Source organism: Carettochelys insculpta, chromosome 5 (genome assembly GCF_033958435.1).
Source record: "Carettochelys insculpta isolate YL-2023 chromosome 5, ASM3395843v1, whole genome shotgun sequence".
In the NCBI taxonomy this organism is placed as follows: Eukaryota; Metazoa; Chordata; order Testudines; family Carettochelyidae; genus Carettochelys; species Carettochelys insculpta.
The window spans coordinates 61,230,730-61,302,584 of NC_134141.1; the positions used below are offsets into that span (position 1 = coordinate 61,230,730).

Sequence of the window (71,855 nt, forward strand, 5' to 3'; positions counted from 1 at the left end):
TGAGGTCAAGATTAAAGTTGAAAGTCTTAGTTAGGAATCTAAGAAAAACTTAGTAAATCTTGGTTATGAGTTTCCCTGATTTCAAAATATTGTAAATGTCATTACTGCTTAGTAAGTCAATGCTGCCTTAATGAAGTGTATTTGGGTCTGGACCATAGGCGATGTGCGGGGGTACACGCCCCCCCCACCATGTGATTGCAGCCCTCCTGCACTCACCTTGAGTACTGTGCTCCTTCCAATGAGTATGGGGGTAATCCTGCCCCTCTCCTAGCCTGCGCTTGCTGCTCCGGGCGGGGAGGGAGGGGTGCTGTCCCACTCCCACCAGAAGTGGTGTGATGCTACCATGGGCAGAGGTGAGTGTGGCTGGAGCAGGGGTGGGAGAGGGCAGGGCATGGGAAGGAAGTGGGCGGGAAGGAAAGGGACATTTGGCTGGTGCCCTTCCCTCCACCCCACAATCCTCACACTGTGGATGCACTGTAACAATATACCTGCCATTTGTTTGGTAAAGGAGAACTCCCTGCTCCAGGTGTGAGCAGGGAAGCAGCACTCCCAGCAGCTCCTCCACGGAACCTGTTGTTTGGTACAGCTCCCTGAATCACTTGACACATTTGCCTGGGTTGCCCTTGATATGAAGCAGGATGCTACCGGTTTGCAGCAGCCAAGATGTGCTGAACGTCTCGTTATTCTTCAGCGCGCTAGAAGAATACCAGGTAGTTACTAATCTGTAGTGAAAGAGGTGCTGGGGCTCACAATTTTAAAAAGGCTCATAACTGATGCCAGGTGCCTAGGGACACACAGGCTCTGAGCTGCCAAGCCTAGACATGTGGGAGCTCAGCTCTGGCTCTGTTTAAGCCACTGGTAGGGAACCTTTTTGGGTCAGAGGCCACTGACCCACAGAAAAATCAGTCAGGGGCCACATAAGTGAGAAACAAAAGACACATGGCTGATGTCACCCCTGACAGACATGCCTCTCCCCTCTCACGCCTCACGGGCAGGGGCTGGAGAAGAGGGGGGGCGAGGTTCAGGGCTTCCCCCAGGCTAGATTAACTCTTCTGGGGGTCTGGGGTGGGACCAAAAATGAGGAGCTCTGAGTTCAGTGAAACGAAGGGAGCTGCCAGGGAGCAGGGAGAGGGGTGGGGACTCTGGGTGGGTGATGCAGAAGCAGGGTGGATATGGGGGGAGTCAGGGTAGAAGGGTGCAGAAGTAGGGGTCTGGGTGGGAGGGGGCATAGGAGGGGTGGGGGTGGGGGAGCTGGGCAGGAAGTGGGTGCAGGAGCGGTTTGGGGTGTTGTCTGGGTGATGTTTGGGGGGGGAGGGGCGTGTCCTTCTTCTGGTGCAGCTACCTGGGAATACATGTGGCTGTGTTCTCTACTCTTCCTAGGTGCTGCCTGCCCCGCCCCCCGCTCCTATTGGCTGGAATTCCAGCCAGTCAAAGCCGTGTAGGAAATGCCTCCAGGGAGTGGTTCTCAAGGCAGCAGCAGGGCATGGAGCCATTTCTTTCCACTGTCCTCTGCGGGTTAGATCCCACCTCTACTTTCCGTACTCTAGCCTGTTAGACTCAGGGTCCATGCCCCCTCCCACAGCAGGCTGGATAGCAGTGGGGGTCGCAGAGGGAGTCCCAAGCCTTAGGGCCTGGATCCAGGCAAGCCACAGGCTGGATCTGGACTGTGGGCCATAGGTTCCCTACCTGGGATGTAAGCACTGATACCGGCTATACTCTCTCTCCAACTATGAGGAAGGATTGTAACATCCCAGTGCTTTGGCAAGCAGAGACCCTAGCGACTGGGCAGGTTCCACAGTGATGTATCTTACCCTTCTGAGAATGCATCCTTCCATCTCTGCAGTCCAGCTGAAGAGGTTTATAGACCAGCCTAGCAGTATTGGTGAGACCAACTAGGGGTCAGGGCCTGTATCACAGCTCTGGCACTGCAGTGGAGATGTGATGACAAATCCCATGGACTGTTTAGAGCCTATAAATGGCTTTGTACCTTGAGGGAGCCATAGAAATTAAAGCCTTCTTTTGCCATGACTACAGGATGGTGGTGCCATAACTATGTCAGCATAACCTCCCAGTGTAGCTGCAAACTACCATGATGAAAGGGTTTTTTTCTGTTCTTGTAGGAACACCACCTCCTCAAGCAATGGAACCATTTCTCCATTGGCCTACTTGCATCTGCACCAGGAGTGAAGCTGGCATAGCTACACTGCTCGGGCCTGTAGATCTTTCACACCCCTGAGTATTGTACCTCTGATTCTGTAGATCCCAACTTTTTCCCACTTTGTATTTGGGAAGGTGGCACTTGTGTGTAAAGGGTGAAGCTGATGTTCTTGGTGCTGGTCAGAAATCCAGCATTGCCTCTCAATTTATTTTAATTTTGCAGTGCCTCATAAAAACAAGATCTCTGCCTTGAGGAGAATGCAAACTGAAGTCAGCATGATACCACTAGTGAGGGTCCTAAACAGGTGACATGAAGTGGAACTGGAACTGGAGAGTAAGACAAGGATGACTCTGTAATACTTGAACCATTTTGATGGCTGTTAATGTTTTAAGATTCTCTATCCTCCATATCACTAGCCATAGTCACTACAGCATTGAATGTGGCCAGTAAGGTGGGTTGGCAAGTGGTCTCGGGGTGTGCTCTGTTAGGGACAGCATGGGAACAACTTTGAAGGGAGACAAAGGGCATATCAAGGGTGACTTCATTAAGGCACTAGAGACAGGTCCCAATTGTAGGCAGGAGCTGCCCAGTGTAGGGGCTTTGCAGCAAAGACTCATGTCATGTGCAGCATTGTGGGAGGCAGTGAAGTAACTTCTAGGTGGGTGAGTGAGAAGGTCAAAGTAAGGCACAAAAGAAATGACTTTGACAGGCACATTTTGGAAGGACTGGTGTGGGGAGATGTTATCTAGGAGTTTGTTTAGAAACAACCTAATTACAAAACATAGTTGTTATGCAAACCCTCTAAACTTGGGACAGGTGTGTTAGATTCTGATAAACTCTAAATAAAAACCTATGCACTGCACCTGTCCTGTGTGGGAGCCTCTCTTTGTGGAGATCACAAAGTCAACTAGAAATTAAAATATACAGATACTAATCATTTCAAAATTGACTACCATCCATAGGGAGTTCCAAGTTTGCTCTGACTTCTGGCTTTATTTTGAAGGAAAAAAATAGAGAGCATGAAAGAAATTGAACAGTTAGACTTTGAGTTATTATGGGATGCTAGTTATAGCCTTAATGTGACAATGGCTTTTTATGTACAATAACAGACTAAGCAAATGTTACCCTGTTGGCGTTACACAAACATTCTCTGGAACAGTGAATCCCTTTCTTCTTAACAACCAAATGATGGTATTACTCTAAATTCCTTGTGTGTGTACATTACAGCATAACCTTAGCCTGCCAGCTCTCTTTATTTTTACAAAGGACATGTCCACTCTTCTAGAATAAAAAGTCTAGGTCATATTCCCCAAACCAGTTGCATTTCCCAAACTAAAAATAGTACCTTTGGCAAAGCCACCATAAATAACCTTTCTTTCTAGTTAGTTTGTACCCTGAAACCCCAACATTTAAGAAAAGCCTGGGAAAACAAAAGAGCCTTGCCATGTATTTGGAAGCTCAACTCTTTCATCCTAGGAGGGATGTAACCAGAAGAATTGACAATTCAGTTGAACAGAAGACTTTGCCACTAGTCTCCTTGCTTTTAATCAGTTCACTCTGACTTCAGATTCTAATTGCATCCATCCTATAAAACCCCAAAATTAGGAGGAGTCTGGAGGCACTTTAAAAATTAACAATTTTATTATGGCGTAAGCTTTCAAGAGTTGCTACTCACTTTTTCAGCATCCTTGTAATTTTTCTGAAACAAACACAGCTATTGCCCTGAAACCTGTTATTCTTCCTGATTTGCAAATGCCACAGTGCTCCACAGACAAAGAGGTGTCCGTCTACTAGTCTGCTCACAAACTATTCTAAGCAGCAATATGAACAAGCTTGGTGCTGGGGAAACTGCCCTGAGAATGTTAGTAGTTCTGAATATCAGAAAAATAGTAAATGAGGTGTTCCGGGGGATTAGATGGGAGGTTTTAAGGGAGAACATGTGGTTCTCCTTCCCTGATCTATTAGCTGGAGTCCAGGCCTCAGGGACCTTTAATCCATACAGCAAACCCAGATCCAACAAATTAAAATCCTGCTTTCAGAGTACCCTGAAGCCAAAACAAACAAGCATACGAACCAGTTAATACCTTAATGCTCTATTAGGCTCTAGAGGATTGAACTAACAGTCACTCACAAAATGCTGGCAATAACAATTGTTGGCACTACAATGCACTTGTGAGGTGAGGAGTTTAGCTTTTATCTAACTGGTATTAGCAACAGGTGTTCACATGCATTTCTTGCCAACTGGTGTGAACCATAAAGGCTCTTCAATACTATTTTAAAGAAGGTGGCAGTGTTGAAAAGGTTTGTTCTTGGCTGCAGTTGACATACAAACCGTGTTTAGCACCAATTCAGTCGTATTTGTTATTAGCAATGGGTACTCTTGCTAGTGTAGACAAAACTGAGTGATGTTTTAAAAGACAAACTCTGTCAAAGCTATGATGAAACATGCCTCATAGAGTCAAGGCATTCTACAATTAAAAGGATGATGCCATTATTCATAAACTTCTAAATAAAGTCTTCATTCATCGTGTACTACCCTCTTGGAAGCTTGACAATAAAGCATTTCCTCACTAACCTGTTTTTCCATTTTCTTCTTTCCAACAGCTTATTGCTACAGGGCTGTACCTGACTTTTGGGCTACTGGTATTTTACAGTTTAAAAAGCATATAACATTAGTGACACCGCCAGTCTTACTAGCATGAACGACAACATTCTGGATTGGTTAGGGAGAGTGGTTTACAAAGCAAACTTGAAATAAAATGTTTGCCTCTTGTCTTTCTAATTCTTTTTTTTAAAAATCCTCTTTGTTTTGAATGCAAATATTCTTTTGCAGTGCTTCAAATGCAAAAAATATCACTGCTGTGTTCACCACTTCCAGCAAATGCAATTTACCAGTTAAATTTCACTGGTCGAGCTCAGTAAATAATAATGAAATCAAATTAGTATTAATTTATTGTATTAATTAATTTGCAGTGGTATTAATAACATTAAAGAATGTTGGGACAAAGCATACCAAATTGTCATGATTACATTCTTTAAACCAACTTTACTCTCTGTGTGCATGTGTGTCTTTGTGTTTATGTAACATGGAGGTGAAATGTAGGGCTGATCAACTTGACAGCCTTTTAACATTGAATCTCAGACAATGCCTCAATCTGTTTAATTGACTAAACCTCCTTCCCTTGTGTGAATTAAGGACATTGTATGTCTTAACTTTGAATTTCTTAGCATGTGTGCTTTCCCCACAAGCTTATCTGTACATGGCCACAGATGGCATTAAGTATCAGAGAAGTAGCCAAGTTAGTCTGTAGTCTGTATCTTCGAGAACAACAAGAAGTCCTGTGGCACCTTATAGACTAACAGATATTTTGGAGCATAAGCTTTCGTGGGCAAACGACGAAGCGGGTCTTTGCCCACGAAAGCTTATGCTCCAAAATATCTGACAGATGGTATTGTTTCTGCCCCTGCCTCTAATATCTAAAGAAGCTAATCCATATTATGTAGGGGTTTGATGAATACCCTTTTTGTCCTGGATATGGATGAAGAGGGTGTATTCTGCATATTTGCAAATGGAAACGTGCTGGAAAAGGGTTTGTGTTTATCACCTTCCCTCCAGGTTTTTAACTATGTATTCATCCAACTACTATTAAAGAAAAGAGAAATCTAGCCTGTTCTTCCCTGCTTTTCTGAAATACTCTCCATGTTTACTTCCAATGCCTTGGATGTCATATATTTCACACTCTTTGGGACAAAGACCATGGTTTGGTTGGGTTTTGGTTTTGTTCTTTGTGACTGGAAAGCATCCTGTATATTTTTGACACTCAGAGCCCTTTAATATTTGAATATTTATATTTAAAATGCCCTGAGGTCTTGTCTATACTAATTTTGTCACTGGAGGGAGACTTCCCAAGAAAAACAGGGCACAGGTTTCTTTACTGCTGTTGCCTGTGTTCTAAGCAATATGAGCTAGCACCGAGTACACCCTGTGTTTTTTCTCAATCTTGTCCTAATGCAGCAATGCTGGGAAACTTCCCAAAATAATCTATCATGGCACAGCCTATGAGACAATCTTATCCCCTTCTCTAGATAAGAAACAGGATTTTGCCTGTGCCAACACCTAGTTTAGTTTTTTTTTTTAAAGTCAGTCTAGTGAAATTGGTGCAAATATATCATGAAGAGGCACATAAAACAAGTTTTAATCCTACTTTTAATTAACATAACTGATTTAAGATAAACTGACACAAGTAAGGGTCAAATTGGATTAAATGTCTCTTCTTTAGAGTTCAGTACTAGTTTAAGTAGCTCAATGTAAAAAATAATTAATTTCATTTTAACTGATGCACTTTTCTAGTATACAGAAGGCCTAAAACACAGCAGTTGTGTTTTTCAGAGGAGGGATTAGGAGGGAACTCCTGTCCAATCCTAGTTTTGGACACAATTTAGTTAATTTGTTGCTTTTCTCCCTCTCTCCCCACTCCTTTTGTTTTGGCCCTCTTCCCTTTTTTGGAAAATCTTGAATTCCAGTCTCTCACTTCTAGGATACCAGTTGAGAAGAGTTACCTTGCAGTAGTCTTTCAGATGACTATAAGATGACACATGGTGGTTTTCTTCCCACAAACTTCTGAGTTCTTGCTGTGTTTTTTTTTTCGCAGCTAAATACTTGGTATTGAGCTAGGATACTCTTCCACTAGACTGCAGAAGACCCCTTCTGCTTCAGCGGAATCATTCCTGTATGGCTAGTTGTTCCTTTGCTAAAAGGATAGAAGCAAAATGGTGCTTCTCATCAATGCCAGTAGGGTGAGACAGAATTCTGTCACTATAGGCATCGCTATTCTGTGGTTAGTGCAGATCAAGGACATACATTGGTCCAGAACAGGGATTCCTATGCTGATAGAATTCTTAGTTTCATCCTAGGCAGTCTTATTTGAATGCCTTTGAGCATACCCTCTGCTCACACAGTATAGTTTGCCATTCTTTTGGAGACGAAATGCTCTTTGTCTCCATTGCTGATAGGGCCTCAATTCGATCTACTTAAGGATTTTGTTTGTTTGTTTTTACTTTACCTCATTTGTGGAGTCTGTGAGCACTTTCTGTTAACTAAATTGACAATAGCAAAGTCTCTGAACTTCACCGGGTGGCTTCGGGAAATCTGTGCTGGGGGTGAAGATGGGGAAGGGCAGAGGAAGTGGACAAGAATGGTTGGTGAGAATGTCATTGTAATTATGGCAGAAAAATGTGACCAAAGAGGGAGGTAAATGCAGTTTTTTTTAACAGATTGTCAGACTCCAGACTCCCCTAATGTTGTGATTTTTTTTTTTTTGTACTCCACAACTGAACACCTTTTGATACAAGCCTTTATTAACATTACCACACCAAACCAAAGTGAAATTCTGTAAAAGGATCAAGCTGCCCCAGTGTAAGCACTCTTTTATACTAATGCAGCATGTTTATGGTGCAAACCCTGAATGTTGTAACTACATCAATATTGTTAGACTGGTGCACATTTAATTTATAGACAGGTCTCATGGGCTGTTTGCACAGGGAACTTATTCCTGTATAAAGTGGGGTGTGCCTGTAAAGCATGAGTGTTATTCTGGAATAGCTCTCTGTGCAGGCACTCTTACACAGGAATAAATCTGTTCACAGGGGGGAGCTAATCTTGTCATTTTCCCTTGTAGACAAGGTTTATATTCCTTGTCTCTGAATCTCATGTTTTTTAGCTTAATGTTTTGATCTGCATTGTCCCAAAGGAGTGCTGTTGTGTTGGGGGCTCATTAGATATGCTGAATAAAACTTTTGAAAGTGCACAAATCCCATTTTCAATAGTGAGATTGATATTTAGGTGCCGAAAAGTGATGTAGGCACTTCAGAAAGTGTTCTCTCTGTACTCTACTGCGGTGGCTAGCTGATCCATTCCTGACTACCTCCTTGAATAGGCAAGCGTAGTAGTGTATTGGGAAGGAGGTTCTGGACCTCAGGCTGGCTGAGCCCCTGCCAGAATAAACTGTTCAAACAGTGGACAGCTGCATTGTGCATCAGCTGGTGCTTTTGTAATTTTGCCCAGTCCCTACTCCAGCTTCTGCCACCTTTGACACTGTCTTTGAATGTAGGTGGGGTATGTTGTTTGTTTTCTCCCGAAAGAAGGTTGTATTAAGGGTCTTCTGACTCTGTGCATCCTCATAGCTTTAGGTACTTTCATGTAGTATGCACATGGAGGACCTTAATAGCTCCAGAGTCAAGTCTGTGGTGGAACTGTTCCTCGGGTAAGTTTGTGTTATATATGACAGACAAAACAAAAAAGCAGTCACATAGCACTTTAAAGACTAACAATATAATTTATTAGGTGATGAGCTTTCGTGGGACAGACCCATTTCTTCAGATCATAGCCATGCTAGAACAGATTCAATATATAAAGCACAGAGGTCCAAAAATGATCATGGTTGACAAACGAGGAACAGTGATGGGTGTGGGGGGAACAGGGCGGAGTTAAGAATTAGATAAAACAGAGTATATGAGCCCTTTATAAGGGGGTCAAGTAATTGCTGTCCCTGTACAAACCACGTGTTCGTGTCAAATTTGAATATGACTGTTAGTTCTGAGAACTCCCTCTGTAGCCCCTTGTTAAAGTCCCTTTCCAGTCAAACACAAACTTTCACGTCTTTAATAGACTGGCCCACTGGTTTGTGTAGTTGGAGTTTTTCGATCTCTGTTCTATGTCCATTCATTCTTGGTCAAAGAATTTTTGGACCCCTGCGCTTTATACATTGAGTCTGTTCCGCTAAGGTTATGATCTGAAGAAGTGGGGCTCCCCCCCCCCAAAGCTTGTCACCTAATCAACAAACTAATTTATTTTTGAAGTTCTACGTTCCTGCTTTTTTGTTTTGACAGGGTACAGACTAACAGGGCTCTCGCTCTGTCACTATATGACACCCACGTGGCCGTTCACTGATTTATTTTTTTCCCCCTTTTCATTTGGAAAAATCGGCCGTGCCTTGAGCAAAAACCGAGGGCGGGGCGCTGGCCTTGATTGCCCGGAGTCGCTCCCCGGCAGGAAGGCGCGCTCTCTCCCCCTGCAGGGGGTGGAAGGTCAGCCGGCCTTGGCTAGGTGCCCTGCGGGCGGGGGGAGGGAGTGGCGCCGAGCGAGGCGGAGCTGCTCTGCCTGCCGGGGTGCCCAGCAGCGCGCCGGGGACCCGCTCCGACTTTGCTTCGCTTCAGGCTCGTGGGCGTGTGTTTACCCCAGGCGGCCCCCGCCCCGCCCTGGGCGTTCAGCTCCAGCGGGTCCAGCCCCTTTGCACTGCAAACGGCTGCGAGTCTCGCCCCCTGCCGCCGCCGACTGAGCAGTCGCGCCCCGGCCGGGCGGCTGCAGAGCCAGCGCCGAGCCCCGCCCCCGGCCCAGCTCCCCTCCCGCCCGCCCGGCGCTGCCCCAGCCAGGCTCACAGAGGTGCCAGGTGCCGCCGCGTTGCCCCTCATTGTGCGCTGGGCGCGTTGCCAGGCCCCGCCCCGCCAGCTGCGCTGCGAGACCGCCTTGGCCCAGCTCCCCGCCCGCAGCCAGCGCCGCCCGCGGGAGCCCGGCCAGCCCAGGCGCTCCGGGATGGAGGGCGATCGGCCGGAGCCCGCGGTGAGTGAGGGGTGGGGGGCGACCCCCTCCCCGTCCCAAACTCCTGCTTCGAGCATCGCTCCCCCCTGCCGCCGCCCGGGGCTGCGTGAGTGGCCGCAGGCCGGCCGGGCTGTCTGCACCGGCTTTCTGCAGACTCATGCTGCCGCGCTTCCCCGCCCGGACTCCGGCCGCCGCAGGAGCTGTCAGGGCTGCGGTCCCTGCCCGGCCCCGGCTGCCGCGCGCCCTCCGCAAGCCCTAGGCTGGGGGCAAAGGGGCTGGGGGCAGAAACAGCCTTTGTTACGGGGCGGGGGGCGAGAAGAGGTTGCCCAGTACGGACTGAGTCCTCAGCGGCCAGGCACCCTCCCAGCCGGCGCGTTCAACCAGGCTGTAATTCCCATTGACTGCCCTGTAATTGGGACGCAGGGATCGTCCCTCCCGGCCTTAGGAACAATATGCTGCCCTGTGTTTTGAGAGGGAGGAAGGGTGCCTGTCAGGCTGCAGACCAGCAGGCTAGGGGCGGGAAGAGGAGCTTTTCCAGAGCTGCTTACTGAGACCTGGGAGCTCTTTGGAAGAAGTTTTTGTAACTAAATCTACTGAACTCAGTGGAATAATTCAGTTGCTGAAGAGTTGTTTACTGCAGAGCTGTACTTTTGGGAGGATAACGCATAAATACCCAGCTTTTTTTTTTTAAGAAGCCCCATGACCTAATGTGAAGTTTTGTTTCAGGGCTGTGCCCTTTTAAAAAAAAATCAAGAAAAGAGCTTCATGGTTAATTTAAAAAAGTTGCTTTATGTTATGTTTCTAGCCTCTCCTGTCTTAGCTTCCTTATGTTTATAGTTTGGAGTCACCTTTTTCTGACGTGAATTTATGTTTGAATGTTTGCATATCAGGTGAGTCATATTGGCTCAGATTTTGATCTTTTTTTTGTTTTTGTTTTTGTTTTCCTCTACGCCTCTCTCTTTCCAAGGTTACCATTAAGAATATTGAACGAGAGCTCATCTGCCCAGCATGCAAGGAGTTATTTACTCATCCACTGATCCTCCCTTGTCAGCATAGTATCTGTCACAAATGCCTAAAAGAAATTCTCTTCTTCACACTTGAAGACTCTTTCACTGATCTAGGATCTGAATCCTCCAATCAAAGTAGCCCTCGTATTCGAATACATTCTCCTAGTTTGGATAGAATCGACAGGGTTAGTAGATCAGGTATGTACCATCATTTTGTATATGCTTTGTGAATTTCATGTAGAAAACTGATATTAGTAAAGGTGACACCTTGAAATTTTAAGGATTGAATGTGGTTGCACAAGTAACTTCAGAATGGTTTTAGCTGTCGGTCTTTGTTTGGAATAATTTTTGGAATATTTTATTATAAATTTGATTATTCTAATGGACATATAAAATTTGTATACTTTTAAATACAGTGCCATGTACTTTGGATTATAGCTGTCTCTCTCTCTCTTTTTTTATTTTAATGCTAAGTTAGTCAGTTTAGTGTCTCTGACTGTTTTAATGTGACAGTCTTCTAGCCAAGCAAAATACATTTATGGTTTTCTAAAGGTACACATCCCCAGGCTTTAGGCTGCTCAGTTTGGTGGCTTTGGAGTCTTTGGTGAAGCATTTCTAAAATACATAGCTCTTTTGCATCATGCATTTCACAACGGTATATTAGGATATTATTACCCATGTATAATGGCAGAACCTCCAAGCAAAAAACTTAGCAAGAAGGGTGAACTTAGTACTCTGTGTACAGTATCAAAGAATACTTAGTTAAAAAATCCAGAAATTATTTCATGCCTGACTTTTTTTTTTTTTTTTTTTTGTTTGAAGATACTTAGCTTAACCTTATTAATTAACAACTGTGAATACGAAGTGAAATAGAAGGTTAAGAATAAGACAGAAAATACCTAATTTCCTCTATATAAATCCATGGTAGGCCCACACTTTGAATACAGTGTGCACATGTGGTCACCTCATCTCAAAAAAGGTATCTTGGCTTTGGAAAACGTTCAGAAAAGGGCAACAGGAATGATTAGGGTTTGGATAGCTGCCATTGAGGACAGATTGAAAAGACTGAGACTCTTCAGTTTAGGACAGAGGAGAAAAGTGGGGAGGGGAGGGGTACGATAAAGGGCTATAAGTTGCTGACTGACTGATGTGGAGAAAATGAATAAGGAAAAGATATTTACTTGTTCCCATGACACAAGAACGATGAATCGCCAAATGAAATTAGTAGGCAGCAAATTTAAAACAAAAGGGAAGTATTGCTTTAACACACTGCACAGTCAACCTGTGGAACTCCTTGCCTGAGGATGTTGTGAAGACCAGAACTTCTATAAGCGTTCAAAAAAGAACTAGATAAATTCTTGGAGATTAAATCTATCAATGGCTATTAGCTAGGTTGGGTGGGAATGGTGTCCCCAGCTTCTGGGTGTCAGAGGAGGGATCCCTTAGGCTGAATCTATGCTGCCCCTCCCTTTCGAAAGAGGCAGACAAAGGCAGCTGATGGAAAATGCAAATGAGGTGCTGGTTTGCCAATTTAGTGTCATTTGCATAATGTCAGCCACTCGCCTTTCTGGAAGTACAGTTTTTGAAATGCAAAACAGTTTTGTGAATGGGGTTCCTTCAAAAGGAAGCCCCCCCCCTTTCAAAAGCACCCTTCTTCCTAATTTTTTTCAGGAGGAAGGGTGCTTTTGAAAGGGACGCTTCCTTTTGAAGGAACCCTGTCCACGCAGCTGTTTTGCACTGCGAAAACAGCACTTCTGGAATGGCAAGTGGCTGCCATTATGCAAATGAGGCACTGAATATGCAAATCGCTTCATTTGCATTTTCAATAGACCCAGTTTGCATCCCCCTTTTGAAAAGAGGGCAGTGTAGACATGTCCTTAGTGATTAGTTGTGTTCTTCATTCCTCAGGGATACCTGGCGTTGGTTACTGGGCCAGATGTACCTTTGATCTGACCCATTATGGCTGTTCTTATGTTCTTATGAAAGAAATCTGCCTTATTTCTGTAAGTTTACATAAGAGTAAAAGTATTCTATGTAACAGCAAAAAAAAATCTCAAGCCTTGGCTGCATTTGGAAGTATTCCAAAATAGCTGTAGCTTCAGATAACTCTGAAGGTGTACATTATTATGTTGGAATAAAAGTGCCTTTTCCCAAAGTAGTTTAATCCACTTTAAATTAACACCCCCACTTTATTATTGAATAACTTGTGTGTACAGAAATCCTAAAACTTGCATGTCAGATTTTAGAATGCTAATTTCTTCTCTTTCATTTCATGAGCAGAAACGTACTTCACCATTGTCTTTTAAGAAACTCTTCAGGTACAAAAAAGTATGGCTAGCTAAATCTCTTTGCGTCTTCTTTCTTAGTCCTCTCCCCTCAAAAGGGTGGAGTTTGGTCAGTATGGTGCACACCTGGATTTGCTAATAATTTTTTTAAAGAAAATCCTACTCTGACATCACATTTGCTTTTTAATATTTTGAGTTTTGTTTTGCTCTCATCCAGGAAGGGTCCAAGATGCTTAGCCTCACAGAGGCTGTTTGGTACCTTTTTTCAGGGCTGTGTGAATTATAGCACCTCTCTGCTGGTATGGCATGTTCACTGTAGTTGAGTTGAAAATGGCCTTCAATGAGAGGTTACCCTGCACGTCTGGGTCTAGGAATTCTGTTTGTGATGCTGATAGAGTAATTTTACCATTTTCATACTTTGTGTGCTATTGTACATGTACTTGATAAAAGACACTGGGTTTGCAAAATCAATGAGGAAAGATAAGAAACGACAAATATGCCTTGGTCATAGAACCTTAATTGCACTATAATTCAGTCTGTAATTTCACAATCACGTAGTATTTTAACCATAAAATGCCCACCTCATTCAGTGCATTGGATGAACAGTGCTCACTGAATAGATAACCCATGGGCAATTTACCATATGCCATCCAAACTTTTCATTGAACCCAGAATGACTGATTTCTTCTGGAGCTTTTCTTTGGTACTCTCATCACAGTATCTTAGAGCTTTGCAAACATCTTGGTTATTTACAAATATTTAATTGTTTCTACAATTTTGAGGTAAGGTAGTATTTTTGCATATCCATTTTATGTCTGAAAGACGGGAGGTACAGAGATTTCAGTGGGGTCAAAATTGTAAAAAGTGACAAGTAATGTAGGGTGCCCAATTTGAGATGCCAAGGGCATGATTTTTCAGACTGCTTTGTACTAATCTATGTGTTCTGAGCAGTGCTCCTATTGACTTTATGATGCTCCCAAGGGTGTCCCAAGTGCACAAGTACCAATTGGAGGACAGACTTGGAAAAACAGGATACAAACCCTAAAATGCTAATGAGTTCTATACATTTCTCCAGCCATGTGGAATTTGTGATATCTGTGACAAACTCTCAGCTTTAGTCATGATTTAGTATTTAAAATAAATTGCTTTCTTGAACTTTTAATTAAGTACCAAAATCAAATTAGTCTCTATTATGGAGCTATTATCTGCACAACTGGCTTTTTCCAAATGCAGTTTGTTATAAGAATGCCAAAATGTCTGAAATTGGTAAATGTTTTACTCTCTAACTTAAACTGTGTTTAAATGTATGTTTTAGCTATCCTTGTCTTAATTGTACAGATTGGAAAATTTATGATCTAATTGCATGGAAATTTTATTAGTAAATATTTAAGTATAATACCATTATACCACAAAAATTATAGGAAATGTGTAGTTCTCCGATGCTATTTAAATGATGAATGATTCTGAAATAGTGAAAGGAGAGATGCTGATTTTTGTTTTCCTTCTCACTTCTGCATCATAACTGTGTAATGCAATTGGAAAACTAAACTAAACAAATGTTAGTTATAGTGATACAATACTTTAATTGCAGTTTAGATGAATCTCTTTCAGTTTCTGAAACAGCTTTCTATTCATCGTTCACAGCCACACAGCGGAGGTCTCTTGGGTGGAGAGGTAGAAATGCTTCACTTCTTGTATGGCTATAGATAGTGTAGTATTTAGATCTTTGTGTATCTGTTGGTTAGCATATACTTTTTAATATCAGTGTCCATTCTTTAAACTTTTGTGGACTTGACCAAAGTTATGGAAGATTTCAAACTGAAAATTTTTCATTCTGCTCTGCAATTGATCTAAAGGTCAACTGGACAAAAACCTATAGAACATTTTCTTTTTTGTTGGGGTTACTCTTAACTTCTATACTTGCACCATCCAAAAATTTCTGTCTGTTGTTTTTCCTAATAAAGAATCATTTCCCAGGAGGCTTCATATTACCAGGCTCCAGTGAAACTCATAGTTTTACTTTCAGTAATAGGTAGTTAATGTATTGGTTCTCTGTGCTCTAATTTTATGGTTGTTTAGCCTTTTTTTTTAAAGAGAAAATTTAATGGGAATCTAAATTTTAATATATTACAAAGGAAAGTGAATAACTGAATGCTTTTTAAAAAAGGTCTTACATGTATGGTGGCTACCCATTCTAGTGGCTAGTAACCAAACTCCCAAGGCACAGCCCCTGCTCAGCCTCTACCCTCCAAGCCATTGTGCCCCTGTTGCTCAGAGGATTGTCCTATCCAGCTGGGCCTCCTCTGCTCTGGGGCTGTGATGGGAAAAGCTGCAGCCTGACAAGAAGCTTGCTTGCAGGAAGGTGGCAGCACCGGCTGAGCAGGGGTTGGCAGGGTTAATGACCCCATGCTACACTCCTTCCCAGTAGTAACTGGACTTCTGGTCTGCGTCAACACGTGCCCCCTAATTTCGGAGGGGGCATGTTAATAAGGCAGTCCGGAAGATGCTAATGAAGTGCTGATATGAATATGCAGTGCCTCATTAGCATAATGATAGCTGTGCGCAGTTTCTTAGTGTGAAAGTTCCTAGAGAGGGTCCTTTTGAGAGAACCCTCTTTACTTCATAAGCCCCTTCTTTCTACTTAGTTTTAGGAAGAAGGGGCTTTTGAATTCAGGGGATCCTTTTGAAAAGCCCCCCATCTACATGGGCAGCGTATGTTCCGAAAGCGGCACTTCCGAATTACGCGTGGTTCCATTATGTTAATGAGGTGCTGCATATTCATGTCAGCACCTCATTAGTATCTTCCAAACTGTTTCATTAACATGCCCCTTCTGAAAGGAGAGGGCACGTGTTGACAAAACCTTGGTGTCCAGTCAGTATGTCTGAGGGGACACAACCAGGTTCCCTGTTTAACTGAAGTTTCTGATCAAAAATTGGCACCTGGCAAGTGGCAACCCCACGTGGCACCTGGATGCAGAACCCAAAAATCCAGACTGTCTGGGTAAAACCTGAATATGTGACAACCCTATTTAGAAGTAATCAATACCTACTAAAGAGGAAGCTGCCATCTTGCCAGGCTGATGTAGTTTTGGGACCCAATAAATGAATCTGAGCATAAGGAAACTAGGCATCTTCAAAATGTTGGTACACCAATATCAGGTGGTGTATGTCTCTTTTTGTGGGGGGGGGAAACGGGGGGGGTGAGGATTGGTGGTTTTTATTTTTGTTTTTGTTCTAGGAGAGTGTTGATTACAACTTTTTCAGATAGTGACATGATTATTCGTGTTACCTGTAAAATGTTGAGTGGAACTAATGGTTGGAAGTAGTGGTGAAATAGTAACTTTTCTTATGATATACCACTACTTATCACAGTTACAGGCACACCGCAACATTGACAAGTACTTAATTATAATTACAAAAATTCACTTTTAGCTCTCTTTTAAGATACTGCATTTATGTGATAATAGTAAATTGTTGATTCTAACAGAATATTGTTGTTTAGGAAATCAGGTTTATAGATATTGTTTCCTCATCAAGCTCTGCTTTCATTTTCATACGTACAAAAACCCCCAACAATGAGGAACATAGTCAGTTCCAACAACTGACAAAAACGTAGTTTCAGGTACTAAACCTGCTCCTCAAGTTTCCCAGCCAATTTTTGTTTTACAATTGCATTTGCCCGTTTGTGTTAAATAATTCACTTTTGTTCACTGCATGACTTTCACAAACAGGAGACACTGAAACTCACTTATTTTGGTATCATGAAATGTACAAAGTAAACACATGGATACAGAGAGAAATAATTTGTCATTCTTTTAAATTATAGTACACATTTCCTAAGAGAATAAATTGGGTATATACTGTTGAAAGAGGAAAAAATAATTTCAGAAAATTGTGTACTGAATCCAAACTTTACATTAAACACATGCAAAACTGAAAAGTAAACTGGAGGGAAAATTAAGTCCCATAGCTTATTTCATACATTACTTTACTCAAATATTTAACAATGTAAGATTTAGCAGAGTAGACGTCACCATCAGAATTTTTTTTACAGATAGTTCAAGTAGTCTTGAAAGAATTGTCAAAAATCACTTTGTGTCTGCTACAAGTAACACAAGATTATTATACATTTATGTAGTGCATATCAGTGAAATTACATTTTCTAAGAAGAAAGGAAAGTCAATATATAGGATTACAGTAGGGAGTTTAGGAAAAGTTCCCGCTGGACAGGAGATGGAAATATGAATTCATTTAAAGTTTTAGCTGAATCCAGTTGACCTTTAAAAATTCTTTTAAACTCATTCACCTCTCTACAATTTTAATTTTTGTGTCCACTGCAATCACAAAATACTGGTGATATTATGTTTTATTTGAAAATATTTTTAAGGTTTATTATCTCTTTTCTATCAGAGGGGTAGCCGAGTTAGTGTACCTTCAAAAACAACAAGAAGTCCTGTGGCACCTTACAGACTAACAGATATTTTGGAGCATAAGCTTTGGTGGACAACGACCTCCCTTGTCAGATGCATGAGTGCGGGGTTCCAGAGGAGGGTTTAAAGAGGGAGTCTTAGTCAAGGGGAGGGCCAGAGTTGAAAAGGTCTGTTAGTAAGATAGCATGTGGCTGTTATCAGCAGTTCATGTGGAGTTGTGATTATCAAGAGAGGAGAAATCAGGTCAGCTCAGTCAGGGAGGATGTGGCCTATTATCAGTAGCTAATGTGGAGGCGTGAACATCAAGAGCAGAGAAACTGCTTTTGTAATTAGCCAATTACTGTCCTTTTCTAGTAACAGGAAAGTACCCATGTTAGTCTGTACACCAACAAAACAAAGCAGCAGAAATGTAGCACTTTCAAGACTAACCAAATGAATCACTGAATAAATCACTGTTAGTCTTCAAAGTGCTGCATTTCTGCTGTTTTTGTTTTATCCCTTTTCTAGTTATCTGCCACTGATTATGCTATTCCACATTTTAAATGTTGATCAAGCATATTCTCTTAGGTTGGGTCTACACATGCCCCTACCTTTCGAAAGTGGCATGTTAATGAGTGGTTTTGAAAGATGCTAATGAGGCGCTGCAATGAACATGCAGCACCTCATTAGCATAATGGTGGCTGCGGCGAGTCGAAAGTGCGACTTTTTGAATTGTGCGCTACCTGTGGAGACGGGACCTTCCAAAAGGACCCCCCCGCCCCCAGTTTTCGAAAGCCCTTCTTACTATCTGGTGATCAGAAGAAGGGTTTTTGAAAACTGGGGGGGTCCTTTCGGAAGGTCCCATCTCCATGGGCGTTGTGCGATTCGAAAAGCCGCACTTTCGAACCGCTGCGGCTGCTGTTATGCTAATGAGGCACTGCATATTCATTGCAGCGTCTCATTAGCATCTTTCTAACCCACTCATTAACATGCCCTTTTCAAAAGGAAGGGGCACGTGTAGACACAGGGTTAGAGAAAAACCATTATTTTGCGGGGAAAAAAAGACAAAATATGTGCAGTTTTAATGCCTCAACTTAGTAAATATTAAGCATATGGTTAAGTGTTGGTAGGATTGGGGTTTCCATTGCTTGCTGAGAGAACTGTATTTTTCTATTTTTAAAGGAATTAGAGCATCTGTAGAAGTTAAGCTGTAGCTGGGGCAGCGTTCTTAATTTTTTCCATCCACACGTGGAATACGTTTTTCTCTTTGCACCAAGGCATGTGTCGGTGTGTACCAGCAGAAGCAACTCATAATGCTGGTTGTGGGCACTCTGCTAATCAGCTGGGCAGCATTTGAATCTCTTGTGAGTGGCCATGCAAGTGCTCAGCTTACAGGGAGCCCTGGCCATGGGACGTTTGAATTGGTAAGACTATTTATTAAGAGCACAGGGCTCTATTTGCAGAGTATCCTGAAAAATTAAAGGTGGAAAATAATATTCTTGATGGTCTATGAATATTAATTGGAGGTTTGTGTAGAATTGGTTGGTAGACTCTGGATTTGTAACATCCAAGAGATGGCATGGAACATTCTGGCTTGCTTTAAAAGTGGTTAGATAACTACAAAAGCTGAAGGGTGTTTTTTCTGAAATTATTTAGACATAGTCTACTTTTTGTATATCTGCAAAGCTTAGCTTTTGCTTTTGTGAATAAAGGTGGAAGGAGAACAGTACCCATTTCATTACTATGTTTATCTTCCTGGCTATTCTCCTTGCATTGCTGTTTGAAAGATGAAATAAATTGATAAGAATCCTACTTTTTAAGGCTATATAGACATTAAAGATGCAGAGAGTAGCCATGCAATTTCTATTAATAGTGGCGAGGTACCTAAAATAGTTACCATATGCTAAATAGCTTTAACTAGTAAAAGTTCTTGTTCCCCTCTTGGGAGGGCTTTGAATGCTGTGAGGTAATCATGGGTCTAAGAAAAAACTAATTACTGGAATAAATGTAACAAAAAGGGAGGGACCAATCTCTTTAAGATCCTTGTGGATCACCTGGCCACTGAATCTGGTGGTGTAGGCATGGTGTCACCAGTATACATATAATCATTACCATGGTCTGATTTTTTGTGTGGTCTTTCATTCTGTCACTGGCCACAATTGGTTCATACTAACTCACTTTTGGATTAAATCTTAACTTCATCTCTCTGTTTCGTTTGGTCCAGACTTCAAAAGCATGCTGCTAGATAAGCCTTTGATTGTTCTGATTTTACACTTCACCACTGCACCATATTTTTTTTCCATCTGCTATTTTGCTTTTTGTCATTGCTTATTTAACTGGCATGTTAAACTGCTCGTGTGTTTGCATGTGCTACCATTATTTTAATAATTTATTTGCAACTAGTGAATGTAAGTATTTTTAGTCACTGCTCTTCGCTGCATGGTTTGAATGTGAAACAATCCTTCTACTTAGGCTTTTTAGGCTCTCTTTGACATTTCTGTAGAAAATATATTTAAACGTATGTGCATACTCTCTGGGCAGCCGTTTAAATAAGGATTTTAATTCAGTAATGTTTTCATACGCTGTATGTATGTATGCATTGCTCAACTATGCCAAATTACCGCTGTTGCAGGGCATCCGGCTTGGGTTACTAAAGTCACTTCAAGTAAGTACCAGAAGACTTTGTATTCCTTTTTAGCTAGAAATCTATACTTGCCTTAACTATGCTAATGAGTTTTCTTGTCTCTATTCATAAATCTGAGCTAGCCATCTTTTTGTAGACTTCTGAGATAGAAATACAGGACCTACTGAATTGGAGAAGGCTGTCTACTTGTGCATGCTTGCTCACTGTATTGTTGAGCTTTTTACTTCCTGAAGCATATGCATAGGTATTGGCAACGCATGTTTTGAAAAATAGTTTTTGCTTAAAGTAAGGGTTATAAAAGGGCGTTGGTTCCTGGTGGGAATGTTTTTTTTTACAGAAAGGTCACAGAACTCTGGAAGTTGTGAAAAAAATTCTGAATTGGTTAGTTGGGGGGAGGGAGGGAAGCTAGAGACCAGTATCACTAGGTATCCGTGCATGTAGTGAAATCTTAATACTCAAGGAAGAAGTTTCAAACTTCCATGAAATTACATATTTTTTCTGAATTAAGGGAGCTGAGTCCATACAAATATTTGTTTTTCTTTTAGAAAATACTCTTGGGGGGACCACTTTGAAAGAGCTTAATAAATTATAAGATTTAGGGCAAGTTTACCCTACTGGGCTACACTGGTGTAGCTGTATGTCTGGTGAAGGCACACTATGCTGATGGGAGGGTGCTCTTCTATTAACAAAATTGGTCTACCTCTGTGAGAGATGGAAGCTAGGTAGTCAGGAGGTTGTCTCCCACTCACATAGCACCAGTGGGGGCAGGGCTTTGCTCCAGGTAACATAAGTTGCTGGGGGGAAGGGTGGCTTTCTTAGGGAGCAAGCTAAAGCTATGTCTACACTACGAGATAAATTTGACTATTAAATTCGATTTTATAATGTGGGGTTTTATAAATTCGATTTTTGAGTATCCTCACCCCTCCACGAAGTCCCCACAAAGTTGAGTTAGTACTGTTACACTAAATCACCAAATATCAACTGTTGATGCAGTGCATTGTGGGAACCTATGGATGCACACCGCAGTTCCATCAGTCCTGTAGCATTCTGGGTTTTCTTGCTCATGCACTATGGGGAAAAAAGATGCCCCACAAGTAGTTGTGGGTATGTGAAGTCAACTTCCCACATTGTTTTGCCCCCATAACCCTCCTGTGGAAAGCGAACGGCCACTTTTTCGAAAGGGAAGAAGGAAAAGTGGGAGTCCCAGGCAAAAGCAAACCAAATAAGCTGGCTTCAGAAGGTGACTGAACCATGCAAACTGGTTGCTCAGTTGCTTTTCTCCCCCATTGGAAGAACTCCTTCCATTTGAACTGATGGGCAGTATCCCCTTTAGGTATGACTTTTGCCTGATCAGCCAACTAGAGCACCAGGAAGCTGACATGGTACAGCTGCAAGAGAGAGGCTTTGATGGAAAAAACCTTCAAATTCAGAAATGCGTTGCCTGCCTAATTATAGTGAAGTAGATGAAAAGGAGATGTGTTATTGAGGCTATCCCATTAGGCCAACAAGCAAAATACTGTAGGGTCTCAACATTCATGAGGGTTCTGGGAAGCAGCAGCTGCAGGCGCGCCTGACCCTCGTACTCCCGAATGGTGAGACCCTACTGTATTTACATGAGAGAAAATAATATAAAGAAAAATAATATCTTCTGTGTCCTTGATATATACAAAGCTCTGGCTCCCTTTTCAAATCAATACACTTCACAAGAAGTAAGAATGCATTTTCAAAAGTAAAGGATACAGGGCTAGAAAGCAAAGCAAACTCACCTGTTGTTCACCTGCTAAAAGATGTCTCCAGAAGAACCTCTTCTAAGGTAGGTTTGGAACAAAACAGAATAACAGAGAGAAGGTCACTTTAGGTATAATAGGGAATATCAGTGGCCTTCAGACAACGGTGCTTTCAGTGCACCTGCTTTAAGGAAGCCATTTGAAAAGGAATTTGTCAGAAGAAAGTAGATTGGAAAGAAAGCTTCAATAAAGATCACCAAAGTAACTCAGAGCAGAAATCCGGAATTATGGCAGAATAAAATATTCAAAGCGTTACTGGGTCTTATGATGCTTCACCAAGCAAAACACATCAGAATCTTACAATCCACGTGACTAAACTGAATGTAAATTCTCTCTCACGTGATCATCCTAACGAACGTAAGGACATCAATAGTAAAAACATGCACACAGAAGTGGGGACGGAAGTGAAATCTCTTGCTTTTATAACTGAATTATCAAAGATTTTGTAAAAATCAGATGAAACATCATCTCTGAAACTATTATGGGAATAGATTACAGGTTATAATATCTTGCTTCCTTCATTTATTAAAGTGTTTGAGCAAAAGCAAGGGTGCTCATTTAAACACATCTTCGTTTCCCGAAAGTCACTGGTTGAAAGAGAGCTATGAACTAACTGGACATCCAGCTGAAAGTCACAGGATGTAGATTCACTGGTGGAACTGCAAATAATAATGGAAACAACTCAATTAATTGAAAACAAAGTGCTTTCTTGAAAGAGAGACAACTTTCCCAAGCTTGCTTTGGTATGATAGTTAACTCTGTTGAGGGGTGGGGTGGGGTGGAAGCTGAAGACCCACTTGACATGGTCCCTTCAGGAGTTTTCTCTGATGAGGGGTCTGGCCCTGAATACTGTTAACGGTGGGGCCCAGCCTGCATCATACGTTGATGGGTGGGAGTTGAAGCTGAGGAACCAGTTGACATGGTCTTTTCAGGGCCTTTCCAGCAGTTCCCTCGGGGTGTGTGCTGCCCCACCAAAAATATTTGTCACTAGGGAAGCATGTTCTCTGGCTCATGTTGCTTATGAGGGGCCATCCAGCACCAGAAAATATCTGCTGCTGGCGGACCCAGCCCCCTGGCACTTGGAGAGCCCAAGCAAAGAGAACCCTTCCTCCACACAGGCTAGGACATGCTGTTGTCTGCAAGCATGGTCAGTACTGCACTGCTGTCATGATGTCGTGGGGAGGGGCTAGCCACAAGGTATGGAGTTGCATAGTCTAGCCCGCCATCCTTATGGCACCCATTGGGGATGGGGGTGCTACTCTGTAGAGATGTGAATTGCAGACAATAAGTTTCTCAGCTTCTCCTGCTACATGTCTTCTGTAACTCTCACAGCTCAGCGCTTGGGGTTGTGGGCCGGGGGGCTGGCCAAGCAGTTGAATGGTGCCCGGAAGTGGGATGGGGCCATCCACAAGGTGTGGTGGGGGCTAGTGTTTGTGGGTGCCTGACGGCATCATCATCATCATTGCAGAGTGTAATGCGCCCACCACCCCTGCCACTGGACAATAAAAGGCCAGTCCAAGGAATTTCAAGCCATTTTTTGGGCCATTTCAAGAAAGGCTTCCCCTGGCTCATGGTGCTGCACAGTGCTACCATGGATACAGAAGAGCTTATAGCTCTTGCACAGTTCATAATGTCCGCTGTCTGATCTGTTGTGCACCATTTAATTGTTGAAAGTGAGCGGGACGATATTATAGATTCATATGTATCAGATGAGGAAATGGTGAAACTGGAGAACAGGCATGTAGAGTTTTTCTGGCTGCCCTGGAGGCATTGCTTACAGTGGAGCACCTTTTCTGGAGACGTGCAACCAGCATATGCTGGTGGGCCCACATCATTTTAGAGGTATGGGATAACTAGCAGTGGCTGCAGTACTTCTACATGCGCAAGGCCATTTTCTTGGAACTCTGTGACTTGCTGTTCCCCGCCCTGAAGCACAACGATACCAAAATGAGACCTGCTTTTACAGTTCACAAGCGAGTGGCCGTTGCTTTGTGAAAGTTTGCAATGCCTGACAGCTACCAGTCAGTGTGGATATCAATTCAGGGTGGGCAGATCCACTGTGGGGGCCACGGTGATGCAGGTAGCCAATGCGATCTGTGGCCACCTGATGTAGAAGACTGTGATTCTAGGAAATGTGCAGCACATAGTGGATGGCTGTGCTGCCAGGGGGCTTCCTAATTGCGGTGGGAAATAAATTGGACTTGCGTCCCTCTCCTGGCCCTGGACCCCCAGCCTCTGAGTCATAAACTGCAAGTTGTTGCAGGCTGTGGTAGATCAGAGAGGTTTTTTCACCGACATCTATGTTAGATGATTGGGAAAGGTTCGTTACATGAACATCTTAAGAAATTCCAGTTTGTACAAAAAACTCCAAGATGGGACTATATTCTCCAACCAGAAAATCACTGTGTGGGGTGTGGATGGTGTCACAATAGTTAGAAGCAGCAGATTCATGTGGCTGTGTTCTCATTCTTAAATCTGTTTTTCAGAGCCTCCCTAATTGCTGTTGCTTCTGCATGTGCATTCACAAATGCTTGTGTGTCCAGCTGTGCATAAGCCCTGCTCGTGGCATCTGCCTTTGCAACCCAGGCTGGCCTGAAATTTTTGCCCTTTGAGTCGCAAATGTTATGCAGAATACAACACGCTGCAGCCACGGTAGAGATGCAGATTTGGAAAAGGTCTAAAAGAGTCAAAAGGCAACAAAACCTGGCTTTTAAATGGCCAAAGGCACGTTCCCCCACAATTCTGCACTTGTGCAGTCTATAGTTTAAGCACTCCTGGCTGCATTCCAGGGGGCCAGTGCATGGCTTCACAACCCAAGGGAGCAGAGAATAAGCGGGGTGCCCAGTATTACAGTGATGTGTGCTTGATGTTTCTGAAAGCACCTCTAAGTGCACCTTACAACATGTGAACCAATAAATGAGACTGTCTTTAAAAAAGAAATCATTTTATTCACTGGGGTAAGGTTAAGGGGTAGTTGGGAAAAGCAAAAGGCATCACGTGGTGGAATGTGAGCGTTTTGCATTGGAGAGAGGTGCCTCCCCTGTCATTGAGGTCATGGGGGTGGAGTGGGACACTGTCCTTGGCCTCCCCCTGCATTTTGGGATCCTAATGACAGGGGAGGCATATCAAAGGGAGGCCAGGCAACAGGGTGCTGAGTCTGAGTCCAGATAATTAGTCCTGCGGTGGTGGACAACCCTCTGCAATTCCAGCATGGAATGCAGAATCTCAGTTCTATCCCTGATTGCTGTTGAGCTCTTGTGAGTCTGCTCCTGAACTGAAATACTCCTTGTTGCCACTGCTGTGTCCCACCTTAGCTTATCAGTGGCTTTGTCTCACTTTGTCTGCCTTTTCTAGTTTTTGGAAGATGAGGTCCTGCTTGGATCTCTTCTTCCTCTTCATCATAGCAACCTGGTCTCCCCTGTGTAAGCTGCTTATGGAAGACCGTGATGGTCAAAATTTAGATGCATATTTTAAATGTGACACAAAGCAATTAGCCATAGAACGAATGGCTTTCTGTTTTACAATCACACTGTTGATTTCGAAGGCCACTTTTGGCTTCTTGTGAATGACTTTGAAGCAATCTGTGCTGAACAGAAGCTGTTTATCCAGACAGTTTCATTGCAGATGTGGTATGGTTTTGTGTGTATATGGAGATACACATCGCCTACAACTGTAAGGGACCTCAGGAAGTCATGCAGTCCAGGCCCCTGCCCTCTTGGCAGGACCAAGCACAATCTGACAGATTTTTTTCTTTTTTATCTGTTTGCCCCAGATCCCTAAATGGCCTCCTCAAGGATTGAACTTTCAGCCTTGGGTTTAGCAGGCTAGTGCTCAAACCACTGAGCTAACTGTCACCCCCAAATGAAATCGAAATCGAAATCGAAATCCATTTGTGGACTTACAAATGGTGAGGAGGAGAAAAAGATTCTTATTGGTTGGGGCTCCCGCTCACTCCTGTGCATGGAGAAGGCCATTTAAAGCAGGGAAAGCCTGTTGGACATGCAGGTGTCTGGGAGCAGGGTCCATATAGGCCAGCAGCCGCATGGTGGGGTGAAGGGTTTGATCCTATGAGCTATATGGCTGGTTGGGGATGTGTGTGTTTCATCCCTGTTAGCTGTAAAGTGCAGGGAAAAAAGCATTTCTCAGTGGCTCCTCATCAGTCCTGTACACTGGAAAAGACAGCAGCATGATGAGAGGGGAGAAGGCCAGGTGAGCCTGCCAGCTGCGTATAGTGGAGAGATGGTGTGCCTTCTAGGCATGTGGTGCAGTAAAGCAGTCCTCAGAAAACAAAGGCAAGGGGGCAGCATGAAAAACTCTCATCAAAATTCCTGTGCTGCTTATAGGTTGCAAAAAGAGGCATCAGCGTCCTAAAAATAACTGAGACTGAAAAAGAAAATATGCTCATGATGAGTACAGGGCTGGAAAATTAGCCAAAATGCCGTGTGGCGCCATGATACCAGATAACTTAATGGTTGCCTGGCAAGGTGTGCTATTGTGGAAGCAGCAATAAGTCAGGCTTCTCCAAAAACCTTGTGCAAAAAGAGTACCTGGATGAGACCTTTGTGGAAACTTCCAAAGAGGATAAGCACTCCATCCCCAGAAATATTAACAAGCTGTTCTAAAGAAGGGGCATTGAGCCACTGCGTGCCTGAGCAGCAATGTGCTTATAGCAGTTTTAAAAAAAATGTGCTCAACAAAATTAAACCTATACTGCAAACTCAACTTGCGTGTAGCATTACAAAAAATACTCGCCAGAAAAGCTGCACTTGGCACCTTTGCTGGGCACCATGGACGCTATAGCTTCAGCTGTTAAAGAGGACAGTACTGCTTTGAACTCCAGAATGAAGGGTTCTGGACTGCCAGGATCAGCTTCCACAGGCACCAGCTGAACATTGGCAGCCTCCTCTTCCTTGGCCTCCTGCTCCCCCCTCTTGGCTCACATGGAGTCCTCAGGATGGTCTTCTGAAGAGTTCCTGTTCGCTTTGGCAACCCTGGTTGGTTTACTCCCAACAGTTCTGTCCATGCGCTCGTAATGTTGGCACGTCTTGGGAGACGACCTTGATTGCCTGTTGGCTTCTCAGACTTTATGGTACCTCTGCTGGAGCTCCTTTACTTTCACCCGACAGTGCTGAGCATCCCGGGTGTACCCTTTAGCGATCATGATGTGAAATGTTCTCATAAATCGTTGCATTTGGCTTGCATGCTCACTGTCTGGTCATTACCAATTCTTCTCCTCATGCAGAAATGAGATCTAGGAGCTCTTTTGCGGCTCTGAGAACTGGAATCTGGAGAAGAACCCTGAGTGCTCATGATGGCTGACTGAGGTGTGGCTATCCACGCTGGTCAGAAAGAAAATGAATTTGAATTCCTGATACTATTCACGTTCAAATTTGCGGGCTTCCTGTTACCTACTGCCTGTACTCCTGGAGAGCATTGGAGTTGAAAGTGGCCAGAACGGACAACTGAGGGGCATTGTAGGGTACATGTGGGGCTCTACTCGAAGCCAATAAAACCGATTTAAACTGAAGCTGTTTCTGCACTACCATTAATCTGACTGCTTAAATTTGAACTTCCTGTTAATTCTACTTGGGTTATTGGAGTAAGAATATCAGGTGTAGCGTCCCCTAATATCAGCCTAGTGGTATTTGCTCTCTGTGAACAGTCGCGATTTAAAATTGAGCAAAGTGCCTTAAAATTGAATTTATGTTGTAGTGTAGCTATAGCCCAAGTTACATCAACTTAAGCAGTAGCATAGACCAGCCCTTAGAATTTGCTTGTATGACATCCAACATATGCATAAGAGCAAAAGAGGAAATTACCTTAATTTACAGTTACATTTCACCTTACTTTACAGTTACATAGCAATACAGTTTTCTCAGAATTTGGAAACATTTTTGAGAGGTGGTGGTAATGCCATACTCTAGTTACATAAGCATCAATTTCAAGCTCGTTGTTGGGAGAAGGAGGGGAGGATATGCACCACAGCTGAATACCTGTTTAGTCAATTTTGAATGTATTTAAATGACCTTCTTTTGATTTACTGTGCTTTCTGTTTCTTTGTTCAGAATGAACAAGCCTCAAAAAAAGACCTCAACAAGGAAGTACTTTGTTGGATTGTTGAACTATTCTTGCATTTTGCAGACAAAAATGGAAACAGCCTTTTGTGTGTAGTTTTGGGAAAGCTTTGAGCAAAGAAAGATCAAATGGCTATTGAGAGCAAGTGAGCGCAGGGGAATTTTTGGCTTTTGTGTGTAGTATCACTGTAATATAGTATCACTGTATTCCCCAACTAAAAGTAAAGCAAAACTCCTTTAAGCCCAAGCAAGCGAATTTTTTTCTTCAATACAGACTAGGTGAAGCTATATTAAATCTGCCAAAAAAACCAAAAACAATCCTGGTGCTGGGGTTTCCCTTGGCTGGTATCTGAGGTACTGCAAATACCCAAGCAATTGGCTGCATTGAAATTTCCTTTGTTGTAGGATAGAACACCCAGTTAGCACTTCTTGCCAAAAAGCATTCCTTTTAACCTGACTGGAAGTGCTCTTCCTTTCACAGAGGTGGTTCCAATTTCCTTGTTTTAAAATTCTGTATTCTGAGCTCTTCAGTTGGGAAAAACCCAGCTCAGGCTCTGTAGGCTCTGGTTGAGTGAGCTTGTCTTGTTTGGTATTTGTGTCTCTGTTTAGGATAAGTTATATATCTGCAACCATAACAAATTCGTAAAAGCTCAGATTCAGCTACACGCATCTGGGAACAGTGCTATTTTAATCACACGTTGTTTAATTTCAAAATTTTCACTTCAAACACTTTGCCAAAAACAAAACCAAAAAACCCCACATCTGTATTTGAACACCATTCACCCTAACGCTGGTGGGGATTCCAGAAAGTGCTGGAGACTCTAACCCTAAAGTATCCAAGCTAGATTTATTCTGGGCGCTCTTGGTCTGCTAGTGATTGGGTTTCAGCTTTTCACACACATGTATTTACTGTGTAAATTTGGTAAGCTTAATAATGTAGATTTTCTGTTCCTGTGTAAAGTCAGGAAAGTTTAAGTAAGTAGAGTCCATGTGTGTAAAATGACTTGCTACCAGATATGAGCACAGATTTGTTTGGATATTTGCCCCTTCATGCCCAGTTCTGTCCAGATTAATTGCTTAATTTAAGTGGTATTCTCTCAGAATGACTGCAGTATCTAGTGCAGTGGTGGGCAACCTGCAGTCCTCCTGCAGCCAGTGGGCCCCTTTGCTGCTCCCGTGATTCACGCACTGGGGCACCGGAGCCCTGTACTACCTCACTGCTCCCCCTCCCTTCTAGCACTTTTTGAGAATGTGAATTGCCTGATTCGTGCTCTGTCCCTACTCCTCCTCTTCCCTTCCAGAGCTGGAATGCCGTGAATCATCTGTTTTTGACTTGTTCCAGTTCTGGGCGGGAGGGCAGCAGCAGGCACGTATGGGGCTCTGTTGCCTCATTGCACAAGAGGCAAGATTAAGGTACTGGGGGAGCTGCAGCCCTATTGGGCTGTGGGCTGCTGTGGCCGACTGAGGTGAAGGAGGGCCCCTCATGTGGCCCACTCGCTATTCGTGGCTGTCTGTTGCTGATAGTATGCCTACCTAGAATAAAAAGGCTCGTGTATAGCAGTGCTGCCATACTTTACTTGGGCAAGAAACAAAATTGAAACATCCATCGTGCTGAAGTCAGAATTGTAAAATATTTGTATTACAATTTCATTTGTAATTAAAATTTGAATTGCTGTGTCTGTTGAATCCAGTCAGAGCCATGCCTTCTAAAGGAAAATACGTTGTCATCCTTGGATTGTCAGAATTCACCTGAATTCTGCATTATGTCACTCTGAATGACACGCAAAAGTGACTCAGGATTTCCTCAGATTTTAGACTTGTGGATTCTTGTTAGGTGCTGTCTTCCCCTTTTCCCATCCTAATCATTCTTCCCATTATATTGTGACTAAACTAGGTCTTGCCATCGATACAGGTTGGAAACGAAATTCGCTGACTCCTAGGACGACCATTTTTCCTTGTCCTGGCTGCCGGCATGATGTGGATCTGGGAGAACGTGGCATCAATGGCTTATTTCGAAACTTCACCTTGGAAACTATTGTGGAAAGATACAGGCAAGCAGCCAGGGCAGCCACAGCTATTATGTGTGATCTTTGCAAACCTCCACCTCAAGAATCTACAAAGAGCTGCATGGACTGCAGTGCAAGCTATTGTAATGAATGCTTCAAAATTCATCATCCTTGGGGAACTATAAAAGCCCAGCATGAGTATGTAGGACCAACTACTAACTTCAGGCCCAAGGTAAGTGGTTTTTAATCTGGCACATTTTATGCATCTTTTCATCTCTTGCATCTGACCTGTAAATACTGCCCATAGAAAGCAATGTGTGATATCCACCATCTTACATCTGGTTTCCATCATTATCATTTGTTAAATTAACTGTAAGATTTTTGGCATTCAGATTATTAATCTGATGCTGAAAAGGTGGTGTTGATAAGTGCCTGGGCCGCAGGTTTGGAAGTGAACCATAGATTTCATAACAGTAAATATTTGGTGTAGTTCCCATCTGATAAAGGTCTGGGGCTCTTTAAAAACCAGATGTTGTTTAAGTCAACTAAGGAAAAGTCTAAAATTATTAACATTTAAAAATATTGCTGCAGTGGGCCTTTTCTAGGAATAGCAGAATAACTGGAGTTTTGTAGCAACAGTTCCTTTCACATTCCTTTGGAATACTACTTGCGTGGGGCTCCATTTATATAAAAAATTTTTTTTCTTTCTCTCTGCCTCCTCCGCTTCCTCCTCCACTGCTGCTTTCTTTCTGCAGTCCTAGCAATAGCAGAAGGTTATTACCTAGGGAGGTTTTGAAATCTCCATCACTGGAGATTTGTAAGAGCAGGTTAGATAGGTATCTATCAGGGATGTTGTAGACAGTGCTTGGTCCTGCCAAGAGGGCAGGGAACTGGACTTGATGACCTCTCGAGGTCCCTTCCGGTTCTAGTGTTCTGTGATTCTAAGGTTGAGTCTCTGATGCAATTTGGTTATGGGGTGTGGTGGAACGTGTGGTGTCCAAGTTGAACTTAACACCTAACTATATAAACGTCACCATTTGGTGCCCCTGGCCACAACAGTTGTCCTTCCAAGATAAGGCAGCTGGACAGCCTGGATAATCTGCAAAGATGATTGATGGGTCCCTTCACATACCAAACATATATTGCTTGATTTATGAGCTCTTCTGTTTGTGTACCCAAGATAGTGTAGTACTGCTTTTTTAAGATATTAACCTGCTTTTGTGGCCTGTGTGTCTCTCTAAATTTGGTTCACTGTAGGCTGAAAGGCATGTCTGATCTGAGCCAAATATGTTTGCATCAAGTAATTGACCTAAAGAAAATGTAAAGTACATCTCAAAGCACAGTGGTGAATAGACTTACAGGCATGGACTTGTTTTTATGTAATTTATCTGAAAGCTATATACTAACAAACAGCTACATATTTTACAGTAGCAACTCTTTAATATATGTTTAAACATAAGCAGGATTCTAAGGTTAAAATCTAGTCACGTAATTTATTAATGGTTCTAGATTTTAGAAAACCAAGGCTGCACAAGGAAGTTGAGTTACACTCCTATCGAAGTTTGTGTAATTTGAAGCAAATTAATATTAGGTTAGATTTTCTCAACTATCCAGACTATTCTCTGTAGTACAGTAAGGTCTCAGAGTACGCAGGGGTTCTGCTCCACACACCCTCACATAACCCAGGTTTCGTGTTAAGTCGTGGTCCGGCTTTTTCCCTGGCAGAACCCATGTTCTGCAGCCAGGGAAGCAGCGGAATGGTAAGTCCTGGGTGGAGGTGGGAAACGGCTGGGGAGGGTTAAGCCTGGTGGTGGGTTGGGGCCATGGGAGGTGGGTGTGGGGGATAAGGCTGGGGTGGGTTAGGGCTGCAGGGGGGAGAGGAGTGGAGTTAGGCTAGATCTGTGTGTGGGGTGGTGAGTCGGAGCCCTTCTTAGGCCGTGAGCCAGGATGCGGCCCGAGGTTGAACCGGAGCCAGAGCCAGGCGCAGGTGGTGAGAGGGTGGGGGGTGAACTGGGGGTGGGGAGGTTTAAACCGAGGCGGGGAGTGGAGGGTGAACTGGAGCCATGTGCGAGGGGCAGTGAGCCAGAGGTGAGGCTGGCAGGTGAGCTAGAGCTGCGCGCGGACGGTGAGCCAGGCTGTGGCAGGGGGTTGAGCTGGATCCAGAGCCGGGTGTGGGTGGTGAGCTGGCGGGGGGTTGATCTGGGGGTGGGCTGTTGAACTGGGGCTGCACGTGGGAGGTTGAACCAGAGCCGTGCACGGGGGATTTAAACCGGGGTGGGAGGATGGAAATGGGGCCGCATGCGAGGGGTTTGAATTGGAGCTGCACGTGGGGGGTGGAGAGTAAACCGGAGCCACATGAGAGGGGTGGTGAGCCAGAGGCAAGGGTGGGGGGGTGAGCAGGAGCTATGTGTGGATGGTGGGCAGAGCTGGAGGGGGGCTGAGCCTGGGCCATGCAGAGCCAGTGGGGTTGAGTCAGGATGGGGGGAGCGAGTTAAGCACAACTGGAAATCGCTCTACAGGGTTTACTATAGGAATCGGGGTCACATGCATAAGAGCAGGGTTGTGTACTCTGAGACCTTACTGTAATGAGAGGCTTGGTGTAAGGCTAAAGGCCTAGAACTCAGTCCCTTTACATCTGCCAGTCCCAGTTCCCCCACTTTCTTTCCTAAATTCATAAGGAACACCCCATCTGGCAATCCAGTGGGTCCATATTTCATCAAACTCTGTGAGGTTTTTAAGGGAGGGGTTATACAGGAGATTCCCTGCCTCCAAGTTTTCTGTCATGTTAGACATGATTCCTACAGAGGACAACTCGCTTACTCACCAAATGAGCAGTTCGGGTCACCAATGCGGTCGGGTGTCTCTACCGGAACGGTGCTCAGATGTCCAGTCTGTTCCCTTTGATGTCAATCACTTCGGCCACGTGCGTGTGCTTTCTTTGGACAGCAGTGTAGACTCCTGGTTAGTCAATGCTGCCGCCCTTGGAGAGCCCCCAAGAACCACAAATCAAGTGAGGTACAAAGGTACTAGAGCCAGGTTTATTGTCGTTTGATGTATGGTCTCCAACACCCTCATGAGTCTCCAGTATGACTCAACAGTTTACATTGGTACATGCATACGCTGTGACAATGGAGGCAACACAGTTGACGGCAAAGGGGCTCTGTCATTCCCTAGGTCGCTCTCCACAGCCCGTTACACACACTTTTATACACAGATATAAACAAGTTATGTACCCAGGTACAACCCCCTCATTGTAATACATTGACACCCCCTAATGTAATTAGATCTAACCATTAACTTGGGGGATAACGGTGGTACCATCAAAACAAAGCTATCCATCCTGCTGTCGTTACGGCCTGTTCCTGAATGTGGGTCGGAATGTCCCTGGTGCTAAGCTGTTATCTATGGGGAGGGTATGGGGAGTGCATAGTACTAAGCAGGATGTGTTTTATGCCTATCACTGAGTGCCTAGCGCTGTGTGCTTTTAGGTGTTTTTATGTGTTTTCACACCCTGTGACTTATCAGCTCTGTCTCTTGCTGCATTCCTGTGGGCAGAATCTACCTAGCACAGTTTTTGCTTTAGCCTACTGTTGTTCAGGCTTGAGGCCTTTAGCTTTGCTGCATGTTAACAAAGCCATTGACTGTTGTCCTCGGCCTTTAGCGTTACACCAAGCCTCTCATTACCGCACTCTCATGGCTTCTCTTTGGTTGCAGTTACTCAATCTTTCTGCTTTTTAGAGAAGCACATTGATCCAAGAGTAGTACAGATGGCAATCCTGAAATGATTAAGAATCCTGTTTGGCTATTGTAGGATAACTGATGTGAGTTAAAACCCCCAAATATTCTATTCAAGCTTACTTTACATAAAAGCATAGTATTTTTGTAATTTGACAGAGAATCGAATAGTTCAAATCCGTGAGATTCAAATAATATTGTAAAATATGTAATTTAAATGAAAGAAAACCTTGTTTGCATATTTCTTAATATACTTTTTTCTTTTTACTTGTAAAGACTTTGTGTATGTTGGGAATGGAAAACACAGACCCAGGCTTTCATCTCTTTAGAGCCTTTCCCCCCCACCCCAGAAGAAACATTATTTAAAATGTCAGTTTTACAAAAAAAAAAATCTTTGAATCTCTAGATTCAGTAGTTCAATCAATAATCAACAAATTTTACTGAGTTTTCCTGTAATATGGGATATCATTGCAGCAAATCCTTGTCATTTATTTAACTTCAATGAATATTTAATATGTTTAAAAAAGACTTCTAATAGCTTCAACATCTTTCTGAATTCTTCCATATGTTGTGATGAGTATCAGTATTTGTGAATAGTTAAATTTAAATGGCTTTAAACCTTCTGTCACTTTTGCAGACGGAGAAAGTAAGGGAGAAGAGACAATGATTGTGGGGCTCTAGATCTCAATATGTATTGTTACAACCTTACACACCAAAGTGGGTCTTTGCCCACAAAAGATTATGCTCCAAAATATCTATTAGTCTATCAGGTGCCCCAGGACTTCTTGTTGTTTTTGAAGATATAGACTAGCATGGCTACCTCTCTGATAAAAGGAAGCTGTGACAGTGAAAATAGGCATGTTCTTGAATTTTGTTTTAATGTAGCCTGATAACTATGGCTTAAACATGTCAATTTATACAGACTTCTCTGTGGGAACAAGCTATGTTACTGCTTTTGTGATGGTCTGATTGAAGGATGCAAGAACTTTTATGTAACATTAAACATCACATGCTTTGTTAGGACATGACTTAAATGTGTTAAGTAACATTCTTCTAAACAATGTTCTCAGTCATCTGTTTGATTCATTTAAAACCACACTTGATGAACTTGGTGACATGAGTGGTGGGGATGAGAGAAACTTATACTATGATTTTTCCTGAACTCAGAGAAGGACAAGATAATCTGTTAAATCTTTATCATTTGCACCTTCTTTGAGGGCTGGCTGTAATTTACATTGAATTGTTGAATGAGACAAGATAAATAGAAATGTGTTTTGCTATGAAGGCCAGACAATCCAGGGGAAAAATGCCTTATCTTCCAAACAGTGGCTAATAATGCTCTTAAGTCAATCCTCATATTCTAAGGTCTGTTTTAAAGGAATTTTATTAGGGCTTTCTATCATTTTATGAGTCCAATAATCCATAGAATCCTAAATATTCATACTTTTAACCCAATGATTCACTTTTAAAAGTCTCAGCAACTTTGGTAAACAGGTTATCCTCGTCAGTGAAAAGACTGAAGATGGTAGTTGGTACTTGGGATTCCAAAGTAAAAATTTATTTCAGTTGCGGGCCGCATCACTCCACTTGCTCCTTTCACTTTTGTCCTTCTGTTCACAGGTCACTGGGCAATATTCCCACCTCCCTCACTTGCCATGGGTTGTAAATAAGATGAATGCAAACTACTTGAGTTGGCACTAAAGTCCAGTCACTATGGAATTGGTTTGCTGCTATACTGTATACCAATGAGCTGTCATGTTTTTTTTTTCTGAAATCTAGTTGCCTTCTTATTCTTTTTGGTGCAGATCTTGATGTGTCCAGAACATGAAATGGAGAGGGTAAACATGTACTGTGAAATTTGCAGAAGGCCTGTGTGTCATCTTTGTAAACTGGGTGGGTCTCATGCAAATCACAGAGTAACAACCATGAGCACGGCCTACAAAACTCTCAAGGTAAAACTCAATGTAATTCCATTTTGCTTTTAAAAAGTGTGTAAGGTATTGGATGTTACAAATACTCCCTGGCTTTTATATTTAGAAGATAGTATAATTAACACCTCTTCCATAGGACCCTACCAAATTCACAGACATGAAATATGTCACAGATTGTGAAATCTGACCTACCCCACTTCCTGTGAAATCTGCTCTTTTCTGTGCTTTTACCCTGTGCTGTGCAGACTTCACAGGGCTAACTAGCACGTCTGAAACTGGGAGACTCAGTCCAAAAGAGCTGTAGGGTTATTTTAGGATGAGGTTGCAGTATTGCCACGCTTCTGTGCTGCCTTCAGATCTGAGAAACCAGAGAGTGGCAGCTGCTGACCGACAGCTCAGCTCTGCAGGCAGCAGTGCAGAAGTAAGCGTGGAATGATACAGCATTGCCATCCTTCCTTCTGCACCGCTGAGTGTGGCAGTTCTGGCTGCCTATCCCTGAAGGCAGTGCTACTACTGACAGCAGCACAGAAGTAAGGGTAGCAGTACTGCAATTCCCACACAAGCCCTTTTTGGGTCAGGACCCCTGCAATTACAGACTTGTGACGGTTCAGATTTAAATAGCTGATACCATGAAATTTATGCTTCTTAAAATCCTTTGCCCATGAAATTGACCAAAATGGACTCTGAATTTGGTAGGGGCCTACTTATCCATGTGCCTGCACAATAGAGCATGATGGATGTAACTGTTTTTCTCCAATCATATGAGTAGGTGTTAATGTCTGTCTAAACAATAAACTAGATACTCCGGCTCATTTACCATTATTACCCTTATCTGCCCATCTTTATAAAATGTTTCAGTTAATGTTTGTTGTTGTTTGATTGTAAAGCACAGACTCCAAAAAAGTTAACTTGGCATGACTGGCTGGTTCAGGTCAGTCCACTCTGACTATTAATGTAAAACAGTGTCTTATTAGTGTTCATTAAATGGCATAATAAAGGCAAATTCTGGCAGTTGTAATCCCCTTAATTATCGTAGTGATTTTAAGAGCTTGTTTGTGTAAATGGCATATAAATTTGTGATAACTATTGTTTCCTGTTAGCTGTGTGCTTGTGCTGCTGCTCAGGAGAGAATCAAATGCCGCCCAGGTGATAAACAGAGTGCCACAGCTAGTTGGTGTTTGTTTGTTTGTTTGTTTGTTTTTTTTCCCTATGTGTAGTGCACATTCACATATCCTCCAGTGCACATCAAAATTTATTCTGCAAGTGGATGGAAGCTGTTTACACATGGGCATTTCTGCCTAGAGAGAACATTGTTAGTAATTATCACAAAGCTCTTCAATCTCATTCTTTAGGCTCTGAGAAAATTGGCTTCTGAGGTTGGGAAGAAATGTCCATTGATTGTACAGTATAGTACACTCATCCCTCGCTATACGAGCACAGTTGGTTCCCAAATTTCTGCTCATAGGTGAAAATACATATGAGCGACACTAAATTCCCATTAAAATACATGTAAAAGTCTCCAGTTTGTTCCAAATGCTTGTAACCTAGCATAAACCAGTTGAGTTTAGGTACTTTTCTGATGTATTTGAATAGTTTGGCACCAGAAATAGGACACAGTGTATGTATGTAGAGCAGAGATTCCCAAACTATGGGTCCCATTAGATTTATTAAAGGTCACCAGCTGGGCAGTTCCCAGCTGCATGTGGCTGTTAAAGAAGCCATTTGCAGTTTCTTGGCACTGCTGCCTTGGGCAGAGAGCTGCTGGGGATGGCAGCTCCCTCTGTCACTAGGGATAGCAATTACCTTATGCCTAGGTGCTGAAACCTTAACACTAGAGTTCATTGGCTTTAACGACTCTTACCTGCTGGGAGCAGGAGTGCTGGGGGAGCCACTCAGCCTAGCATCTCCAGTGAAGAGGCTGCGGGAGGAGGAGGAGTGTCTAAGGCTGGGGCTGTTTAGGGATTTGGGGGGGGCGGTCTAAGACTGGAGGGAGTTTGTAGCTGCAGAGGTGGTGTAAGGCTGGGGGCAGTTTTGGGGCTGCAGGGACAGTCTAAGGCTGGGGGCAGTTTGGGACTGTGGGGAGGGGGTTAAAACCTGGCTGAGGGTGAGCTCTGCAGGGCGGGCGGGGGGTCTAATGCAGTAAACGATGGGTGTCCAACCTTTTGGCTTGCCTGGGCCACATTGAGTGAAGAGGAATTGTCTTGGGCCGCATATAAAATATATAATATAGCTAACATATATAAATCACATAATAATGTTAAAAGTTTACGATCTTGTGGGGCCGCATTACTAGCTGTCCAGGGCTGTATGCGGCCCGCGGGCCACGGGTTGGACACGCCTGCAGTAAACCCTCGAGTTACCCAGGGGTTGTTCCTGCAACCCCTGCATAACTTGAATTTTCATGCAAGGGGAGAGGAGCCGGGAACCACCAGGGCTGGTCAGTTTCCTGGCTCCGAGAGTGGCAGGAGCTGGGAACCCAGGGGCAGGCTGGTTCAAGTCTCCCCATGGCTTATGGAACTGATCAGCTCATGGCTGGTCAGTTTCACGTTCCTGCCAGTGCAGGGGAGCTGGGAACCAGGGTAAGAGCCTTCTCCCTCTCTTCCCCCAGCTGCAGGGCTGTCAGACAGCTGCATGTCTGAGGGAACAGGGGGGAGAAGGCTGCAGCCGCAGGGTTGCAGATCTCCCCAGCCAGGGACCTTGCGGCTGGCTCAAATAAGTGGGGGAAGTTTACTCGTTTAGGGAACAAAGGTAGGTGTGTGTGTCCCTTGTTTTAGCAGGTCCTTGTAAGTAAAGTACTCGTTAAACGAGGGATAAGTGTATAAGATTAGGTGTATTACAGAGATTTTTCACCATTCTTGGAAACAACTGATGCTGAGTACCGAAGAGCAGGTAGAGTTGATCAGGCACATGTGGTTGTGTATGTTCCTGTAAACTTTTGTTTGCATATGATCTGTGGCTGGCTATTGGTCTTCTGTAAATAGGTAAATTAACTGAACAACTCAAGCTGAGCATTGGAATCTGCCTTGTAGATAGCTTACATGCACCAACTGCCAATGTAGGCATACTATCTGGTTTCTTGTAACTTGCTATTTATTTTTCAACAGGAGAAACTTTCAAAGGACATTGAATACCTCATTAGTAAGGAGAGCCAGGTGAAAAGTCAGATTTCTGAACTGGGTCTCTTAATGAAAGAAACAGAGGTAGGAATAACTTGTTGGTCAGATGTTTGTGTTTGGACATCCTCTCTCTCTTGCTCTTCTCCCCCCTCCTCCCCACCAAAAAAAAAGAGAGGTTGTGCTCATATGTGTTTATCTTATACATTGTGGTAAAATTGTGTGCATTCTGCAAATTGTGATGAACAGATGCTTCACAGTATAATTTTACAGTTTGAATGACATTGTGTAAAATAAAGGGTTGCTTCTCTAGTCAAAAATGATTGTTTCAGTGTACCAAATATCTGATAATATCACCTTTACAAGGATGGCAGGTTTTCAGAAGTTTTGGTGGTTGCGAGAATGTACTAGCCTGCACCCCTCCCTTACCCAAACTCCCTCTTCCCCCCTGTGCCTAAGGCTCTGGAAGGGAGTCTGCAGGTTGGAGGGTGTTTGTATCATGCAGGAAGGTACTAACAAAATTCAACAGAACTTCATTTGCAAAAGTGAACCTCTTGACAAAGCTGCTGTTATTCAGTCGCTGTCACTAAGCTCCCAGCTAATCTCCTCCCTGATACCTGTGCTTCCAGACTCCCAGCAGCCAGTGTTCTCAGATCTAGTAATTACAAGCAGTATTACATCTGAAACACCACCTTCCTTCCTCTCTTAAAAAGCACTCTTAATTGTGAAATAAATGGTGTTTTAACTACAGTAACAAATGTGGAACAAGCCACTATACTGTTGGTAGAAATATTACACCGAAAACACTGTAAACACTACATAACATAGTCTCTAGTCCATACAGGTGGTCATCTGGGTCTGGCAGACTCTCTTTCAAACCCAGTTTCTAGTGCAATGTCTTGTTGTGTTGGTACTACAGTGAAGTCGTCCAGCACGGGCTGGGTGTTGGCATCATCTCCTCTTGGTGCATTGGTAGGGGCAAGAAAAGAAGCATGTCATATGCACTCATCAAAACGTTGATAGGTGCAAGGTCCCCTTCTCTCAATGATTTTAAGAGGACATGTGAATTTATGGTCCCCTTTGCATAGAATTCCAGGTTTTCTTACTCCTAACAAAGGAGACACACTCAAACTTCGGTTCCTTAGCACCCCACTGTCTGTCTGCGTAAGCCTTATACTTTGCTTGTTTCTGTTCAACTGTCGTTCTCACATTATCAGGTCTGGACTTTAACATTCCAGCAGTGTTCAAGTTAACATCCATCCGTTTCCCACGCAGTATGTCTGCAGTGATCTTTGTGTTATGGTATGTTGGGTAGCCCTGTATGCTTGCAAGAAATCAGTAGTGAAGGTTATCCATGAACGCTCTTCCAGTTTAGCTGTTTGCAAACTCTCCTTCAAATTTCTGTTAAACCTTTTAATTTCTCCATTGGCTTGAGGTTAATACACAGATGATCTTTTATGTAAAATGTTCCTCTCTGCTACAAAAGTTTCAAATTCCAGGGAAGTAAATTGACCACCATTATTTGAAGCCAGTTCTTAGGGATTAATTTCCCTGCTAAAAAACTGTAGAGAGGAATTTAATCACTGTAGCAAAAGAGATTTGTGATGTAAACACTACTTCAGGCCATTTACTCAAATAGTCTATTAAAGTGATTGCATAATGACAGTCAATTGGAACAGTATCAAAGGGTCCTATGATGTCAGTTGCAATCTTTTCCCATGCAGAATCTGAAAGAGAAACAGGCTGTAGTGGTGGAGTACATGTCATCACTGTCATCTTATGCATTTGGCAAATGACACAGGACTTTGACTCCTTCAGTTTGGGAGTCCATCCCTGCCCACCAATACGGACCCTTTAGTCGGTGTTTGGTGCTGACAATTCTTGATGAGGAGAATGTGCCAGGTGTGTGTGTATTATTGTAGTTCTTCTGGCACAAGTAGCTGGTGTGTACCACGTAGCACACAGCCATCAAACAAAGAAAGTTTAAAAAAAAAGGCATCAAAACTGGATCAAGCTTTCTAGGATTGCTGGGCCATCTCTTTGTTGGAAATTCCCATAGCTTTGTTGAACCAGCCATGCTAAACAAGCAGCTTGGAATTGCTCTCTTGTAAATGCAGCAAGAGTGCTTGTAATAAGCTCATCTACTTCATCCTCATCCTCCAGTGAACCATCTGTTGAAGGCAAGGCAGAGGAGAAAGGCAATCAGCTGTCGTGTTTTGGTTTCCTGGCTTATATTCCATTTCATAATTGAAGAAGAGTCTTGCAGACCATCTAGCAATACAATGTCCTGCTCTTCCTAGTCCTTTGTGGTTAGTAATGCTGTCAAAGGGCTGTGGTCAGTGCACAACTTAAATGTGACCCCCACAGGAAAGTTCTCCATTTTTCAGTAGCCCAGACACAATCAAGTACTTCTTTTACAAATATTGAATACTTTCTCTCAGCATCACTAAGTGTCCTTGAAGCAAATGCACCAGTCCTCTCTGTTGTCCTTATGAAGTTGTGTGAGGATAGCCCCAAGCCCATAATCAGAAGCATTGTGAGTAGTCACAATTGTGAGCATTGTGGGATTGAACAGTGCAAGTACTGGACTATGTACAATCAAGTCTTTCACAGTTTCCAAACAAGTTTGTGCATCCGTTGTCCACACCAAGTTTGAGCTTCTCCTTAGCAATTCTCATAATGGTTCAATGACAGCATAATTGTGAATAAATTTTGCATGCCAGGAGCTAAGACCCAAGAAGGAATGTAAGGTTTGCAAATTTCTTTGGAGGAAGAGCCTTTGAAATTGCTAGGATATGATCTGGATGAGGTTTTAGTCCAGCCGGTGCAACTGTATGTCACAAAAAAGAGAATTCTGTTTGTCTAAATTTGCATTTAGACAAGTTGAGTTTTGAGGCCTGGTGCACTGATACAGTTTAGTACAGACTGCAGGTTATTTTCATGCTCCTCAGAAGTATTTCCAAACACAGTCATATCATCCAGATTACACTGAACTCCAGGTTGATTCTTTGGACTCAACAACATCCTTTTTGGAAGGCGCTCGGAGCAGATGCAAGACCACGTGGGACAAGTGTAAAACAAAATAGTACATCGTGTAATAAATGCTGTGAGGCCTCCGCTGTCTTCATGCAACATAACCTGGTGGTATGCGATTTGCAAATCAAGAGTAGAAAACATCTTTGCTCCACACAGTTCTGCAAATACTTTCATGTGAGGCAGTGGGTGGTTGTCAATCACAATAGCTTTATTTGGCTCCCTTAAGTCCACACAAAGCCAAATGCCTCCATCCTTCTTCTGTGTCACCACTATAGATGAAACCCATTCAGATGAGTCAGTCTCTTCAGTAATGTCCTTTTGTGCAAGTTTAAGTTCCTCTGAAACAACTTCCCTGACTGAAAATGGTAAGATCTATAACGTCTTTCATACAGGCATCACACAGTTGCATTTTAACATTGTGCGCACACCCATAAGCACAGCCAAGTTTCTCCTCAACCTGGTCTTGAGTCCCACCTGAAATTGCAGTGCGTACTGCAAGAGTGCTTTACCGAGGAAGATCAATTCGCCCATTAACTAACTACCTTGAGGTTTAAAGCTGCACATAAATATCTGCCAAGGATAGGAGTGCCTTTATGGACAATGTAGAACTCTGCAGTTACATAGCAATCACCAAAAGTCACTGTTGCTGGCAGGCAGCCACGCACTGGAATTTGATTTTTCAAATAGCACACCGAGTAAAGTTTGGGCTCAGTCAGAGGCACATCTTCAACGTAATGCAAATAGATGGAATCAGGTAGTATAGATACTGCTGAGCCAGTGTCCACCATGAGCTGAATAGTATGTGACTTCTTCTTCGAGTGGTCCCCGTGGGTGCTCCACAGTAGGTGTCAGGCTCGCCCCGGTGCAACAGCTCAGAAATTCTTCAGCAGTCTCTGTCGGGTCGCGCATGTGCTGATGCACGTCGGCTCTTCGCGCGCTTACGGTCATGTGCGCGATCCGGTCCCCGCCAGTTCCTTCTCAACTGCCAACGGCTGCAGACGGAATCCTCTCTGGCTCCAACGCCCGAGACAGATAAATCTTATTTTTTTCTCGTGTTAATAGTTTAATAGTTCATAGTTAGCAGTTCTATAGTTATTATAGTTTAGTTACCTTGTTAACAGTTCATTTAAAAGTTAAAGACTATCTTAAAGACTGCAGCGGCCGCCTCCGGGCGGGCCCGCTACTTTTGTCGTCAAGCCTCTAAAGGCCAACGGTTATTACCATCACCTAATAGTCTGTTAAGTGTGCTATTAGCACCTAAGGACTCAGAGTTGAACTTTAACAATGTCATCCCCCAGCTTTAAGAAGTGTGAATCTTGCCGGGAGGCCATGCCTGCTTCGGATGGCCATAGCAGATGCATACGGTGCCTCGGGGAGACACACGTTCCCCAGAAGTGCTCCCATTGTTCCAAGTTGACTAATAGAGCTAGAAAAGAAAGGGAAATGAGGTTGAAGATGCTGCTATTTGACAAAGCACTTCAACCTGCCTCATCAGAGACAACGCATGCGGAGGGCTCTTCAGGATCGCACAGGAGGAAGGCTGCCTCTTTGACCTCCTCTGTGCAGAAGAAAAGAAGAGCCTCGCCTACTCGATCCCTGCCCCTTACTTGTCGGAGCGGGACGAGTGTAACAAAGGGCCCACGCACGCTGGCTTCCTCCACTGGTAAAGCCGCGGCGCATGTAACCGCTCAAGGCCCTACAGCTACTGGGGAGACAGCACCGAGAGCCGTGCGGGCATTAGACAGTCTGGCACCGGCTACTGCGGCACCGATCGAGGCTCCCCCAGAGGCACCGGGGACGACAGCACCGGCGACGACGGCACCGGGAGGAGTGGAAATCAGCATGACACCTGCTACGGTACCAAGCTTACCGATAAGACCACCCGAGAGGGTGAAGGCTAAAACAAAGACCAGGCACCGCAGCCCCTCTCCTGAGGTAATTGTGCTGCCTCTGTCACCACGATCACCACCGGAGATTCGACGGGCAGCAACACCTTCAGTCTGCCACAGATGTCCTTCTCCTTTTCTTTGGAGTCCATCTCAAGGGGCTGCACGCTTCTCTCCATCATCTAGCAGAGACCCCTATGAGTATTCCCACAGAGGCTCTCCCCATACGTCGGTATCATCTCAATGGTCTCGACATTCCATGCACCACCCTTACATCTTTGGGTCATGGTCCAGGTCCCCATCACCAGGCCCCTGTCCCTGTTGCTACAACTGCCATCATTATGCAGGGCGTCAGCATAGGAAGTTGACGTCTCACCGTGGATCTCCGTCGACTCCCCCTCAACGCCACAGTGTTCAGCTTCTACCTGGGGGAACACCACAAGTTCCCCAATCAGAGGCTGGGTCTAAAGACATTGAACCCCACCTCGAAATTTCACAAAGGCAATCACACCAATACAGCCAGGATCCAGAGGAATTGGAGGAGAGATACCATAGTGATGCCTCCTCATCCTCGCCAGATGAGGCAGTAGTCCCTGGAGACATTTCTCCCCCAGATGACCTGAAACAGTTCCAGGAGCTGCTCAAAAGAGTAGCTCAATCCCAGGATATTCAAGTGGCGGAGGTGCAGGAGAAACACCACAGACTCCTTAAAAATCTCAGGCCTCCATCCTCTTCTAAAATAGCTATTCCTCTGGACGATGCAATCATGGAGGCAGCCACTAATATATGGCAAACTCTGGCATCCGCTCCTCCTACCAACAAAAGAGCGGACAAAAAGTACTTCGTCCCTGTGAAAGGTATGGAATTTCTATTTAGTCATCCACAGCCAAACTCACTAGTGGTTGAATCGTCCCAACACAGGTCCAAATCGTCCCAGTACAAATCTGGGGGATTGGACAAGGACATAAAGAAGCTGGATCTCCTGGGTAGAAAAGCCTACTCCTCCTTTACTCTGTTGCTCCGCATGGCCAACTATGCCGCTCATTTGTCGAACCACAATTTCGACAACTATTCCAAGCTTACTGTCCTCATGGAATTCCTTCCGGAGGATAAAAGGCCGATTCTTAAGGCAATTGTACAAGAGGGCTATGCGGCTTCTCGAGCGGGCGTCCAGATTGCATTGGATGTGGCAGACACAGCGGCCTGCGCCGTGGCCACTGTGGTGGTAATGCGGAGGGAGTCATGGCTTCACACATCCGGCATTCCAAAGGACTTACAAGTCAAAATTGCAGACCTCCCCTTTGACAAAATAAAATTGTTTGCTGAATCAACCGACTCAGTCCTACACTCCAGTAAAGATTCCAGAGTGACACTTCGGACTTTGGGGATATATACCCCACCGTTCAGAAGGAAGAAGTTTTATCCTCAGCAACGCCGTTATGGTTACCAACAGCAACGTACCCAATTTCAACGGGGGTATGATCAGGGACGTCATCAACAAACACATTATAAGGGCCCTAGGCGCCGACCTCAGCAGGGCAACGCCTCCACAGGGCAAAGTGCAAGACAGCAGGTTTGACGGGTCTGTCGAGGGCCGCGAAGCCAAGACCGTATCTCAGTGCCAATCTCAGTACATGTTTCATCACCGACTCAAGCCATTTTACCCGCAATGGAAAAGCATCACTTCGGACAAGTGGGTATTGGAGATTTGTAAACATGGGATACACGATCCCCTTCCAGTCGTTACCTTCCACCAAATCATCCCACCGCACCCCTTCTCAGAGACCCCCTCACCTACCGGAATTAAGGCGGGAGGTGGACCACCTCCTATTCATATGGGCAGTGGAGAGAGTACCGGAGCAATTTCAAGGCAAAGGTTTCTACTCCAGGTACTTCCTGACGGAAAAGAAGACAGGAGGGTGGGGACCTATTTTGGATCTACGCGCACTGAACCAGTATTTACGCAAACAGCGCTTCAAGATGACTACGATGGCTTCGATAATCACGGCACTAGACGATGGCGATTGGTTTGCAGCCCTCGACTTACAGGATGCGTATTTTCATATCGCAATTCATCCAGCACACAGGCGCTTCCTCTGGTTTATTGTTGGCACAGATCATTTTCAGTACAGAGTCCTTCCATTCGGCCTCTCTTCAGCGCCCAGAGCCTTCACCAAGACCTTAGCGGTGGTGTCAGCATACCTACACAGACAAGGCGTTTTCATTTTCCTGTACCCAGACGATTGCCTGCTAAAGGGAACTTCCCAGGAAGAGGTATTACGGATGATACACATCACCACAAACACATTCAGCTCATTGGGCCTCATCATCAACTTCTCAAAGTCAAAGACCGACCCCACGCAAAATATAGAGTTTATAGGGGCTCGGATAGACTCAGTCACGTCAAGGGTGTATTTACCTGAGGCTCGTTTTCGTGCCATCGAGCCTCTCGTACAACTACTAACGTACAGCCCCACTGTTCCAGTTCTTACATGCTTACAACTGTTGGGGCATATGGCAACCACCACGTTTGTGGTGCAAAACGCCAGGCTGCACATGCGAGGATTGCAGCATTGTTTGGCAACCATATACAAACCCTCAATCCACACCGTTCACAAGAGGGTGTCACTTACAACAAAGACACGAAAGTCACTAACATAGTGGGGAAACCCCAAGAATCTTCTAACAGGGGTGCCCTTCCGCCAACCATAAATTAGTGTTCATTACAACAGATGCCTCCCATATGGAATGGGGGGGCTCACATGGACAATAAAACCACTCAAGGGTTATGGTCCCCTGCGGAGAAGACACTGCACATAAACATATTAGAGCTCAGAGCAGTGTTCAATGCGTGCAGGCATTTTCACAATTATCTGCGTGGAAAAATAGTCGGCGTGAATACCGACACCACCACCACGTTTTATATAAACCGACATGGGGGAGCCAGGTCTCATACGCTTTGTGCGGAGGTGGTCCGACTGTGGAACTGGTGCATTGCCAACAATATAACCATAAAGGCTTCATACCTACCGGGTGTCCACAACGTCAAGGCGGACCAGCTCAGCAGACACTTTGCACCCACTCACGAATGGCAGATCCGTTCAGACCTACTTCACCAAGTGTTCCGCAGATGGGGTTTTTCCCCAAATCGATTTATTCGCCACCCGAGACAACAAGAAATGTCCCCAATACTGCTCCAGAGCGAGCATGGGACAGGGGTCTTTGGGGGATGCCTTCATGATCCCATGGAAGGGCCCTCTACTTTATGCGTTCCCTCCCACGACACTTATACACAAGGTCTTGGAGAAGGCCAGAAGGGAGAGAGCATGCATGATACTCATAGTCTCAACCTGGGACTGGCAACAGTGGTTCCCATTGCTCCTACGCATGGCTCAGCATCGGCCATTTCCCCTACCAACAGTACAGGACATTCTCACTCAGGCTCGGGGGTCAATACTGCACCCGCACCCGAAGAGACTTCGGCTACAAGCATGGTTAATCCATGGCTAAGCGCCTTAGAGACTACATGCTCAGAGGGAGTACAACAAGTCCTTGAATGTAGTCGGAGAACTTCTACCAGAAAGACTTATCAGCACAAATGGTTGCATTTTTCCGAATGGTGGTGCTCCAGGCAACTAATACCCCAGGACGCCACCATACCTACGATTCTGGACTATTTGCTACAACTCAAACAAAAGGGACTTTCATTATCCTCTATAAAGGTGCATCTGGTGGCTATATCAGTGTTTCGGCATGAAGAGGATGGATCAACCACATTTGCCCATCCTGTTGTCTCGCGTTTCCTAAAGGGGTTGGTGAATCTGTACCCCCCTCGGAAACCAATACTGCCGTCATGGAGTTTAGACCTAGTTCTACACACCCTCTCGGGACCGCCCTTTGAACCATTGGCTATGGTCCCCCTTCGATTACTCACCATTAAAACGACTTTCCTGCTGGCAATCACGTCAGCTCACAGAGTGAGTGAGCTTGCGGCCATAATGTCCACACCACCCTGCACGATCTTCTCAAAAGAAGTGGTGGTCTTACGATTACACCCAGCCTTCGTTCCGAAGGTCTCTTCAGATTTTCATATTAACGAAGCAATAGTGCTGCCCTCGTTCTACCCTAAGCCTCACAACTCAAATAAAGAGGCACGGTTGCACTTACTTGATGTAAGAAGGGCACTGGCCTTCTACATCGATAGAACTAAACCTTTCAGGAAAACGGACAGACTCCTGGTGTCCATTGTATCCAGGTCAAAAGGAGAAGCGCTATCCTCGCAGAGGATTTCAAATCACATTGTGTCTTGCATAAGACTGTGTTACGAGCTTCGCAAGACTCCTCTGCCACTTCCGCCAAGAGCCCACTCCACTAGGGCGATGGCGGCATCAACGGCCTTCTTCAAAGGGATCGCGCTGAGAGATATCTGCAGAGCGGCGACGTGGTCTTCCTATGACACCTTCGCCAAGCACTATGCCATGCACAGGATGCTTGATGAGGATACACGCCTGTCGACAGCAGTCCTTTCACGGGCAAGCTGCGCATAAATCGGGTACCCACCTCCTTTTTCGGGGGGGTTACTGCTGGGTAGTCACCTACTGTGGAGCACCCACGGGGACCACTCGAAGAAGAAAGAGAAGTTACTCACCTGTGTAGTAACGATGGTTCTTTGAGATGTGTCGCTGTGGGTGCTCCACCACCCACCCGTTCCTCCCCACTTCGGAGCTCTGTTTGTGTGTTTTTTCAGGGGCGTCCAGAGCGGTTGATCAGGAACTGGCGGGGACCGGATCGCGCATGTGACCGTAAGCGCGCGAAGAGCTGACGTGCATCGGCGCATGAGCGACCCGACGGAGACTGCTGAAGAATTTCCGAGCTGCGGCGCCGGGGCGAGCCCGACACCTACTGTGGAGCACCCACAGGGACACATCTCGAAGAACCATCGTTACTACACAGGTGAGTAACTTCTCTTTGCCTGAAGATGTGGCAGAAACATTTACAGCGCACATTATTATTTCTAGAAGATGTGCAGTAATGATTTTTGTTCCCACTCAGCCCAGTAACATCTGGCATCATATCTGCATGCACCTGTTGATTGAACTGGCTACTGCGGCATACCTTAGCAAAACGCCTAATCTTTTTGCAGTGATTGCACTGAGCTACTTTTGCAGGACCTCTTGTGTAGCTCATGAGGGATTGTGGGGATGAACAGTGAAAGTATGCTTTTGCTGTTTTCTGTGGTTTTTCACTCGCTTTCTCCCTGTAAATGGGTTTGTCTGCAGTGAGAGGACTTTTCTGCAACGGAGTCACAGCCTGGACTGTTTGTCCTGTATCCATTCCCTTTATTTTGGCTTCTGTTGTAGCTGACTCAATCTGGGTAGCAGTGGTTATTGCTTTTTCTAGTCTGTTATGGTTCTAGAAGCAAGTGTTCTCTTACATGAAGCCTGGTTGTTTTTTCAATGAGCTGGTCTCTAAGCATCTCATCTGCCATATTCCCAAAGTCACAAGTTACAATCAGACCCCTTAGAGAAGCAATATACTGCGTTACAGTTTCCCCTGGTTTCTGCTCACGTTGGTGAAACCTGTAGTGATTTAGCCACCACATTCACTTTCAGCACAAAGAAGTTCTTTAATGCACTGAGTACAGTCTGATATTTATCATCTGCAAGGTGGAAAGTGTAAAATCCGCTGCAAGGCAGTGGATTAGCAGAGCACATTTTCTTACTTCCGAAATCTCTGTAGCTCTGATAGTTAGCAGATAAGTCTCCAGCATTTGAATCCAGGCAGTAAAAGCAATTGGAGGCTCACCTGGGCTTTACACTATGAAAACAAAAAGCAGTCAAGTAGCATTTTAAAGACTAGCAAAATAGTTTATTAGGTGACTGGCAGTGAAAAACCCATTACAATCAACATACTACACTGACTACAGTGAACATCTATGCAACACGCTTTCTAAGAAACTGAGGAACCACTTGATCAAAATCCTTTACAATACAGCTTACTCTCTGTTACTGGGCTTTACAGAAAGGGTGCAGGTGGTTTCAGAGGCAGAAGAGCCATCCTCCTCGCCAAAATGTTGTATCGTGCAAGCAAGGTATTAGCAAACTGCAACGGAACTTTATTTATAGAAGTGAAACCCCTTTACAAAGCTGCTGCATCATTCTGTAGCTCTCGCAAAGCCCTCAGCTAATCTCCTCCCTTCTCCTTCATGTTTCCTGTGCTTCCAGACTCCCAGCAGCCAGTGCTCTTAGTTTTAGTAATTACAAGCAGTATTATATCAAACGCACCACAGAGCGGGAGGGAGACGGGGTGTGGGGGGAAAGGATGGTGGGTGCAGCGCTTACCTGGGGACCCCCTCTGGTAGTGGAGCCTGGGCTGCGGGGAGGGGCTGCGGGTGGTGGGCTGCAGGGATGTTCGAGGTGGGGGCAGCATGCAGACACCTTTCCACCCTGGGAAGCTGGAGGTCACTCTTGCCCTGTGGTGGTGGTGGTGGTGGTGCAGGGACCTCTGGGAAGTTCTAATTTGCCGGGGGGGGGGGGTGACGGGTGGACGGAGCTGTGCGGGGGGCGGGGGGGAGCAGACAAAGTCAGTGGAGGGACCCAGCTCAGAACTTGGCTGGAGCCAGGCACTGGTCCAGGAATATTTATGGTGCCCAAGCACCATGGACCCATATATTCTCCTCCTATGCCCCTTTGGCGATATGTTTCTCAGGACAGGGAACGTTGTCCATCTTAAATTTTAGTTTGACTAATATAGTCAAAATCAACTTTTAAAAAATAACAGAATGAGAAAGCAACAAGTTTAGTGTGGGGAGAAAAGCTTTTATATGAGACATAAAGGGCTGAGAGGAAGCTGGCATTCGGTAAGCAGAGTGTGCATGCACAGAGGGAACAGAAAATATAATAGATCCAGGAGGTTTTACTTACCTTATTTTAGGAAATCCAGTTTTAGTGTCTTTTGGGGGAAAATCTGTAAGTTTTTGGAGAGCAGCTGACACCAGGAAATTCTTTTAAAAATCATGCGTCTACACTCAGAAATAACACTCCCTTTCTTTACAACATGAATGATAGCTATAAGGAAACTTCTTATTATTCTCCAATGCTGAAATTATTCCAATATCAAGTAAATTTGTTGAACTGCCATCAAAGAAATTGTTCACGTATCAGTTTGAATCCTTATGGGATAATGTAGGTTGAGAAATGTTGTGCATGGTTCAGGGATTTGCCTTGAATGAACAGGGAAATATTTTCCTGTGGGGGGACCCTCCCCATTCCACATTCACCTGGTGAAACTACCATGAAAATTTACCAAGTTAGGCACAAAATTGACTCATTGCTCTGTGATTTGATGATGATGAAAATACTGACAATGTCTGTTTTGTCCATCAAAAATTCATTGCCATGAATGAGTAGAACTTTGCAATGCTGTGCTGAAATGTTTTCATAAAACAGCCTATTCTTTCTTGTAAGATTCCACGATACTATAGAAGGTTTTTTTTTTCTTTTTGTTTTTAAATGTATTTTGTATTTTGTGATAGTGCAATGGTGAGAGAGCTAAAGAAGAGGCCTCTAGTAACTTTGACAAGCTGTTTGATGTTTTGGAAGAGAGGAAAGCAGCTGCTCTAAGAGCAATTGAGGCTTCCAAGAACTTAAGACTAGAGAAATTACAAACCCAGATAGAGGAGTATCAAGGACTTCTGGAAAATAATGGTCTTGTGGGATATGCTCAAGAAGTGCTTAAAGAAACAGACCAGTCTTGCTTTGTTCAAACAGCAAAACAGCTCCATGTCAGGTATTTGATTATCTTAGGTTATAAAGAATGTTTACATTTTTTGTCTTATTTCTATCATATTCCTTTCAAATTTATTAAGATATTGCTCGCTGAATCATTCTGGATGTAGCTGAAGCTCTTTGTGTAAAGGTCAATTTAATGAGTGTAATCTTTATTGCGATGGCAATTTTAAAGTTGCATCATAATACAGGAAACAATCTATGGAGCTAAAAAGTCAGAAAATCATCCACTGCAAAGCGACAAAGTGGAACACTCTTCAATTAATTTAACTCCAGGTGTTGGCAGGGAGACAATATATCAAGAATTTGCGAAAGGGATAGACGATGATCTGATAGGCAACTTCTGCCTGTAATCTCTTTGATCCTAAAAGCTGATATCTATTAGTGGTAATGAATATTCATCTTCTTTAAGCTGCTTTTGTGGAGGCATGTTTACATGTCTCAGTCTGTCAGTTTTAATCTGTTACCTTTTTAGGTTTCTCTGTCACAGTGTGTAAAGTTTTTGAGGGAAATCTTGGCTTCATTGAAATCAATGGGAGTTTTGCCAGGGCAGCAGAACTTCACACTTTTTATTTCAATACTGTTTTCAATACACTACAGATCAGATTGAGAAGGGAGAAAAAAGTGCTTTAAAGGATAATCAGATGCCAAAGGCCAATATTTAGGCCTACTCGTAGTCGCAAACCCCCTCTTCTGTAGATGCCTATGTTCGCTAAGTGTTTAAGTTTCTGCTGGTGGACATATGCAAAGCCAGCGAAGTCGTGGCAGTACTGAAAAGTTCTGCTTCTAGCTCACATATAAGTCCCAGTGTTCCTCTGCCTATCACTTCTTGCAAAGGCCCAGCCTGTTTCTTCTGGCCTGGAATAGACATCTGACTTACTTCTGAGGGGCAGGGCTTACACCTATCTCCTCAGCATTTGCTCCCAGTGCCAAAGGGTGCATTTACACTGGAAAAACAAAGACCTGTAGTAGTGAGTCCCAGATCCTGGATCTATGGAATCAGACCCAACTTCAGCGTGATCAGAAAAGTCTACAAGTCTACACTGGTGGGTTTTCTTGGGTAGGGGAAAGAGAGAGCCCACGACATGAACCTGTTGACCTGGGTTCTGAGACTCATTGCCACAGGACCTTTTTGGCTGTGTAGACATGCTGAGTCTATTTCCCTGCCCCCCCACCTCCTTGTAAATTTAGTCTTATTTTGTTAAACTGTGTATCTGTCTATGTATCTCCTGTTTTTCCTCCTTCCAGAATTCAGAAAGCTACTGAATCTCTGAAGAGTTTCAGGCCAGCAGCTCAAACTTCTTTTGAAGACTATGTGCTTGATATAACAAAGCAAGAAGAGGTTCTTGGAGGTTTGTCCTTTTACTCTAGTGGTAAGTTTTTAATAAAGAGGGTAGTTTTTTATTACCTCTTTCTTGACTTGTGGCCATAGTGATGTTGCTAGCTCTGATGGTAGAGTAGGTTTAGGCAGGATTCCCACGCTGTACAGACCATGGCTGCAGAGTTCCTTGATACTCCTCCCAAAAGCTATTTTACCAGGAGGAAAAAGCTTTTTATGGAGCGAGATCTACAGAGGTTTCTGAATTTCCAACCGTATGTGCTGAAACTTCCAGCTTTTCAGCCTCATAGCTCCATGTTTGCTAAGGGTATGGTTGTGCTACAGCAGTATACCTGTGGTGCTACACCTTATGCTTCCTAGATCAATGAAAGGAGTTTGTGTCAGTGTAGTTAATCCACTTCCTTGGAGAGGTGGTTCCTGCATCATGGAAGAATCATTGTATTGACCTAACTGTATCTACACAAGGAGTTTCAGGCCTCCTAGGTATGATGCCCTGGGTGCAAAATAGTTCACAGTCCTGACTGACGTAGCTGAGTTCTAAGTTTTAAGCATAGACCAGGTCTCCAGGCCTGAGTGGAACACTCTCCCTTAACACACAGTAATATTATTTTTCTATTTTCAGTGTTATGATCTTTGTTTGCGTAAGAAACATCTTTTTTTAAGGAGATGCAATAGAAATCTGATGTAATTGGGCACACAGAACTACTTTATGAGTAACCATAATAACTGACATTTGTGGTAGGAGGTATTGTTATCAAAACTGTTTTAGTTGCTATTCATTAATACTCCTATATAAGGATTGTTGCTTGATGGCTAAAAGTATATTTTAGATTGGAAATAACACTGAATCGAGATAAACATTTTGGTGACTTGTGCAACATATATAAGGAACATATTGTATAGGTTTTTTAAACCTTCTGTAGTTTCTTGGCATTATAAATATATAGGTATGAAATATGGGATGCTTTTCAAAATGAATACAGAGAACTTGAGGAATGTATCTTGTTTAATCGGTGGTTAAACGCCTGGGAGGAAGAAGTTTCCATTACTCCAGAAGCCATTTGTAAACAAGTGGTATGTAGTTCTAAAATTAACAGCTGCTTAAATATTGTTTTCTTGTATCTCATGGCTATTCTAGGTCTAGATGTACCAGAGATCAATGAGGAGAAGAGCAGAATATATAATAAAGCTTTGATCCGTTGGGACCATCTGGAGAAGGCAGATTCAGCTGATACCTATATCCTTGAATACCGTAAACTTAACAGAGAAGAGGAGAATGTAACATGGCAAGAGACTGAAGCCTGCAGCAAGAGTAAAGTAATCGCTGACCTTGAAAATAACAGCAGCTATGCCTTCAGAGTCAAAGGCTATAAAGGATCTATCTGTAGCCCCTGGAGCAGGGAAGTTATTTTACACACACCTCCAGCTTCAGGTAAACCAATCTTGTTAATTCATAGACAACTGAATCTGTACACATTTTCTCTCTAATCCATGCCCTTTTTCAAGTGCATTTTAAATTTGCAAACTGCTGTCTTCCTAGTGGTGTTTGTGTGTATGAATAAAGAAGGAAGCATTTTGTTTGTGTTAAGTTGAGACTGACTGTCAGCCAGCAGAGTTCTTAACATTGTCTATCTTATATTGAACAACCAGTCACTTATCTTCTGTTAATACACCTGAAAAAATGTAAGATAAGTACAAAAAACGCTCATGGTCAAATACTGATGTACTGTGTTTTTTTTTTGTTTTTTTTTTTAAGTCTTTAGTTTTCTTTTCGATGATAAATGTGGCTATAACAGTGAACATCTCATGCTGAATCCAAGGAGGACCTCAGTGGAAAGTAGGGCTGGATTTCCTTTGCTGCTGGGGGCTGAACGTATCCAAGTCGGATGCTACACAGCCCTGGATTATATCATTGGAGACACTGGAATTACAAAAGGGAAGCACTTTTGGGCTTTTCGTGTGGAATCATATTCGTATTTGGTGAAAGTGGGTGTTGCGTCTAACACTAAATTACAAGAATGGCTCCATAATCCCCGTGATGTGACCAGCCCAAGGTAAATGTGGTAGATCTTTGTATAAAAGGGTTCTTTATTAGTGAATCTTTTTAAAATAAACTCAAGGGGCATCTTTCCATTTGGTAGAATTAAGAGTTGACCCTGCCTGACGTTTATTTCCACTAGGCTAGCTTTAGCCATCATGGGGGAGAAAGAGTGAAGCTGTGGTCACGCTTGGCCAAAAGGTCGAAATGGCCAAACTGAAGAATACTAATGAGGCACTGAATTGAATATTGGCTTGGCGTGCCTACACTGGGGTCCCTTCTGAAAGCACTCCGCACATTTTGAAATCCTCTTATTCGCCTCAGCTGAGAGGAATAAGGGCATTTCGAAATGTGCGGGGTGCTTTAGACAAGGACCCCTGTGTAGTGCACCAAGGCGCGCACGTTCAAAAGCGACGTTTTCGAAACGCCACAGCTGGAAGTGTGTGAATGCAAATGAGGCGCTGAATATTCAATTCAGCCCTCCATTAGTATTCTTCGATTTGGCCATTAGGATGGCCATTTTCGAAGTTTTGGCTAAGTGTGGCCACAGCCTGAAAGAAAAAATGGGAAGCAATACGTGGAATTTCTTCTTTAAAGAAAAATTATTATATATTTTCAGCAGTTGGCTAACTTTCTGTGAAGCTAACAATTAATATTGGTGTCTATATTATCCAGATCCCTAGTTGGTTCCAGGAGATGATTGAAATATAGAGGAGTCTTACTTTACAGGCTACTTTACTCCTTCATCCACTGCAAGTTTCCAAGATATCATAGGCTTTGGTGAAAGAGCTTTCCCAGAGTTCACTGGGCCTATTAGTTCTTACATAGACGCCATAACAGCACCTGTGACACGTTTTCTTAGTAGTCTATTACAGAGGACCTCAGAGTCTGTCTAACTGCAAACATAGCATTGCACTGAAGTAAGACTTAACTGGCTTGGTAGCAGCTGAGGGGCAAAGTACAAATGAAGGACTTCCAACTGTAATAATTATGCATGCATCTAAATGAGATTGGGAATCCACATAAAGAAATTACGCATTGCAGGCATCCCGATCACTCCAAGAATCAAAGCTTTAAGTATGAGTTGGAGAAGACTGCTGTCCTATATGCTTTGAGTTCTCTGAGACAGCATTAACTGGAAGAAAAATACTCTTAGAACGTTGTTATAGCCTTCAACAGGCAGCAATTCCTTCAAGCATAGAATTTGCAAGCCACAGCTGGCTGTTGTTTACTGGGTGGGATTGAGTGAGGAGAGGGGGAAGAATACTAAGGGTCAACTTCATCAGTAAGCCTGGAAGGAATTTCGGATTATGTAATTTGCACCTTTTTCTATCTCCAGCCAAGATGCATGTTAAACTGTTAGGTTCCCTTACATTTTAATATTACACCATCTCTTTAAGCATCCCTAAGGAGCATGACCCAACGAATGTATGGAAATCAGTTCTAAACTGGTATAATTGACACAATCAGGAGCTGAAAATGAGACTGGCAAGAAAAGTAACTTTGACATTTATTTTATTCTCCTGCTAACATAAGTCAGCCCCTTTCACCACTTTCATCTTTTCCTCCCTTAACCATACACCTTTAGACCAAAGATCTAGAGTAAACTTGGAAAAAATAACTAAAGGTAAGGAGATATGGGACGTTTAAGGAAATAAAGCATTCTTCTTCTTGTTGCCCTGTGGCCTGCCACACGCTGCCTTTTTGAATTCCTCAGACAAATTGAGCTATCAGTTCTCTGTTGATTCAGCCTGTTGCAGGTGATTAGAGTGTTCCTAGAACAATGTTTGAGTCCCTCTGCTGGTTTGACTGTCTCTAGTTTAACAGCCAGTCCTAACAAATGGGGCTGTTTGAATTCATTGCTGTGTGGGTGAGAGTTTAAGCCTGTGTGTGCTGGCAAGGAGTGAACAGTTTAAGTGTGAAAAAGGGGCTCAAAAAGGAGCAAGACAGTGCAAACAGGACATGGTGAATTTTATTTAATTAAATTCAAAACAGTTTGAGACTTGACATTCATTTTATGAGCATGGGGTGCGGGGGAATGTTTGAATTTGGACTTCATGAAGAAAAGCGCGCACAGTTTAGCACTCTGACCAAACAACCCTGCTCGTCCTTCACTGATTCAGAGACTCGTTTAGAGGTGTTCTGATTTTTTGCTTTGATAAAAGATTGATGTGGCTAGTCATAATAAGCTGAAGGGTGTCTTGCCAGAGTTGAAAGTTGAGAACTGGTGTATCTTACGCACATCAGGAACTTTATTTTAAAGAGTTTCATGTAGTGCTTATCAGTGTAGCATCTGACCTCACCTGAACGTTAGTGCATTCAGTTTCATAAGAACTTTGTGAGGTAAAGATGTCAGAGAGAAGGAAACTCTCACCAGTGTCCTGAATTGACCAAGGTTGCAAACAGTCTGTTGCAGAGCCAGAAATTAAATCCAGAGCTTCTGATTGCCAACCCTTATTTTGCACACAAGACCACCTGGAGATCTATCCAGGTGGCATGGTCACAAGATTTATTGCGCAAACCTTTGGCAATGCTCTGGTTTGCGTAACATATCTCTTTTATTTAAAAAAAAAAAACCAAAACTTTTTTTTAAATTAACTGAACCATTCTGATGATGTCTTGTTTCTTGAGAAACTGTGCTCTTTGTTCCAGGTATGAACAGGACAGTGGTCATGACAGTGGGAGTGAAGATACCTGCTTTGACTCATCGCAGCCTTTCACATTGATTACTTTAGGCATGAAAAAATTCTTTATTCCCAAGGCGCCTGCTGCTCCCAAAGACTCTGCAAATAGAATTCTTCCAATGCCGTCATGTATAGGAATCTGCCTTGACTGTGACAAAGGCAAAGTTGGATTCTATGATGCAGACCACATGAAATGCCTCTATGAGCGCCAGGTAGACTGCTCTGGTACGATGTATCCAGCATTTGCATTAATGGGGAGTGCAGGAATTCATCTTGAGGAAGCCATCACAGCAAAGTATTTGGAATACCGAGATGATATGTAGTACAAATATCTACTGGTACAGTTTTTGAGATGAAAAATGTGAGCAAAAGGATCTGCCTTAGCATTTAGTCTTGATTAATTACATCATATCTCCTAAGTGCTTTTGCTGCACTCATGCTTTTGGGTCATTTTTTTAATCATAGAAACAAAAATGGTTCAACTTTTTCTGCCTTCTACCAGCATATAGTGTTGATGGGAGCGTTCTCCCAGTCACTCTCCTGCCTTTCTTTGATTGTGTGTTGAAACTTGTTCTTCACGGTTTGATTAGCAACCTAACTGTCTTTCATGAGGTGGAAGCCTATTTGTTATATCACTTAATCGGTACTGAGCTGGCTCTTCTGGCTTCACTTTTTAATGGAGTCAAAACCCACACGATAGTGCATTTATTGTGATGATCTTTTATGTGTCCCTTCTTTGTTTGCATGCATTTGAGTGGTCAGGCATTTCTGTAACTGACTTATGAGCACCGGTTGGATGGATTTCTCTGTGCTGTGTAATATTTGTACCAATGGAAAATGCAAAGCAGTTGGAAATTAAAACTGCACTGAATCGGTTATATGTGGATTGTGTGTGTAAAGATGGTGGGAATTGTAATTGATATACACGACTAAAATTATGACCTCCAAAATTGGTGGGTAACTGTACAGGTGGTTGAAAAGTGAGGTTCTTAAATATATGTTTGCTATCCCAGGTTTTTAGTATGAACTACATAAACTATATTTAAAAGTGCAATTTGTCTTGAAACATTGGTCTTCAGCATCTATGAAGTTCAGTTATTTGTATAATAATGGTTCCTGGTCTTTTGCTGGGCAAAAATAAATAATGAACTGACACAAATGATAAAATATGTAAATTTTAAATTAAAAATTTCAGGTCTTTCTGTTAATATGTATGTTTTGTAAGTTAACCAATAAAGGATTGTTTTAGTAAGACTGTTAGAAAAATGCACTGATTACATTTGAGACATTCTTTCATTGTCTTCATATGTCTTTGTTTAGCTCAAACATTTCCTCATCATATAAAAATTCTCTGTTTTATGTGTTTGAAAGCAGTATAATGCAAAAATAGTTTGTCTGCACTGTTACCTTAACTCGTAAGAAACATGCATCTCTAAATTGAAACTATTCCTGAAATAGATTATATTTAATAACTAAGTCTGTTTGTTTGGTTGTGATTGTCTTGATGTATAAAATAGTAAAGGTACTTCTCACACTTACAAAGTATATAGTGTTTAAATGAAACCTGTAAATCACAGTACTTCCTCTTGTCCCATTGGGAGTCTTAATCTCTCTGGATCATAAATCTAAATGAATGCAAGTTAAGTTAATGTTTCATTTGAGATTTGCCACCTATGTCAGAACTATTTATTAGTCAATGACTAATAAATAGACTACTGTAAAAGATCAGCATGCCTGTCAACTAAACTATGATCCAGCTTCTGACTGCCTCCTCCACCCCCATTTTTATGCATTTCCTCATTATTTCAATTAAGTTATTTCCACTGGACGTTACTTGAATAATTCAGACACATTAATGCAGTAATAAGATGCGTGCTCCTTCAGGGTATTTTGCAGAAAACATACTACTTTGATTGTACGGATGCAAACAGTTCTCCATTTTTCACAATAATGGAAAAAGTGTCATCTTGTAAAAACACAATTCAGCGACACTTGCTTACTCAAATATTTTTGAAGCTAATTTCTTGCTATCAAATACTACTTCACAGCGTAGATGAAGCTAAAAATTGTGTGGTATATGTAGATCATTGTGCAATATAGCTGCTAAACTAACAAAACTGGTGACTACTGAGAGCTGCAAAGGTCTATGCAGGTCTATGTCATGTGAGACACTTTTCTTAAACATCTAATCAGAACATTTCTGAACAAGACTTTCTTGTTAAGTGTAAATGTATCTTCACTTTGGTTTTGCTTTTTTTTAAAATAAAAAATGGAAAAGTAATACAGTTGGGTCATTCACATTATTACATCTTAGCCCCGAAGTGTTTTTCTATTAAGACATAGTAATGTCTCACAATTGTTGAATGTTGGTTTTTAGATATGGAAAAAATTCGTGTCCTTAATGTAAGAAAAGTCTGTTCAATTATCACGCTTCAAAATGTCTGAGGATATGAAAGTGCTTATAGTTTTTTCTCCATAGTTCTGAGCTTGGATTAATCTATTTGAGATTTGAAAACAGTTTGTCTGGGACTGCTGTGATTTAATTTTCTGAAAATTATTGATCTCACCTATGCTACACCATGAAAGCGAAGTTACGTAAAATTTCTTTAATATGAGAGTTGTGGAAGCAACAAATTCCAAGTATTTCTGGCTTTGTGCTGGTGGATTTTTTTTTTTTTTTTTTTTTTTTTGAAGAGCTATGGTTAAGTTTACTATAAATGAGATAGCTGTGAGCCAATGTCAATGTGGTTTGGCCAGATTCTTACTTGTTTGTTGTGGTTTTTTTTTTTTTAAAGTCAGAAGGGCTTGGTTCACGTTTCACCCAAGGAGTTGGATTTTGTATGCAATGCTGACATTTGTGGGTTGCGTCACCATTATAGTTGCTCTCTACAAAGACTTAAAGAATAGTCTGTCTTACCAGCCTTTCATCTGTGCAAAAAAATGATCCCGTATACCTTTTCAAAGAGGCAAGGGAGCAGTCCATAGATAACTAACACAAGCTCTCAAAACACTGTATTCTGTTAAAGGCAGAAATGGTGCTCTTATTTAATGACTAACTTTTTGTGTAAAGTATCCTTTGAATGACGTATCATTTTAATGAGAGAAATGCTGTCTAAAATGGTGGTGGTGTGGGTGGGGAGAGCAGCTGTGAGAATACAGGTAAGCATGCCCTGAGAGTCACTTCACATGCTTCTGCAGAGTAAAATGACTAAGACTTGTTTTTACTCTTTCTGACAGCCTTTTTTAAATGCGATTAGTACAAGTTACACTCTAAGGCTGGGTCTGCACTTGCTGTGGGAGATCGAACACTGAGGTTCGATCTTCCAGGGTGCCGTTTTGTGAAACGATGCATTCCAGGGTCAATGTCTACCTTGGAACTCCTTGTGAGGGGTGAGGATTAAGGAATGCCGACGGGCGGAGTGTTCCCATCAGCATTCTGCACTGAGGACAGGGACTGATAGCAGCAGCTGCTAAATTGATTTTTGGTGTGCAGTTGGTGTACCTAAAATGTGTAGCAGCCATTGAGATTCAAGGTAAGTGTAGACCCAGCCTTAATGAGGTGTGAGGGAGAAAGATTCGGTTTTGTACGGACAACTTTAAGAGGAACCCATTCCTCGTGGTCAGCTGCCACATTCTTAAATCGAGTGAGACAATCAAATGAGACCAAATATTCTCTCATCCTAATGGAGGACTAGGAGACAAACGCTTTACTTTTAAACTGGAGTTGGATGACATATGGGCTATGTCTACACTAGCCCCCCACCTTTCGAAAGGGATATGCTAATGAGGTGCTGCAATGAATATGGAGTGCCTCATTAGCATAACAGTGGCCACGGCACTTTGAAAGTGCTGCTTTCGATCGCGCATGGCTTGTCTACACGGGGTCCTTTTCGAAAGGATCCCGCACACTTCAAAATTCCCTTATTCCTACAACCAAATAGGAAAGGTGTTGGGGTGCGGGGGGATGATAGCGTAGCCATGCCATGGCAATAGATTCTGTCACTTCTGCCTTAAGGATTCTATCTAGCACAGCAGAAGTTGAAGGGAAAAAAGGCCTTAAGAATCCTGTAAGGACAACTCTGTCAAACTAGACAGGCCAGCAAAAACAAATGCATCCCTTCATACTCAGTTGGACTTGCTTAGTGCAGTGTTCATGGTTGGCAAGAAAGACACAAAAAAGGCCTTATTGCAGTGCCAAGGAGCTAGAAATATTTCTCAGGCCATGTCAAAGCCACTTCTTTCAGTCTGCGTCACACTAGAAAAATAGTTGCCATAAGTTCTTTCTGAATAAAGTTTTTCAATAAATGAAGATAACTGCATGTGCAAAACCAGCTCGGCTCAAGAAATAAGCACAAGCTTTTACCAGGTGTAGATATATTTATCCAAGTGACCAAACTAAACAGTGAATTATGGAGTGTGAAATGCCAACTGCAGTTCCACCCTGTATATAAATACATTTGTCAGATACCTCTTTGTAGCAATTTTATACCAAGAAAGAATCTAAAGTAGAGCATGCTCCTTAGCTGGTTAATTTATGCTGGCAAGTGTTCAAAGAGCTGTCCATTATTGTTGTTGCAGATTGTGCCGTGTAAACCAGTGGCAAAGGGATAAAATCCTTATTTAGGATTTTGCATATTACTGAATCAGATGCAACTGTGGGTGCGCTTTGGTGGTAGGGTGAAGGAAGTTGTTTGCAATAGATCTCTTTCCATATTATAATCTCTCTTCATATGCACACTAGCATGTTTGGGAGGTGTGTGCCTTGTACAGCTGCAGTCTTCCTTTGAACTGAATGCCATTACATCATGCCATGTTACTCCTACAATGAGGTAATGATTTAGCTTTTCAAATATAAGCCTTCTATAGGACCTGCTTCCCACTTTTCCTCCAGTCTTCTTTGTTGGTTGTCAAGAAATTGAACCAATACTGTGGTACCTGAGCGTGGTGGTGATAGTAGTGGTAAACTGCTGATGGGTTGTTTATCCCCTTTTAAGAGAGAGTGGGGCTGGGGCCTCACTTTGTGATGGGGCTAGATGTTAAACCAGGTAGCTACCTCCTCGTGGTTAGCTGGGGAAGAGCATACATTTAGGAGAGGCTAGGGGAACTAGAACCAAGACAGAACAGCTCCTTGGCCCTCATTTTCAGTGATGGGGGGGTGGGGGTGGGAAGAGGGAGGTGGCCGAGTGTGCAGCACCATCCTGTCAGAGTGACCCTGCCAAGAGCTGAGGGAAGAGGCAGAGACCACAGTTATGGTAGAGCCTAGCTGTCTGTCTGACAGCCAGAATTCCCTGAAATGGACTGGCCAAGCTGCCTGTCGTCCCGCCCTCCCGACTCCCGTGAAATAGTTTGAGCCACTGCGGGGAGATCTGAGATGAATACACCACCTCCATCCTGGTGGCTGGCTGTGTCCTGCTCTTCTCGGGGCAGACAGCTGCTGGCCTCATCCCACACCCTTCATAGTGTGTGCCTGGCACTTACCCTATGTAGTAAGAGAATTTAACACAAGCATACTCTCAGGGCCTCAGTATACCTATAGAGACATGCCTTCCTCCACAGGCTTTATTTTTTCCTCATTCCATTCCTCTTTCTTGCATGGCTTTCTGAGGGTCTGAGAAAAGGAAAAGGTCAGTCCCACTTCATTATTAAAGCACCATAACTTGTTGTTGTGCTTAAGGAAAACATGGGATCAGCCTTGCTCTAAAGGGCTGAAAGTCAAAATTAGACTCATACAGTTGTTAGGTTGGAAAAGGGTTGGGTGTGCGGGGATGGGAAGGCATCATTAAGAGAAAAAGAAGAAAACCACCATGGATGTATTTTAGTTTTATTTCACAGTAAAATGATATGTGATTAACATGCACTGCTTTTTTTGTGCTAGTACTTACTGGTACTGAGTACCAGCACCTCAGCAGCCTCAGCCATGGGATTGACTAGGAGTAAGGGGCAGGGAGCTGGCTGAGTACCAGCACTCCCCCCACCACACCCACAGAAAGGCACTGATTACCTCAGGCCTCAATTATTCATGTCATGACATTTCGAAGGTGTGTAACAAGTGTATCCAGGGAAACCTGTTCCCGCCCCTACAAACCTTACCTGTCTCTAAGCAAACATTAATTGCAATAGTTCACACTGTGTTCAAGTCCTGTGTTAGACTGACTGACTTTTTATTTTAACATTTTTGTCTGAGTGTGCAAAGAGAATTCTCAGAGGGGTCAATTTTCCCTAAAAATGATTAAAAAAAATTGTTTCTACTCTTTGGCTCCAACGAGATTGTTTTGCTTTCACACACTAGTGCCATTCACTTGCTAGTATATATACAGAAAGCCAACCCTGGTGTCTTAGACATCCAGTCTTTTGTACTAATTGAGCAGCTGGACCAGAAGAAAAAGAATATCTGTGAATGTTGTGGGAAACATGAACAGAACTACAATTGGACTAGTAACACTCCAAGTTGAGCTTCTCTGTGCCTGACAGCTGGCTGGGGCAGTGCCGGCCTGTCAGATGCAAGATTTGCCTTGGGCATGCTAGTTTCTCCCAGCCTTCCTTCTCCCTCCTCTTCTTACCTGAGGTACCTCCCTCTTTCCAGGATGTTCACCACTGACCTCATCCTTTTCCTATTTAAAAAAGGACACAGTTAAATGCTGCTGACTCAGCATTTTCCCCAGCTGCTGCACCCTTAGGAGCTGCTTGGCTGAGGGGAAGATAAGCTAGTCATAGTTGAAATTCCCTCCTAAAAGTGCTGGGGGCTGTGGGCTAAACAACAAGCTGGCTGAGAGCAGACTCAGCTGCCTTTGATTCCCCTAGGGTGTGTCTACACTAGGAACTAACTTCAGAGTTAACTTTGAAGTTAGATGCTAGTTCAAAGTAGCCAGCAGAGAGTCTACACGTTTTTTTCCTTACTTTGCAGTTAACTTCAAAGTAGGGAGCCCAACACTGAAGTCCTTACTTCATTCCTGGGAATGGAGCAATGCCCTAATTTGAAGTTTAACTTTGAAGGAGGGTGTGGGTAGATGCTCAACGTCGAAGTATGTTACTTGGAAGTTGTACTTCAAAGGAAGAAAAGGGCAGCTTTTAAAAAGAGAGAAAAGGGCAGCTTTTAAAAAGTGGAAGTCAAATCCTAGTGAGGAAAATAGAAAGGAACATAAACACTCCCAAATTAACTGTCATAATGTAGTAAGAAAAGCCAAAAAAGAGTTTGAGGAACAGCTAGCCAAAAATTCAAAAAACAATAGTAAAATGTTTTTTAAATACATTAGAAGCAGGAAGCCTGCTAAAAAAGCAGTGGGGCCCTTGGATGATAAAGATATAAAAGGAGCGATCAAGGAAGACAGTGCCATTGCGGAGCGATTAAATGATTTCTTTGCTTCAGTCTTCACGGCTGAAGATGTTACAGAGGTTCCTAAATCTGAGCCAGCCTTTTTAGGCGACAAATCTGAGGAACTCACTCAGATTGAAGTGACATTAGAGGAGGTTTTGGAATTAATTGATAAGCTGAATAATAACAAGTCTCCAGGACCAGATGGCATTCACCCAAGGGTTCTGAAAGAACTCAAATGTGAAATTGCGGAGTTATTAACAGTGGTTTGTAACCTATCCTTTAAATCCACTTTGGTACCAAATGACTGGAAGACGGCCAATATAACACCAATATTTAAAAAAGGCTCTAGAGGAGATCCTGGCAATTATAGACCGATAAGTTTAACATCAGTACCAGGCAAATTAGTAGAAACACTAGTAAAGAGTAAAATTGCAAGGCACATAGAAGAGCACGAATTGTTGGGCAAAAGTCAGCATGGTTTCTGCAGAGGGAAGTCGTGTCTGTCTAATCTATTAGAATTCTTTGAAGGGGTTAATAAACATGCGGACAAGGGGCACCCAGTGGACATAATATACCTAGATTTCCAGAAAGCCTTTGACACGGTCCCACACCAAAGGCTTTTATGTAAATTAGGTGGTCATGGGATAGGAGGAAAGGTCCTTTCATGGATCGGGAATTGGTTAAAAGACAGAAAACAAAGGGTGGGAATAAATGGTAAATTTTCACAATGGAGGGGGGTAACTAGTGGTGTTCCCCAGGGCTCAGTCCTGGGACCGATCCTGTTCAACTTGTTCATCAATGATCTGGAAAATGAGGTAAGCAGTGAGGTGGCAAAGTTTGCAGATGACACCAAGTTGTTCAGGACAGTCAAAACCAAAAGGGATTGTGAAGAACTACAAAAAGATCTCAGCAAACTGAGTGATTGGGCAGCAAAATGGCAAATGAAATTTAATGTGGGTAAGTGTAAGGTAATGCATATTGGAAAAAATAACCCAAATTACACGTACTACATGATGGGGTCAAATTTAGCTACGACAGATCAGGAAAGGGATCTTGGAGTTATAGTGGATAGTTCTCTGAAGACATCCACGCAGTGTGCAGCGGCAGTTAGTAAGGCAAATAGGATGTTAGGAATTATTAAAAAAGGGATCGATAATAAGACAAAAGATATCATACTTCCCCTATATAAAACTATGGTACGCCCACATCTCGAGTACTGCGTGCAGATGTGGTCTCCTCACCTCAAAAAAGATATATTGGCATTAGAAAAGGTTCAGAAAAGGGCGACTAAGATGATTAGGGGCTTGGAAAGGGTCCCATATGGGGAGAGGCTAGAGAGACTGGGACTTTTCAGTTTGGAAAAGAGGCGATTGAGGGGCGATATGATAGAGGTATATAAAATCATGAATGGTGTGGAGAAAGTGAATATAGAAAAATTATTTACCTTTTCCCATAATACAAGAACTAGGGGACACCAAATGAAATTGATGGGTAGTGGGTTCAAAACTAATAAAAGGAAATTTTTCTTCACACAGCGCACAGTCAACCTGTGGAACTCCTTGCCCGAGGCGGCTGTGAAGGCCAGGACTCTATTAGGGTTTAAAAAAGAGCTTGATAAATTTTTGCAGGTCAGGTCCATAAATGGCTATTAGCCAGGGATAAAGTATGGTGCCCTAGCCTTCATAACAAGGGCAGGAGATGGATGGCAGGAGATAAATCACTTGTCTTCTGTTCTCCTTCTCTGGGGCGCCTGGCATTGGCCACCGTCGGCAGATGGGATGCTGGGCTTGATGGACCTTTGGTCTGACCCAGTATGGCCATTCTTATGTTCTTATGTTCTTATGTTCTTATGTTCTTATGTGTAGTGTAGATGCAGCTAGTGAGCAGGTCAGAGGGGAGGAGACAAAGGTTTTAAAGAAGGTAGCTGAGTGCAGCTGAGTCTGGAGAGCTGAAAACTGGGGAGGAAAAAATTGTAAGGGCAAAAAGTATTAAAGATAATGGGACTTGCATAAAGTTGTGCGTAAAAAGGGATGTAATTGAAACCTTAGTGTCCACAAAATCAGGGACTTAAGGCCCCTGTGCCTAAGCCACTCAAGTCAATGGGTGCTTTGTCACTGATTTCAGTGACTGTAGGCTCATGATGTGAGACTGTAAACTCTGCCAGGCAGGTGCTCTCTCTGTTTGAGCTGGATCCAATTTCAGTAAAGGCAACAGGAACTTCATTCAGTCCATTATATCTACTACAATAGATATCTACTACATATCTACATAGATATCTACAATATCTACTACAGTGGTGCCTTAATCTTCATTAGGAAATGCAGTGGTAAAATGTGGTGACACATTTATGCTTGTTTTGGGTGTGAGCTTGTGCAAGAATACTTCTAACACAAGGTTATCCTAGCCAACATTAATTTTAAAGCAGAGGCTCTAGCATTCTACAGGCATAGGACAGCTACAGGAATGTGAACAGGTGGCATAGGGTGGGCTGGCCCTTCATCAGATATCTGAAGGAGTAGCTGGGAGCAAGCTCCTAACCTGGTAGACGGACACATGCCAGCCGTGTGTGTGTGGGAAGATCCTCTGTGCATCCACGACATATGGGGGAAAAAAGATTTGCCCTCATGCACATGGAGAAATGTTAAACTGCGTAACTGCACTTCAAAGCTATTCAGAGTGCATGCAGACGAGAGACAAACATATGGATGGTGCTATCTCACAGGACGAATTAAAAATGGAAATGGGTGGAAGAGAGAGGAACATGCAGTGTCAGAGCAGGCAGTGGCACTATTGGGAAACGTGACGCGTTGGCTCTGGGAAGCCCAAGTAGAATAACTATATGTGCCTAATTTTATACATTTATGCATTCCAGCAGTTGCACAAATACCTACGTATGTTTGAGGCTTAAGGTGTTGAACAACATGGGGCCAACCCTTTCTTTAATCTAGTTTCAATGCTACTGCTACATGAATGCAAAGACGCACTGAATGAAGCTGGGAAACGTTTTTTTCTCCTGCGAAATGCAAACCTAATGGTACTGCCCTTTCTCCTGTGGCTGCCGTTTCCCCTCCCCCCCGGCATTCAAAATGCTCGTGAATGGTGGAGAGTGACAACCAAAAAGGATTTGGAGAGGCAGAGGACCAAAATACTGCATTGTTTCCCGCTGTCTCAGGTTAGCTGCTGTGCCTTTTCCTAGAAAAAAGGTGCCAGAACTCGGCTCCAAACTGCTCCCTGAGCCCCCCGGCTTAAACCCCTCACAGCCCCAAACTGCCCCCTCCCACCCCAGGCTTAACCCCTTGTCCCAGGAGCAAAAGCGGTTCGCTGGACAAGTGGTGGGTGGAGACGAGACAAGCAGTGAGCGCAAAAAAGCGTTATTAACAATGGCTTAATCAATGTTACGAGGCGAATGAAGGGGGAGCACCTAGCGCGCTCTAGCCGTCCACCCCAACGCGGTGGCAGGTGACGGACAGGGGAAAGCCTGTACGCACGGGGCAGTTACCGACCCGCAGATGGCGAGCAGAGCCCACACCGCCATCTAGCCGAAAGGGTCCGGGTGTTCGGCAGGAGGGACGAGCACCTCGGGCTGGCCGACAGGCTGGGGCCGGTACACACGTCTCCGGTCCGGGACGGGGGGAGTTAACTTTTTGTCGGGGTTTGGACACCGAGGCAACGCCTGGGCCAGTGTCAGTGCGTTGTGCCCTTTCCAATGCTTGGTGAGGCGGGGTGTGTGTGTGTGTGTGTCTCTATTCTGCACACGTGACTAAGCCCTTAGCTGGTCCCGCTGCCTCGCACATGGCTGAGCCCTCAGCTCCTCGGGGGGGGGGCGGTTGTCAGTGCACGCTGGCACGCCGGGACCCAAAGCCCTGATCGTGCATGGGACGCGTGCGGGCCGCAGCTTACAACACTGTCGTGGTCACGCCGCAAACGGCTGTGCCCACACCCCTCTCGGCCCCAAAGCCGCTCCTCAACTCCCCCAGGCTTTACCCGCCTCAGCCGGCCGCTGAGGTGTGGGGAGGCGGCCCGGAGCCAGGGCCCACCCTGCCCCGCTTGCAGCGCAGGCGGATGGTGCGGGCTGGGCAGTGGCAGCGCTAGCACCGCGTGCTGCAGGTGGGCGCTTCCAAGCTGGTGTCAGCGGCAGCAGGGGAGGGGGAGCAAATAGCTGGGGGAAGAGCAGCCGCTTCTCTTCCTCCTTAGGCTGTGGCTCCCTCTGCTGCTGGAGTGGAGCCGCCTGCTGTCTCCCAGCTGCTGCTGCAGAGCTCAGCGCCTGGAGTGGGCTGCAGCAGCCAGGCAGAGCCGGCTGGGCGGGCAGGGCCAGGGTGGCAGCTGGAGGAGGAAGAGGCCCCCTGGGTTGGGAGCGGAGGAAGCGGCACTGGCCATGGGGGTGAGCCAGCTGCTTTCTTGCCGTCTCCCTGGGACGGTTGGGGGGGGTGCCTGCCCATAGCTCCTTATAGAGGCTGGTGGGCAGGGTAGGGCAGTGCACTGCTGGGGTGGGTGAGCCGGGTTCCTGTTCTGCTCCTCCCCGACCACCACTTCCTCCCCACTCCCACTGCTCCTCCCTGCCGCCTCCTCCTCAGCACGACTCCAGCAGGGGCACGCTTGACCGCCCCCCTGCCCAGCTCTCTTGCAGGCTTAGACTTCCCCCAATGTGGAGCACGTGGGTGGTTCCCTGCCCTTCCAGCTTCCTGGACCGGGGCTCCCTGCTCCAGCTGGTGGCTGCTCAGTGGCTCTGGAGGCTGCTGCCACTGAAACAAAAAACCCTAAATTCACTTTTAACAGAGGACTTTGTTTAAGCGGCAGCAGCCTCCAGAGCTGCAAGAGGAGTCAGCGGTGTCAGTGCTTGGAGCAGCAAGGTGTTGCCGACCGCTGCACAAGTGGCTCAGAGCTTCCAAAAAAGGTGCGGGAATACTGTTCTGGGGCATTCTGTCAGAAAAAACCACCCTGGTTAGTTGGAAAGACATTTTCCTAAATTATGCACATCTGTCCAGGGCAGTACTGCTTGTTGCACACAAATCAGTCACATGTTTTTGCACTGAAGGTTTAGTAGCCTACTGAGTATCAGGAAGCGTTCGTTACGCATGTTCGTCTGCAAAATCAAGATTAGACTCTGCTGCGTTCCATGTAGGAAGTGTTAGGAATTCTATGGGACTTTAACTAGTGAACTTGAACCTCATAGTAACTTGCCTTCTTCGTAACTTGGTTACTTGTTGGATTTTCTTGCTGCTGTGCTGTTGAGAGCAATGAGGGTAAACAATAGGTAATGATCAGTTCTACTAAAGCCAGCTAACTTCAGGAGGGCTTAAAAATGATTTTCTGTACAGATCAGGAGGTGGTCCTAGAATCCCTTGCCCAAATCCCTCAGCAACCGCCGCTGGATGATCTTGTGACGTTTCCTACCCTGAGTGAGGTCCAAGCTGCCATCAAAGTGATGAAGTGCAACAAGGCAACTGAATTAGATGGAATTCCTGCTGAAGTCTTCAAAGAAGGTGGGCCAAAGCTCCACAAACAGCTCCATCTCCTGATTCTCGAGATCTGGGACAGGGAGCAAACGCCACAAGATTTCAGAGACACATTGATAAAAAGTCTCTTCAAGAAGGGTGACAAGTCAGACTATCATGGCATCTCCCTCCTGGCAACAGCAGGGAAAATCTTAGCTTGAATCCTTACAAACTGACTCCTGGCACTCTCAGGAGAAATTCTCCCAGAATCCCAATGTGGCTTCCAACCATTCCAAGGAAAAGCAGACATGTTCTTCACTGCCCAGCAACTGCAAGAAAAATGTCATGAACAAAACCAAGCCTTATGCATGAGTTTCATTGAACTGACCATAGCATTCAACTCAATCAAAAAATTCATGAGCACCTTGAGGCTGCTTCGCAGCAACATGACTGCCACAGTATTGAGCAACAGTGGATCCCAAAGTGACCTGTTTGAGGTCATAATGGAAGTCAAACAAGGCTGCTTCCTTGCCCCATCACTGTTCTGCATCTTCATCACAATGACCCTTCACTTCATTGATGGCAAGCTTCCAGATGGTGTGAAGATTGGAAAACTTCCCGTTCCTTCTATAGACAATCTCACAAAACTAAAAGCAAGACCTCCACAACTTCGATCGTAGAACTCCAGTACATGGGTGGCAGCAGGGTTGCTGTGCTTTCTCTTGCAGCCCTTCAGACCATCCTCAGAGCCTTCGCTGAAGCATACGAGAATCTCAGCCTCACACTGAACATCAGAAAGACCAAGATGCTTCACCAAACCTTGCCGAAGGGACAACCTCATGTACCTTTTATTGAAGTCAATGGAAAACTGCTGGAGCACTTTCCATACCTTGGAAGTCATCTTTCTGCTAAAGTCAACACAGAAATACAGCATTGTCTGAGCTGTGCAAGCTCTGCTTTTGACCACCTGAGACAAAGGGTCTTCGAGAACTGGGACCTCTATCCCAAAATAAAGCTACTTGTACACCGTGCAGTGGTTATTTCAATGCTACTGTACATGTGAAAGCTGGACAACATACAAGCGTCATTTGAAGGCCTTGAACAATATCATCAATGCTACCTCAGGAGAATCCTAAATATCTCTTGGGAGGATAGCAGCAGGAACACTGGCATCCTGGAAGAGTTGAACATGACCAGCGTTGAAGCCGTGATCATTCATCAGCAACTTCATTGGACTGGGCACATGGTTTGCATGTCTGATCAGCGCCTCCCAAAAACAGGTTCTGTTTTCCATGTTGGAGGAAGTACAGAGGAGCGTTGGGGGCCAGTGGAAGTGACAAAAGTACATGCTAAAGGCAAACATGAAAAAGTGCAGCATCAGTGCTGAATTTAATACTTACTATGAATTTTATTGTTTTTCAATTTTATTAATAGTTCTTAAAATTTGAGAAGACACAGCTAGCAGCAAGGGAAAAAAGAGATAGAAAACACTCATGATAAAAGCAGACCAAGGAAAAAAGCCAAATCTGAAAAGTCAAAACATCTCAAAGAAAGAAGGGGCAGATGATTTTGCAGTAAACATGCAAAGC

General features: G+C 43.8%; 1 protein-coding gene and 1 long non-coding RNA gene across 2 annotated transcripts; both read left to right on the plus strand.

The window, feature by feature from the left end:
- The first annotated feature begins 581 nt into the window (after window positions 1-581).
- LOC142013132 (uncharacterized) lies at window positions 582-4,782 on the plus strand. The gene is made up of 3 exons (XR_012645556.1): window positions 582-710; window positions 2,381-2,462; window positions 4,763-4,782. It is a non-coding gene; the product is annotated as an uncharacterized LOC142013132 (long non-coding RNA).
- A 4,841-nt stretch (window positions 4,783-9,623) lies between these two features.
- TRIM36 (tripartite motif containing 36) lies at window positions 9,624-59,791 on the plus strand. Its single transcript, XM_074994178.1, has 10 exons — window positions 9,624-9,776; window positions 10,723-10,960; window positions 29,874-30,199; window positions 35,508-35,654; window positions 38,738-38,833; window positions 51,203-51,456; window positions 52,704-52,828; window positions 53,933-54,226; window positions 54,551-54,848; window positions 57,485-59,791. The coding sequence occupies exons 1-10, from the start codon at window positions 9,750-9,752 to the stop codon at window positions 57,837-57,839; spliced, it is 2,160 nt and encodes a 719-aa protein (XP_074850279.1). The 5' UTR covers window positions 9,624-9,749; the 3' UTR covers window positions 57,840-59,791.
- Window positions 59,792-71,855: the final 12,064 nt, after the last annotated feature.

What these genes read in the sequence shown, in the direction of transcription:
- TRIM36 (XM_074994178.1), top strand. Translation starts at nt 9,750, where the DNA reads ATGGAGGGCGATCGGCCGGAGCCCGCG. An exon ending in GCAAAACAGCTCCATGTCAG is followed by an intron (nt 51,457 to 52,703) that starts GTATTTGATTAT and finishes TCCTCCTTCCAG; the next exon opens with AATTCAGAAAGCTACTGAAT. An exon ending in TTTGTCCTTTTACTCTAGTG is followed by an intron (nt 52,829 to 53,932) that starts GTAAGTTTTTAA and finishes TGGCTATTCTAG; the next exon opens with GTCTAGATGTACCAGAGATC.